At 45.7% G+C, this 69,455-nt stretch overlaps 4 protein-coding genes across 10 annotated transcripts; 2 read left to right on the forward strand and 2 right to left on the reverse strand.

The window, feature by feature from the left end:
* Positions 1–291: 291 nt before the first annotated feature.
* WNT8B (Wnt family member 8B) lies at positions 292–5,661 on the forward strand. The gene is made up of 6 exons (XM_042818231.1): positions 292–323; positions 1,280–1,313; positions 2,201–2,339; positions 2,845–2,970; positions 4,533–4,675; positions 5,104–5,661. The coding sequence occupies exons 1-6, from the start codon at positions 292–294 to the stop codon at positions 5,659–5,661; spliced, it is 1,032 nt and encodes a 343-aa protein (XP_042674165.1).
* A 4,660-nt stretch (positions 5,662–10,321) lies between these two features.
* On the reverse strand, positions 10,322–42,832 carry SEC31B (SEC31 homolog B, COPII coat complex component). Of its 7 annotated transcripts, none has more exons than XM_042817664.1 (27): positions 42,744–42,832; positions 38,775–38,863; positions 37,107–37,230; positions 36,675–36,870; positions 35,822–35,917; positions 34,813–34,953; positions 34,184–34,326; positions 33,831–33,930; positions 31,425–31,586; positions 30,352–30,504; positions 29,415–29,645; positions 28,343–28,417; positions 27,351–27,434; positions 26,298–26,406; positions 25,700–25,878; positions 24,973–25,099; positions 23,983–24,128; positions 22,301–22,474; positions 21,518–21,709; positions 20,566–20,776; positions 19,840–20,166; positions 18,754–18,792; positions 15,901–15,956; positions 14,545–14,691; positions 14,015–14,131; positions 12,831–12,902; positions 10,322–12,074 (listed from the first exon to the last, which is right to left on the reverse strand). In XM_042817664.1, exons 2-27 carry the CDS (start codon positions 38,851–38,853, stop codon positions 11,895–11,897), a joined length of 3,660 nt encoding a protein of 1,219 aa, XP_042673598.1. In that variant the 5' UTR covers positions 38,854–38,863; positions 42,744–42,832; the 3' UTR covers positions 10,322–11,894. The 7 variants fall into 7 exon arrangements, 5 of the variants coding, with proteins under 5 accessions (XP_042673598.1, XP_042673599.1, XP_042673597.1 ...); XM_042817665.1 differs by lacking the exon at positions 42,744–42,832 and adding an exon at positions 42,168–42,389; XM_042817663.1 differs by lacking the exon at positions 42,744–42,832 and adding an exon at positions 39,153–39,426.
* Positions 42,833–43,845: 1,013 nt separating this feature from the next.
* NDUFB8 (NADH:ubiquinone oxidoreductase subunit B8) lies at positions 43,846–46,808 on the reverse strand. The gene is made up of 5 exons (XM_042818629.1): positions 46,694–46,808; positions 46,428–46,554; positions 46,069–46,168; positions 44,857–45,012; positions 43,846–44,154 (listed from the first exon to the last, which is right to left on the reverse strand). Exons 1-5 carry the CDS (start codon positions 46,791–46,793, stop codon positions 44,062–44,064), a joined length of 576 nt encoding a protein of 191 aa, XP_042674563.1. The 5' UTR covers positions 46,794–46,808; the 3' UTR covers positions 43,846–44,061.
* A 208-nt stretch (positions 46,809–47,016) lies between these two features.
* Positions 47,017–55,422, forward strand: HIF1AN (hypoxia inducible factor 1 subunit alpha inhibitor). Its single transcript, XM_042818628.1, has 8 exons — positions 47,017–47,195; positions 48,260–48,510; positions 49,312–49,460; positions 50,457–50,602; positions 51,106–51,212; positions 51,609–51,672; positions 51,905–52,015; positions 53,049–55,422. The coding sequence occupies exons 1-8, from the start codon at positions 47,028–47,030 to the stop codon at positions 53,091–53,093; spliced, it is 1,041 nt and encodes a 346-aa protein (XP_042674562.1). The 5' UTR covers positions 47,017–47,027; the 3' UTR covers positions 53,094–55,422.
* Positions 55,423–69,455: the final 14,033 nt, after the last annotated feature.

A 69,455-nucleotide genomic window follows, 5' to 3' on the forward strand; every position in this document is an offset into this window, starting at 1 on the left:
AGAGAAGCTACCAGCTGCAGGCTCTCAGGCTGTAGGTACCACAGAACACAGCACAGACTGAACACCATTCAGCACAGATTTCAGAATACTCTTTGAAACCCATCTTTCAAAAACAGCCTGTTCTGATGTGCAATTGGCCTGGTACCTCCCAAGTAGAATGCACAGGACAGCCCTAGTTTCCAGGTGAGGACAACTGACTGTCAGGCCACTGCCCATCCCAGCTGGCAGCCACTGCCCAAACGAAGGCAGAAGCTGAGCTCAATCATCCACAGATGGCAGATCTCAGTAGGCATGGCAGGGCCTTCTGGTCATCAAGCTCCCAGGTGGGGAGCAATGAGAAGAGATTTGCTTTTTCCTCCCCTCCCATTGCCAAGTGTGAGGAATGAGTTAAAGATGTTGTCATGCCACAACAAGCAAAAATCTCATGATTCAAAAATAACTGAGAGTTCCTTTCATTTGCTTTCAAGTATATTTAGAAAGATGGCCCGCATTTTGAAGTTTTTCCTCTTCTGTACAAGAAATAGAAGTTGCTGATCTACAGAATAGGGGAAATCATGAAACTTGCTGAGCTGAAGGCTCTGGGTACTAAAACAGGCCTAACACGTTCTCAGTAGAAAAAATTTCTTTTAATAATAAGGATATTAAGTATTTTGCAAGAATGCAAACAGGCACCTTGGGAAACATTTCATCTAACTTTTTCATATTTCACTTGGAAAACATCAGAAAATTTCACTTTGGCACAGCAAGAAGAGAGTGTGGTCAGCCAAATCTGGCATTACAGGAAAACAAGGAACCACAAGGCAGGGGGATGTCACTGAAACATGCACCATGATCAAGCTGTGGTGTGATATTCTCCTCTCTAAGGGACATGGCCCATCTCTTGGGGCTAGGGGCAACACTACCCTGAGTTAGCTGAGCGGCAGATGGTTTTAGTGAAAAGCAAATCTGGGGGAGCAGAGAAGATGGGGGAATTGGTGTAACTAGCAGCTATGAGAAGAGCAAAAGGAAGGAGCAGTGAGTGAGGGAAATGGGAGGGAAGAAGGGGTGCTAGGAACAGCTGTGGAAAAAATGGAGAGCACAGCCATGGGTAACAGGGGGCCAAGGAGGCAGGGCAGGCAGACAGGACCCCAGTAGGTATGGGCAGGGGAAGGTGCTGAGGGAGCAGAGGTGCCTGCAGCCAGGAGTCAGGCAGGGTGATAGGAGAGCCCTGGGATGCCAGGCATTCCCCAGGCCCCTCCATCATCACCCCCCCCCTGCTGACACTGTCTCTGTCTTCCAGGTCAGTGAATAATTTCCTGATGACGGGCCCCAAGGTAAGAGAAATCTCTTTGATCTCTGTCCCTGATCCCACTAAACCCAAGGGGGGAAGAGGGGCTCCTCCTTCTCACTCCTCTCCAACCAGCTTTGGCCAGAACTGCCCTCAACACCACGCACGCAGCAACAAGGCAGGGCAGGGCCAGGGATGTCCTCCTGAGAGCTCTGCAGGCTGCAGCAGCCCTCAGCAAAGGGGCCTGGGACCCTTCTAAGCTGATTGGGTCAGATTGTGGAAATGTGTTTATTGACCCCAACTGCCAATCTCACCTGTCATCCATTGCTTCCTGCTGACTAGCTCAGCATTAGGACCTACGTTCATCCAGCTGGAGGAGCATTTGCTGCAGGCCCTGCAGAACACACTTCCCCAAGGAGCACAGCTAGAACTGCCAGATCTTCATTCAGTGGTTTTGATTCCTCTCCTCCTTGCACCCCTTTTTCAGAGCCTTTATTTCCTAAGTAAGACCAGCTACAAAATTCACCTCATATTTTTGTTTGTCTTGAAAAAGCACCTTCAAAAAACAAATCCTCTTACACTGAAGAGACAAGGAGGTCCCTAACTGCACAGGGCTGGCTACACATAGCTCCTCACATAGCTAGCATCCCACAGCTCCATTTTGCCTTCTCCCTCCGGGAGGCTCAGCCTCTGAGGCAGCACTGCAGAGAACACACTTCTTGCTGCTGTTGGCAACCAGTAGACCTCACAGAGCTAAGCTCAGGCAGCCCCCTCAGCTGTGCACATCTTGTCTCTACAGATGGTACTCGAGTCCTTTTGCAGCTGACTGCCAGCCTCATGGCAAGACTGGGGCCACACTTCTCAGCACAGCTGGACCCTCAGTACCAGGCTGATGCTGTCCCCATCTTGATTCACTGCTTTGCTTTCTCCTAGGCCTATCTCATCTACTCCAGCAGTGTGGCTGCTGGGGCACAGAGTGGCATTGAGGAGTGCAAGTTCCAGTTTGCCTGGGATCGCTGGAACTGCCCTGAGCGGGCATTGCAACTCTCCAGCCATGGCGGGCTGCGCAGCGGTAAGGAAAGCACTGGATACCACTACCGGGACCCACTTGCTGCAGGTTAGAGCCCAGCAGCTCTTCCTCTCTTCCCAAGTGCCTCCTTTCCACCTGGGCTGTTCCTCTTCTGGGGCAGGCTGGGCTGTGGTTTGGCAGAAGGCAAGGCTCGAGGAGGATGTGGGGAAGACATCTGACCCTTGCAGAGGGCTTCTTCCTCTCTGGGATGTATCAGTGAGATATGGGGATATTTGGGCATCTGTGCTGTATAACCACCGGTGAGCATGATAGCTGGGTGCAAAACTCTTCCTCACCCTTAGAAATGGCACTGGTTAGTCTGCATCAAATCTGGTTCAAGCCAAAACTAAGCTCATCTGACCTGTAGGACCTTTTTTCCATCCAACACAACCCTGCTCATTGCAAACATCATCTGACTCAGTCTCATGCATGGTAGGAGCCGTTCTTAACACCAGTCTTGCCACGAAATCTTTAACATGTTTGCCCTCCTTGTGTTTCTGCTTGACAGCTAACCGAGAAACTGCCTTTGTCCATGCCATCAGCTCTGCAGGTGTCATGTACACACTGACCCGGAACTGCAGCCTGGGGGATTTTGACAACTGTGGCTGTGATGACTCCCGCAATGGGCAGCTTGGTAAGGAGAGACAAGCGGTTGTCCCACTATCAAACCCTGGGCTGCTGAAGGAAGCTCTCCTCCATTATTCCATCAGCATTACTGTTGGGAAAAGCAGGATGGCATCTATAGACCCTTTGAGTATTCATCAGTGTGTTGGGTGAGAACTGCTGTGGCAGTGCCCAGCATTCATCTCACCCCACCCCCGCAGCCACTGGACAGCCTTGGTGGGGAATTCCAGGGCCTCACCACTTTGGCTCTCCCCTCAGATCTCATGCAATAGTGAAGTTTGGGTGTTTTGGAAGGAAAAATTCAAATTTCAAGTGATCAAAACCTTTTAAAAGCCTCTCCTTGCTCAGCCGTACTTGGCAGGCGGTAGGTGTCAATTTGTCACAAATTCCGCTGGAGCGCCCAGTATTGTGTAATTTGCTTATTGGCTAACAGTTTTTACAACAGCCACTGCTTTGTAGGTATCTGAGGCCTGGGACAGACCATCTCTCAGACCAAGACTTTAGGGCAATGACACACCAAATTTTATTTGAGCTAGTCATGCCACAGTTTCTTTCCTCAAAACATATTTGTTTTTCATGAAAATTTTCTAGTGTGAACTTAAAGCCTTGACGGGCAAAGTAAACTCGTGTATGTCCAAAACATCATGGTTCAATTCCAAATATCACTGCGCTGACTCTAAGCTGCTGTAGCTGCATTGGATACATGTTTCTATTCTCCCTTTGATGTCCACTGCAATCACCCACCTTCCCATCAGGTGCACTGCTGCCTTTCCCTGCAAGAAAGCACCAAGGCAATGGCATGGCCTTGCAGGGACAAAAGGTACAAGACCAATTAAACCCAATGCCCATGATGCACCACCAAGGCACACAAGGGTCAGAATATTTCAGATTTCAATTCTTCCCAGAGCATTCGGTATTTTTCTCTAGGAAAAAAAAGAAGAAACTGCATGATGTGTTTCCAGGCAGCTGTGCTAAATTATCAAGCCCACACTAGGCTAGAAAAAGTACTTTCCACAATTTCCTGTATAGTTTCCCAATCTGCGCTGACTCCCTTGTTCCTTTATGATAACTGGAATATCATAGCCTTCTGAGATGCCCAACATCAGCCTGGGATTTTGTGTACATCAAAAAGAGGGCTTCCTTCATATAGGTGTACCAGGGCTGGGCAATTTTTCTGGTGGAGGGGACTCTGTTCTTACTAACCAGGATGTGCACACAGGGCGTCCCTTCCAGCTCTAAGGATTCTTCTCTGATTCTATGCACACGAGTTGGTTAATCCATCTCAGGAATCTGTTATGAACAGGCAAGTTATCCCTGCAACTCAGACTGATCCAGTTAAAGTCATGGTTGGAGGGAAGGTGATTAAAGATCTAAAGTTTCATCTCTGTAGGAGTGCTATCAAATGAATTCTGAATCCTGCTAGGATTCAGGCACCACTAAGCAAAGGGCTGGCTTCATCCCCCAGCCTTCATTCCTTCCATCACTGCTGGCAATCACCCTTTCCTTCCCTGGGGGGCACAGCACAAAGAGGAGCTGGTTCCCTGGCAGCACACCTCTTACCTCCTTTCCTAGGTGGGCAAGGCTGGCTGTGGGGAGGCTGCAGCGATAATGTGGGCTTTGGGGAAGCCATCTCCAAGCAGTTTGTGGATGCCCTGGAAACTGGACAAGATGCCAGAGCTGCTATGAACCTGCACAACAATGAGGCAGGAAGAAAGGTAAGCCCCCTTCCTCCTTCCAGGCCTGGAGGCACGTATCTGATGTGTTCTGGCCATTCACTATGGAGTCTCACTATATGTCCTGGCTGAGAGCATGTGCAGAATAGAAGCAATTATTTTGCTGAGGAGAGGGGGAGCAAGGTAGCAATACCGATAGCATTTGTCCTAATGTAGCAAACCTTCCATGCTTACCCTGCTAACTCCTTCCTGCTGCCCTCCTTCTCCCTCTTCAAGAAGTAGAATACCTTGGAGAAACCAATGTAGACCTTCAACCAACCCTCCCCGGGCAGGTCTATTGTACAAGAAGGGGCCACAGCAGACCCCTCCACAATTATGAGCCAGACTTATCCATAAGCTGCACCACAGAAATGACACTAGTGACCCCTCTGGGCTTCTTCCTACATCCCCTCTCTTTCCTCATCTCCCAGGCTGTCAAAGGAACCATGAAGCGGACTTGCAAATGCCACGGTGTGTCAGGAAGTTGTACCACACAGACCTGCTGGCTGCAGCTGCCCGAGTTCCGCGAGGTTGGCACTTACCTCAAGGAGAGGTACCACAAGGCCTTGAAGGTGGACTTGCTGCAGGGGGTGGGGAACAGCGCTGCCAGCCGGGGAGCCATTGCTGAGACCTTCAGCTCGATCTCCAAGAAGGAGCTGGTCCATTTAGAAGACTCTCCTGACTACTGCCTGGAGAACAAGACGCTGGGGCTGCTGGGCACGGAGGGCCGGGAGTGTCTGAAGAGAGGCAAGGCACTCAGCAAGTGGGAAAAGCGAAGCTGCCGGCGGCTGTGTGGGGACTGTGGGCTGGCAGTGGAGGAGAGACGGGCTGAGATGGTGTCCAGCTGCAACTGCAAGTTCCACTGGTGCTGTGCTGTGCGCTGTGAGCAGTGCCGCAAACGGGTCACCAAGTACTTCTGTGTCCGCAAAGAGAAGCGGGAGCGGAGCGGGGGTGGCGGGGCCAGCCGCAAGCTCAAAAGGAAGCTCTAACTGCCCCTTGCTCCCCCATGGTCCTGTCTGCCCCTCCTCTCTTCTTCTTCCCTTCCTACTTCCCTTGGCACCATTTCCTTCTGGGTTAGTTTTATCTCATTTCCAAGCAAGGCCCCTTCATCCAACATCACCTCACTGTGTGGCTCAGACAAGGCAGAAGAGCTTCTGCAATCCCTCAGCCATGCAGTACATTTCCTGGTAATGCAGTGGCTGAGGACTTCTGGGAAGGCACTTAAGTGTTAACATAACCAGGTGAGATTTGGTCCCTTCAGCACAGGGTCACTCTATCTATCCAGTGACTATAGTTTTACAGCTGAAAAACCAGCTGCCCTCTGTAGCTTCTGCTCTTTTCAGCTTGCCTGCTCCCCAGACTAGTACAGTTTACACTGCTTCAGTCCTTTCAGCAAGTAAGATCAACACTTGGGAAAGCAACTTAGATGGCATCACCAGAGCACTCAGGGTGGTAGTCCCTAAAAAGACTTCTCATGCCATAAAAAAATTGAATCCCTCTAAGAAAAATAGTACTGCCTTTTATTAAACCCTGCACTATGAGGAAAATGTACGCAACTGCTTCCTGCAGCAAGCCAGCTACCTGGGCATCACCTCCTGCCTTTTACAGCTTAATTCAGCTCTCCTGTGCAGCAAGATTCCAGCGCATTAAATATTCATCCTAGGAAGGGATCACGCCACTCGCTTTTTTATATGCTTATTTTGAATCTTCTAAGCCACCAGTCCTGTCCCCTCTTCTCACCCCAGCCACCCTGACTGATGCCATACCAACACTCTCCCACTTGTACAGTCCACCTTCCCTCCCCAATTTCTCCCAGAGAGGAACTGGCAGCTGAGCCCATTCCCCTCCTGGTGTACTTGCTGAGCACTCACCTGTCAACTAACTAACTATATACTTCCTCCTAGTCTGAGAAAAAGTCAGTTACTATTTAATGGTGTTGTAAATAGGAAAGTGAAGCACTTTGAAGTTTAATTTATTGCACAGTTACTGTGATGTATACATAACAGTTTTTCCTCTACATCTTATTGTATATATTCTATAGGCTAAGCAAGCAGCAGGAAGACTTAGTTGATGCATCTCTTTTCCCTTGTCGTGGCTGAGGGCAGGGAGGGGGGAGGCTGTCAGCTGCAGACCCAGGGGAAGCTCACTGCACCCTCAGTGATGTCCTTGGGGCTGTAAATTTATATTCTACTTTGTTGTTTGAAGTATCTTTAGACATATGAGAAGCCAGCAGAGTTAAGTTACTGGCCATTAGACCTGTCTTGTAGCTAATATTTGTAAAGGAATAGCCAATGCAATAAATCAGTAGCCAAGTGCTTGCAAAACTCTGTTGTGTCCAATTAGCTAGCTGGGTGTTTTGTTTGTCCAATTGCACGTGTGGATGCATGCAGCTACAGCTCTGGAGACTATAACTGAGCCCCTTGCTCATCTGTTCAGCACAAAAAGAGCTGATCAGTCCCCCTACCTCAGCCCCTACCACCATAAGAGAGGGCTTGCTCTCTCCTGCAACACACCTGAGCCTAGAGGAAAAGGAGGTGGGAGGGAGGCAGAGGGGCCCAGTTACCCATTTCAGACCCATGGAAGACACTCAGCAGTCTGTATGAATCTCAGTTATCAACTACCCTCTTCATCTCTGGGCTACGTTGTTGGGGATGGGCATTCAGACCCAGGGCAACCTGAGGTCTCGCCAGAGAAAGAGACTCCACAGCACGCAGGAATCTGGCAAAAAGAAATCATCTCAGCCAATTCTCAGGGTTCCTGTCAACATGCGGCTCACCACCTTGTCCTCTGCTTCCCCGTGCTGGGGGCTGCATCCTGGGGCAGGAGGGTGAAGAGGCACAGAGGGCCTGCCTGACAGAGCTGGCCCAAGGACAGGTGCAAGGCACAGAGCAGAGCTTCCACTCCTTGCTCTCTGTGCCCCCACTGCCACTGCGTGCCACACCCCACACAAGCACCCCGTGCAGGTCGGGGACGAGGCTGGGATGCACCCACGGGATGCAGTGATGCGGGAACGGCCCCCATCTCCACATTCCCTGAGCGAGGAGCACACAGGGAGCGCTGCGAGCATGGCCCCACCAGCACGCATCGCTTCCTGCGGGACAAAATGGCGGCGGCGCAGCTGCAAAATGTGCTGACCTCAGCAGCGGGTCGGGGCCCGGAGAGGTCCCCCTCCCCAGCCCTGAGCAGTAAAGGCACTGCGGCCATTGTGCGGTGGGATTGGATGCTTCCATGTATTCATTTCGGTTTAATGAAGGCGCATTCCTCAGAGGAGAAATATTTACACTCAGCTTCCCAGGTGGTCACCTTCGCCCAGATGACACACAAACAGGCACCCCCCGCTCCCTTTTCCAATCCAAACCTCTTTAGAGGTCTCCAGGAGGAGGGGGGCTGCCGGGGAGAAGAACAGAAAAGGGAACAAAATGCTAATAAATCAGCCAGCCGGCCCTTTTCCCCTCCCCTCTGCGGAGTCAATGGAAAGTGTCATTTCACATGCTAATCCCCCTCCGCTCTCTTCACAACACCTTTTCCGAAAAGTGTTTGGGAAAAGTCCTTGTGGCCCGCTTACAGCTCCCTGCCGCTTCGGATTCCTTCTTGTCTAAGGCCGCGGCCCCCGTGTGGGTCTCTCCCTCCAGCAGGGCTCCATACAAAAAAAAATCCCAACAAAGACTTTGGAGTTCATCAGCCTCCCACTGAAATTCACAGCTGCTGAACAAACTAATCCCCTCTCTTGGCCTTTCTTCCTTTCAATGGGTTCTTGGCTTCAAAGACACTTTGGGAAAGGACTTTGTAGGGACTCACACTGCTCCCTCAATAGAAGTTAGTGCAAGCATTATCTTCAGAGCAAGTGGCTTTACAAACAAATACTGCCTAACAATCTCTGCCCCTGCAGCTCCCCCAAACACACACAAACCTAGCCCGCAGACATGATGTTATCTGCAACAGGATTAGAGCCCCGTTCTCCAAGCCCAGGGAACCCTTCCTCCTGGCTCCCCGTTCTTTGTCAACCCAAAGGCCTTCTCATCACTCAACAGAAAACGTTTTTTCCACGCTGAGCCGCACAGGGATGCCGCGGCAGCATGTGCACGCATGGGGGGGAAGCATGGCTGCACGCTGGTACCTGCTGCAACTGAAGCAGCGGAACCTGTGAGGCAGCAGAAAGCCCCGGGGCCACAGAGATGGAGGCCTGCCACCAGCCTCCCTGGGAACTCTGAGCAGGTCACCTCGCTGCCTGGTTTCCCTAACAAATTTCAGGGATGGAGCTCACCTGAAGCAGAACTGAGCAACAGTGGGACAGAGGGGACAAGAAAGGACTCGCAGCAAAAGAAGGATGAAGAGCTGGTCTCTGCATGAACCCATGAGTGGCAGGAGCAGTGCATGAAGGAGGAAACTGAAGTCCAAGACATCCAAGAAACACATGGAAAAAAATCCTTACTTCTCAGTGTTGCAAGTAGCCTGACTTAAAGAAGCAAAAGGGCTGGGCTGCACAGGTGCTACAATGAAGTCCAGAATGGCAGTCTGCCAACTACCAGGTCTGCTAAATTACCACAGAACACCTAAGAACATTCCTTGTATACTCGCTAGGCAAATGGATGTCACTGGCTACCTGCTTGCTTGTTCAGCAACAGAAGGGTCGCAACATTAGTGCAGTCCTTAATCATCAGCCTGCACCTCTCTGAGAGGGGAAAGCTGGGAGGCAACACTGGCTGCCAACTGCTCCCACTTCGCTGCTGCACCTCTGCAAGTCTCCCTGACACTGAAGCAGAAATAACAAAGGCTGTTTTTCCCTGAATGCATGTACTGTCACTCTAATACCCTAAAAGCCTCATAAGCTCTGCTCCCTTCCCTGCAATGGGTCTTCAAATTTTTCCCATCCAATCTTTCTCAACCTTTACTACTAGCAAGCCCTCTAACCACAAGCTGTGTAATACAGCCCTGCACGTTTCAGTTTTCTGCCTTCTGATGGCTGATCTGTACAAGCATACTAGCTAGCCACCTAGCAGCATATAGAAAGATTACAGCATTCTCTCCACTTTATCTCAGTTCTGATGTTCCATTTCAGCCTTCTTACATCCTTAAAAGATTACCTGAAATCAGCCAACAGATTTAGAAGTTATTAACTAGAAGCAAGGATTGACAGTTCAGCTGCATACATTTGATTTCTGCAAAGGAGGTCAGATCAGCATGCTAATTTAAGCATAACTGCTTTGGTGGCGTAACAGTGACTTCCAACAGGAGAGGATCTGATCAGGGGCTCCTTACTTACTGATGCCTTTCCAACTCCTAAAGTGAAATATAAAATCCCCAAAACCACTGTGATTCCCCAGGAGAACTCCAGACATCTCTCAGACCCTCTTGTGCCTGACACAGATGGATAGTCACTGCTGAGGACGGTCACTGTAGAACAGATCTCTGGCCCTGCAGCCCCAGGAGCAGGTAAGGCCTGAAGTCTCACCACATCAGGATGTTTGCTGCCCATACCAGCAGAGCCCATGATCTGGTTTGCCCCATACCACTGAAAATCTGCTCCCCCAACCCAAGCTGAGAACTCTGCGGGTGACCCTGATAACTGAGAGGAACAACCCTTTAGCCAGACGTGACAGGCAACTGCCTTCAGATCAACGCTATAAAAAAAAAAAAAAACTAGCAGCATCACAAAACGCAGCTTTTATTTCACTGTTCTGTAATCTCTCAGTGCATCAAACTGCAGTAATAGAAACAGAACAAAGCAGCAACAAGGAGGCACTTCGACCTGGAAAGGAGAGAATGAGATGTACCCTCTCCCTCCCTTCTCTGATCCCTCTCCCTCCTAAGTCTCATGGTAGAACAGGCTGAATTGTGTAAGTCACTGAACCACAGACCCACGATGGCATTATCACTCAAGCAGCAAGCAGAGGAAGTAGGGGCTGGCTGCAGCCAAACACTGAGAAGAAGCCTCACTCCCAGCTAGGGTCCAAGGACTGCACTGCCTACTTAATGTGAAAGAGAGGAGGGTGAGGAAGGAGGAACAGAAGATGCACATGGAAGTGCCCCAAAGTTCCATCTGCTTTCCCAGACTTCTTCCACAGGACAGGCACTCTTCATTCACTTATTTTATCCCAGAGGAAATGCCACAGTAATGGAAAGTGTCAGTACAGCCATGTCCTTGGGACCTGTCAGTGCCTCCTACTGCAGCACATTTCTACTATTTTGTCAGGAGGCTTCTCCTTCTGCTCAAGTCTGGGCTGGTCTTTAAGGGGCCTGTACAATCTCTGTCGCTTCTGAAGTCCTAAGACTGCTTGGAAATCCCTAGTTAGAAAACCTTTAGACATCATCAGTTGGCAATAAGCCCACAGTGCTAACACAGAGGAAGTGAAAAAGGCCAGCCAGCGCAGCTTTTAGCCCAAACAAAGCTGCTGGCTCTGAGGAGGAATATACAGAGCATCCCAATCTGCTTGCATTCCTGTATGGGAGAGTCCCAGGAACCAGAAAGGGGGAGGAGGGAGGTTAAAAAAAAAAAAAAAAAAAAAAAAGGCTCAAGCCTTCAGCTTATGGGAAGGGAAAAAGGATACTGAGGAAACTGTCTTCTGTTTACTTTTTATGAAAAGAAGACTGGGTGAAGAAGAAAGAGAGAACCAAAGCTAGCCCAGAGTAGGCTGGCAGATAACTTTAGCTGTATCATGTATCAGAGCAGAGGGGCAAAAGATGAGTTGAAGATTAGAACGAAGATAAAGGAAGAACCAGAGGAGAGATCCTGACTGCAGCCCAATGGAGCAGAGGCACCCCAGCTTAGGTCCCAAAAGAGGCAGCTGCCACTGAGCAGCAGGGAGTAGAGCCTGAGGTGTCTGCTGTTTGTCTCCTATACAAAAGCAGTATCAACCTGGAAGGAGTTTCCCCTTTGTGGTTTGGGAACAGGGAAAAGGAGTCTAACACAGAGCAGTCTTTGAGGATCTCTTTGATACCTGGACACCTGAAACTGAGAGCCCTAGGCTGGGAAGTGGACTCGAGGGGTGTGGGGGGGGAATAGAGAAAGAGAGAGGGAGGGAGAGACAGCCAGAGAGCAGTCTCCAGGATATCGACTCCTGGCTGTCTGGAGAGTAGATAGGGCCAGGCATGCTGGTCAAGCACGGTTCCAGGCGCAGACTTCTTTCTCCAGAGTCGGAAGGAAAGTCCGCAACCTGCAGCACATCGACAGGTGAGAGAGTCCACCAGCTCAGCATGTGCAGTGTACCAGCTCTTCCACATGTTACACATTCAGCTTGCCAGCAATGGTCATGAGGACTTTCAGGACAGGCATGAAACCAGACACTTCACTGAAACTGCTGCTGCTCACCACTTGGGTGTGAACCATGAGACCCTGTTGGTAGTTCCTAGCTTCAATGCAGCGGGCAATTTCATGGAGACCCATGAGGATAGCTGGAGAGAGCTGTGGGGAGAAGCAGAAATGAGTCAGCATCCTTAATGCTGTGACACAAAACCCCTCTCCATACCGCTCTCCCCTGCTCTCTACCTGATCTTCACCAAATGCAGCACCTACAAAGCCAGGCACTGACAGGAGGGACAATCTACTTCATCCCTCAGTTTCCTAGCCCATAGCAAACATTAATCCAATACCTAGGTTAAGTTGCAGTTAACACAGGTCCTACGTAATGACGCTTCAACATTAAATGAATATGTGATATATTTGAGGAGATCAGTGGTCCATCTAGCACAGAATCTCATCACTCAGGCATAAAATGGACACTTTCAGAAAATATATATATTATAGAAGTTCTTGCCTTGATTGATAACCCTCCAGCAATTGGCATCAGCAGTATCCTCTTAGCTAGAGGATACATTAGGTTCATAAGTACGTCTAGAACATCCCTTTACTAATGTTCCTCCCCATCTAGAACCTATACATATACGATACACACACATCTCCCAAGTGTACTTCCTAGGAGGAAAACCACCCTACAAATAGTCCCTCACAGCTCTTCCTTACTCTATTTCCGGGCCAAGGTTAAGGAAAAAGAATAGCTAAATTTGGCTGGAATCAAAGAGCATTATAAGGTTTTGCAATCCCTTTACTTTCTTAAGAGACTATGTAGTAGAAACACTGGAACAGACACCAGGGGCCACAGCACAGTTCAGAAATGGGATCAAGAAACCAGCTTGATAACAAATGCAGGCATACACTTACCGCCTGCTCACGGAGTTTGTCATACAAGGTCTCCAGCCGTTGCAATGCATCCTCTAGCTTCCTTCGAGTTTTCTAAAGTAAAACAGACATTGCTAGCTCAGAGAGGGCTTCAAACACACTATTCCCAGTATCAGGTTGCTCTCGCTCAGGTCTCCCCTCAGCACCCTGCAATTTCAGCAGCATCACAACCTCTGCCAGACAGTTTACAGCCAGAGACTGTGATACAAACTGGCCATATCCTTGCAATGTACATATACATGCATGTTTTCTCTCCAAAACAGAAGGCTGGATTTGTCCCATTTTCTGCCTTGCAGCCAAGACATTTGTCCCTTCTAATAGTGCCTTCAGACTACACAACAGAGCAACTAGTTCTAAAGCTGGGGAGCTGTTCATTAACTGACCCACTGAACATTCAGATAACCTCACCATGCTTCACCTAAGCAGAAGCTTAGAAGCAGAAACCCCAGTCCTCTTGAGGAAGGGAGGAAACATTCTTCGTACTCTAGACAGCCACCAAGAAAAGGGTCTGAGTACTGAAGATCTGGTTGTTCCACCTTGGATAATCCACTCAAAGGTACGTTACACTGTGGATAGAAATGCCTAGCTCTGGGCAATGCTGGGACAGGGCTGGCAGGCTTAGGAACTCAGGTGTTTTGCATTGCTCTACCAATCCAGCCACTCAAATTCAATATCAGCTTAGAGCTTCAAACTATTAAGTCCAAACCATAGGTTTTTCCATCCCTAGAGGGAACACTTTCCAGGAGATGAGCTGGAGAAGTTACAGCGACTCAAACACAATGCTTGTATGGCTTTCTCTTTCAGTCTATCTTGGCCTTTCCCTCTGAGCTCTGAGAGCTTGTACTGTCAGCCATTCTGCAGTAACTACCTATGCATCAAAACGATGGAAAAGGAAGCTAAATTAGCCAGGTCATTTCTTCTGCTTTCCTCAAAGAGCTAGGAGTACAGAGCCATTGCTCCAGAGAGGCAAGAAGAGGTAGTGTTCTCCAGCAGTTATCCACATCTCAAACCCCGTGAGATGGACAAGCCCATGGCCTAAAGGAGGGAGGCAAATGGAAAATAACCTAGTTATGTAGCGAAGCCTCTTCCTCTCTTAGGCTGACAGAAATATCAGCCAAACATCTGCAAGGACAAAGAAGCCAAAGACCAGAGAAGAAAGGACTTACTGGATCAGTGGCAACAGCAGAACAGCGTTGCACCAACCCTTCAAGTGTGGTCTTCAGACCCTGGTGTTCAGGGGGCACCTCCTTCTTCTCAACTCTCTCTGCAGGTAGCTGGTGATACTAAGAGAGAGAGAGAAACAGACGAATAAACACAACAGGAGCACAAAAGGCAGGAATAGGGAAACTCCCCTCCTGCAACTATGAACAGGAAGAATTTCACCCTCTGGCAAATTCAGAGAATATCTGGAAGCACAGACTACAGTACAGTTACTGGTCTCTGTGGATTCCCATCTTTCAGGAGGCTGACAGCCTGTCTTGGCCTGCCTCCCTTCTAGTCACAGACAGGTGTCATTTTCGACTCTGGTAGCAATTTTAGCAATTCCTCTAGCACTCAGGCAGAAATGTTTTATAAGGGCTGAGAAGCAGGCACATAAGCCCTGCAGCTGCCAAGAAATAAGCATCTCAAAAGCCAAGACATTTTTGTACTTGACAAGGAGCTGGTGGCTGGGAAACATCGCACTTCCCCTTGATACCTGCAGGCTGCCTTCCTTGGGTGCCCCTGGGGGTGACTGGCCAGATTCTTGCAACCTAGAGAGCTGAGGATGGATCCCTTGAGGCTCAGTGGGCAGGCTCATTACTGGAGCTGTGATGGGAGCTAGAGGAGCAAATTTCTCAGGCAGCTGTCAGAAAAATAAGAGAGATTAAAGACAAAAGAAAAAAAAAAATCTGTGCTGAAAACAAACAAAAATACAAGTCCAAGGAAAGAGGGCTGGTTACTCTCTCCACAATCAAATTCAACTTCCTTTCTAACTTTCACAGAGCTTAGTTCTCAAGATGTATAACACATCTTTGTTCTTTCAAGCCCCCTCAAGAGCATGGGGCCCTTTTTGCATCCCAGATGAACAGTCAAAGCAACGGCAAGAAAACCACTCTGGAATTGTTCAGTCAAAGAGATCCGTTGCCCCTGAAAGCACTGGTCCTCAGAAAGCCGCCTTGGCTCTGCAATGGCACGAGTCCTGAATGTAGAGATTAGCAGCAGTAAAGTGTCCAGCAGAGCAAGAGCTGGGGAAAATCCCATGACATGGGGGGAGAATCCTCTTGCAAACACTTCATCATGCCCCTGCTAAGCCAGAGAGTCAGGATAGATTCACTTTGACAGGACTGGATCAAAAGGAGATGGCTTTAACAAGAGGCTAATCCTGTTGTAGTGAGCACAGCCTGAAGCAGGTTCCCAGCTATGCTGCCAGAAAAAGGGTGAGAAGTCTCTTCCAAGCTAAAGAAGAGGAGTGGGGGGTGGGAATGGTGCCAAAGAAGCTTCTTGTCACACCTGCAAGCAGGCAGCAGTAACAGAAACGGGTATTGAGAGCATTTGTTACAAAACTGCTCAGCTTACAGGCCCTCCAATGCAATCACTACAACGCAGGGAGCAGCAGGGCCAACATGGTACCGTATTGGCCAGCGTCAAGCTTCTGAGGAAGATCACTGTAGATCTCACTGTGCTGAGGGGAAATGCTGCCCCCAGCTGTCAGGTGTGAATTGACCATGATCTTCCAATCCGAATAAAAAAAAGCATGTACACGGGGATAAGGTTAAATCAGTATTTCTAGCAATAGGTGACTACAGTCAGTCTGGGAAGTAATGAGTGACTGTGTTACAACACAGATGATAACCATGTCATAAAACAGTCACCTTGGATAACAGTATATCAAGTTTGGATGGGAAAGAGTTGAGATGATTCAGACTGCAGTTCCAGTGTTGCGCATCATGTAGAACTGGACGGGTCAACATGAGAGTGGCTCGGTGTGACAATAGCATTTAAAGGAACATATCCCTTGCATGGAGTTCCCAAGCTAAAAGACAACCAGCACATATTCCAGCCCAAAGCTTACCTTTTTCTTCTGAAGGCCTCCTCTTGCAGCAGAGGGATCAGTCCAAGATTCCTGAGCTGTCAAGAGAGCGAACAAGACACAGATGTCAGGCTTTGAGAAGACGGCTACGGCAGCAATTCATGTCTTGAAATTCCCTTTAGCTCCAATTCCCCCACCACTGTACCTTCAGACCATTTCAGCTGAGGAATTTAAGGTCCACTTGGCAGACCAGAAAACTGTTCTTGCTTTTCTTTCTTAATTACATTCTCAGCAGCTGAGTACATACACATGCTTCATGAGGTGATGTCTGATCAGACTGTCCTGGCACACCCTCACTCCCACACTGAAAGCCTTTTCTGCAACTACCTGAGGCCTTCCACAATCTGCATAGGTTGCAGAAGTCAGTCTCAGAGTCAGTGTGGAACTCCACACACATGTATGTTCAGGGACTTCCTGGGGTTCCCTATACAGAAAAATCTACTGTTGTGATATTGCAGGAAAAGCTGTGCTATAGGTGAGAAGTTTTCTTGATAATGCCTGCACAAGTGCCTCACTGTGCAATTTCAACGTGGTACAGGTTGCCATAATAGGAGGAGGAAGAGTTCAGAGGTGGGTTGAATTTTTCCCCTTTCAAAAGGATGTTCAGGACTAAAGCTTAGGAAAATTTGTTGGCATCCCACCTAGGAAGGAGCAGACTTGGCCAATTACTACTTTGAGGTTTCTCAGAGACATTTTTGTGGCATTTAGCCTCAAACCTCACTCCAGGTAATTAAAAATCTATCAGATCACATGACATCAAAAGATCTGCAAGCACACTTCATTCTGCTAAGGTCAAATTCCAGCTACCTTGTCTGCTGCTGTCTTGTAAGAGTATCTGGATCTCTACAGAAAACCCCAGTGCTTCTTTTGTCACGTTGATCTTAATAACCTCAGGTCCATGAGATGGGAAGAATCTGTGAGAAAGCAGCATAATTCTAAGGGGCAATATCAAAATTCCTGGAGCTCAGCACCACACTTAATGAGCCACTGATCCTCAACTGGGCTTTAAAAATCACAGAGGAAAGATGCTAAAGGTGCTTCATTACTTTAATTACTTTTATTATTAAAATTCTGGCAGCCTCTTTTTGCCTTCCCTTTTCCCATGATTTCAAGACTCACTCTCTGATGAGTTTGGATCAGCAGTTTAATTAAATTGGCACTTATTTGTAGCTTGGGGATTCTGTGCCCTAGAATTCTGCGTTCCCCCACCAAGCTTGTGGCCTAGCAGTCCCTGGCACTGTTCCAGTCCAGTGGCACTTTGAATCCTCAGAGGAAACAGCTATTTAAATTATAGTCTTTAAGCCAGGCACTTAATCAGCAGACAAGACGACAGGACTTCACTGCATTTTGCTGGGATAAAACCCAACTACCTTGTCTATGCTACTTGTGAAAGACAATTTCTCATCAATTCTGAACGGAATGCTCCATGGCAGCAGTCTCCAGCAACGCTTATGCTAGAAAACCCACAACTGTCACAGGATGGAGTCAGGGATTATCCTAGCCATAAATGAGATCAGCCAACATATTATTATCCTTTGCCCTATCCTTGACGCTCTCTGAGAGCATGGGATTTCTACGAGTGAAGAACTTCCTTCAGCATACTAGAGAGAATTTCTCCATGAGCCTGCATGCAGAAGTTTACAAAGCAGGAAGTTTGGTTAGATTGCAAGATCTTAGAGTTCTTTTTCAGGTTGAAGAAAAGAAAAACAAAAACCTTTCAAAACCAGGACAGCAGCAGGCAAGAAAGCACACTCAAGGAAACTTATCTGCACTGCTCATCCAGGCATGCCGTACGGCCCCATTAGTACTTACTGGGGCTAAAAGCTGCTAGAAGGGAACTTCTTAGCAGTGAATTACCACAGGGCATCTTCAGCCTGAAGAAGTGTTTGATGCCCTTGCCTTGGAACCATCTTTCCTTTAACAGGGAATCATCGAGCCCTTTGTTTCCCTGTTGGAAGGACAACTCTCTTTCTGGACTCTGTTCTACACAGCAAGGACAGTGAGGATTGCTGGCTGGTATAAGTATGTACTCAGTATTCAGATTTCCTACACAATTCTTTTGTGATAATCTTTTTTGCCTGACAGATGGTCTCTAGTACAATCAGCCCCTTGCAGAGCCACCCCAATAAGATATTGATTCTTACTCTTGGTATAGATTGGGAGATATCTATTTTCTGTCATCAGTGAATTCCAAAGAGTTTAATCCGTACAAAGCACCAGTCTAAAAAGCTCAGCAGTTCAACTTTCCCCCAGAAGATGGAGATTCAAATCCCAGCTTTATCCTATAACCAAAGCCAAGAGGACTTTTCAATTTCCTTTGGAAGAGAGTTCCCAGACTGCTTGGGAAGCTCTACTTCATCACTGTTTCTGTTGGACTTCCTTTCTTTCAGTCTTACCAGGGAAAGCACAAGCAAAGCCATGCATGAATCTGAGAGTGTAACAGCGAGAAAATGAGGTGAGTTACAACCACTGGACTGTTCATTGCCTGGAGAACCAAGTGGGTGCCATTCCCCACTGGCCCACTGGCAGAAGGGACACAGATCGAGAATGCTCTAACTCTTCCAAAACTGGAGGCAAATAGAGAAGTCCCTGTTTTCTGTACTCAGATTCATGAGTAACAGTAGTTTTTTTTCATTTTACTTGCAACACCCACAGTTGTCACTTACCAGTCCCCTGGACAAGTATATGCTCTACCCTGGTTGTACAGCTCCCCAAACATGCAACAAATAGCAGTGAGCATACATGCACACACTAAACATGCACACTCCCCCCATGTTTCACAGGAAGCAACAACACTGCCTCCCCAACGGGTCTAGAAACTTCTCTGTGTACTACCTGCATGATCCATGTGGGGATCTAGCCAAGGGAAGAAACCTGAAAATCAAGGCAGGGTGGGACAGTCATCATCACCAACAGCTTTTACTCAGCAAGTAATGTCCCTAGACTACCATCCATTAGTTTTTCAGAAGAAATTTGAACAGCTTTAGATTCTTTAGATTTCTTAGTCCCCGTAGGCTTTACAGAGTGGGATTTGCTATCGTTGGTTAAACCAGCAAATGATTTGCGGAGGCAAACCTCAAAGCCACAGTTCCTTCATTTCACAGAATATGTATAGTTTGGAAAAGCATCTGCTCAAAGATCAAAGGATTGTCAGCTTTGTTGTTAGGGGTCTCAACAGACTGGCTAAACCTACCCCTTTATATAGCAAGCACCAGCTGAGATGATGTGAAAAACAAAGAGCAAATGCCCATTCACTGGGAACTAGGACCAACACTGTGCTGCTTCTTCATCATGCTTGTAAGGACTCCACACAACTCGCAGGCTAGGCTGTACATAATCCACACACCCAGAGCGGAAAGGTTTCAGATTTAGTGCATAGAGGAAACCAGAAGAGAATTCCAGGGCAAGGAATTATGGCAACAGGAAACAGTGAGGAGAATTGTAGCACGGCACACAACAATTTTGTCTTGAAGCTAGGCAAGGGGTATCCCATGTACAAAGAAGAACCACCTTGCTGTCCCAGCATTTCAACTGCACTTCTCATTTAAGTTACAGAAGTGGGGATAAGATCAGCAAGCCTTCCACCATGCATTCCCTGGGAACTACCACCCTTTCAGTCAGACCAGATGCCTCTGGAGTGAACCATTGCTTAAAGTTGCACTGGGAACCTGGAAAGACAGCATTTTGTAACCACAGCCCGAGGGACAGAGTGGCTGAACAGCCTGAATAAAACCATAATCACTGCTGTATTTCATCACCATAGCAGGACTCAGCACAATATGCCTATTATGTTGGCCTCAGATAATATCACATCCAGCCCTTAAGGTGGCAGACCAGAACCCAGAAAGCCTACGTCCACTATTTACAGCAAATTGCATCCACAAGCATCCTGTACACACAGGTCACACAGGCAGCACTTACCTATGGGAGGAGGAGGAAGGCTGGCTGCTGGCAGAGGTTTAGTAGATGGAGCTCCAGGACCTCCCTGTGGGTAACCCACGTTCATGGGGCTGCTGAATGGTGCTGATGAAAAACCTAGAGGAGACTGGCTTGCCACTGGTAGAGGACAGGCTGCAAGAAGCTGAGATGATGGGATCGAGGCCGGAGCAAGCAGAGCAGGTCCAGATGGCAGAACACCAGGAGATGTCATGGGCATGGACTGTCCTGACAGAGGCGGCTGGCTGGGGAAGGGAGCAGGACCAACTGGCCTGGCTCCTACTGGGCTGAATGGCTGAGACTGTGACAGAGCTACAAACAAGAAAGAGAGTGCATCTGCATCACTTGTTCTATGTCTAAACTACTACTGATACTCCCCTTCATGCCAGTAAGCCTTTTCTTCAAGTCATGCCCTACGCAATCCACAGCAGGAGTATTCCCCATAGCCCAAGTAACATCAGTCAAATAGTGCCACAAAGTTAGCAGGGGCTTCTCCATTTCTATACGTGCTTAACAGTAGGAGGGCAGCAACAGTTTCTAGAACTAGATAAAGCAGAAGTGCTGAGAATCTTCTCTGACTGCTAATTTGCTTTTTGCAAGTAAAACAGACTTGTGAGAAAGAGGCAAAGCAGTCACTTATGCCTATGGATTTAGTCTAAGAAAACCTAAGGAATTTCTAGATAATGGAACCAGCTATCAGACAATGCTTACCTGGCCCTGAAGCTGCTGCTGAAACCATGCCCACATTATACTGTGGGTATGGTGATCCTCTGGAATAGACACCTGTTTGTGGACTAGTGCTGGTCTGGGGAGGGACAATATGGTGAGGTGCAGACATTGCTGGCACTGGCTGAGGTGGGAAGAAGGAAGGCACTGAAGGCTGAGAGGGTGCTGAAGGGGCAAATGATGACTGATAGTTGGGCTGCAATTAAAAAAACAAATAAACTTGAAATGGTCAGAGTCATACAGGACACAAACACACACAAAACTTTCTATCTCTAGAAAGCCTCACTTTCTATCTCTGTCACTTCTCAGGTAAGAGAAGATGCTGTTTTTTATCAGTGCTCTGGATGGATTGGATCAGAGGCCTCTCTGCTGTCAGGAGCACAGTAGACCTTTCTCCACCCTTAAGTGTGGTTGGCAGGAAAAGGCAAAGGGCAGAAGCCTGGGTGCTGTCTTCCCTGCTAGTACAAGACTTGATGACCCTTCCTTTCATACCACATAGCTCGTTCATGAAGCTGGGAACCACACACTTGATAATATTCTCAGGCTTTCACAAGGATTAGCCTTTAGGAACTAGTTCCTATGCTGTGACTTCCTAAAAGCACAATCAGAGAAAATAATGCAGAAATAATAATGAAATAATGGAAGCAAAACCTTCTGAATGCGAATTTCTTGTGCAAGAACTGAGATGAAGTGCACTAGTTTTACCGAGATCCAAGGGTGAGGTGGAGAAGAGCAATCCCTTTTTTTTACCGTGTGGGTAAGGGCTCTATGAAAAGAAGACATCCAGCCCATTTTTGCATTATCAAAAACCTTGTGTTTAATTCAGGAATGGACATTACTGGTGAGTTCCTCAATGCCTGCAGTCTGCATTATCTCATAATTCTCCAACCCAGTAGCCTTCCTCCTTCTCCCACAAGCACTTGAATTTCAGGCTTACCTTCTCTGGATGTCTGCGATCTGTTCTCTGTGCTGCTGCTCCTTCAGGGGCGGAGTCCCCCTGGGCTGCTGGAGATGTGTGCTTCGTGACACCTACATTGACACGAGCGTAGGGGAAAGGTGGTGGTGGCTGATCTCCCACATTCTCTCCTTGAGCGTGGAAGAGCCGGTCTCGGAGCTGTTCGATCAGGAGCTGAAACAAACCATGCATTATAACTGCCTCAAGAGCCTCAAATGAAGGCTATGGGGAGGCATTCAAAGCAGACTGATCCAGAGCACTGGGCTTCAATTTGCAGAACAGGCCACTTACACAATAGCCGTCAGAAAAGAAAGAACCTGTAGGTGACAGAATCTAGGACATATTTCCTTGCAGATGAAGTCTCACCAATCCTTCCTCCAATCTCTACAGTATACCTTCTTCAGGCCCCACTTTCATTTTGGCACTGGGCAGATTTACTTTATAAGTAGCCTCTCCATTCACTTCTTCTATCAGGTAGTTTCAAGACTAGACACACTTTCCCTGGAAAACTACCTTCCAGTGACATCCCCAAGAACTTTTTACAGTTCTGTAGTTTCCCTCCTATTTCCCAAAGCAAAAGGGCTACAAACAAAAAAACAAATACAGATGCTATGTCTTAGAAAAACAAAACATCTCTACTCCTGAATTACCATAATTAATGTTAAATCCTAAGTCCTGACACAAGTAAAACCCCAAGCTCACTTGTAAAAAGTATCATTTTCCCCACAAAGTACTCTTTCCTACAAAAACCTGTTTCTCACTCACCTCTTTAGAGCTGTTGGGTAGGTAATTCATTGCAGCTGCCAAGCATCCTTGTGATGCCAGAAGACTGGCATACTGGGTGATTTGTTCTGCCAAGACAGGGCCTGGCATTGGTTCTGCTGTTCCTCGGAGCATCTCAATGGACCTGCTCAGCACCATCACTTTCTCTATGAGATCCTGAATAGGCAGGGAGAGGGAGACAAATGGACTATTTAGAATCCGATTTCTTTTACTGGCCCATCTCACACTGAGAAGCACCAGATGGCTCCTCCCTTTCAACTGCCATTGGGTCCAATGTGGACAGAAGTTACTCCATTTGGCACCACGTAGTACCACTGATAACTATTTCCTAAAGTGCACTTTGTGCAGAAAAATCAGGAACCAGGAAGCATATCCTGACACAAGTTACTTTTACAGTAAAGGAAAAAGAAAATGAGAAACCACAAGAACATTACCATCAGCTATGATCTTTTTACTAAGTACTTACTCCTGTAAGTCTAGGAGTCCAAGGTATCAGCTTGGAAGAGAAAGGATAACAACAATACCAGGAGAAATTCACTAGGACAAACTACTACTACTGACAGACCAGAAATTTTTTGGTTATTCAAAGCTCCTTCAACTCCTACAAATCAAAGCAAAGTTTGTATCTCTTTAACGATGTATGCATCATTATGACTGGGAGGAGGCCAGTTTCAATCAGAAATGCTAAAGAAGCTTTATTGTTGCTGTTATTTACTAGCAGGCTTCAAGACCAGGGAATTCTACAGCACAGGGTGTTATCAGCACATGTCAGAGTCAAAGACTTGACTAGTTCATTCTAGTGACTGACAGACACAACACAGGTTAGCAGCTTAGCAAGGACTGGTTTAAGTGCAAAGGCGACAATACTGACTTAGAAACAGACTTAGAAACCCTGATTCATCTTCAAGGTTTTGCCCATACAAGGTTATTCTACCTGCAGTGCAAAGAACACAAACTGGACTTCATTTTGCCAGACTGTTCTGGATGAAGTAAGAGCTAGATAACCTTAGCATTACAGCTATACAGTTGATCAGTCCAGTAGCAAACATACTCCCAAGTAACTACCAGTCAGATAATAGATTTAGTCTAGAGAAGCTGAGACACCACCAGTGTACAAAGACAGGCGTGCAAGCTGTAACTCCCATCCATAGCTGTGTTTATGCATAGCATAATCAGTATTCTGCACAAACATACAGACTCATAACTTTTAACAGTGTAAGTCATCTCCAGACATAAGCCCACAGTCCAGGCTAGAAGAAGATACCTTGGTGACTGCAAACAGCTCTTCACTGTCTTTTGGAAGCCAGCAGCTAGTCTATTTTCTAAGGGTGGGTAACTAAAGGACAAGGGGAAATGGTTTTAAACTGGAAGAGGATAGATTTAGACTTGATAATAGGAAGAAATTCTTTACTGTGAAGGTGGTGAGACACTGGAACAGGTTGTCCTATAAGGCTGTGGATGCCCTCTCCCCAGGAGCATTCAAGGCCAGGCTGGACAGGGCTTTGAGCAACCTGGTCTAGAGGGAGGTTGGAACTAGATCGTAAAGGTCTCTTCCAACCCAAACCATTCCATGATTCATTCTATGATTTGATGTGATGATGCAAACAGATTAACGTTACCAAACTGGCCTAGTGAAAGTCAAGTCAACATAATAACACTGGTACCTGCAAGGCAAGGGGTGATGAAGTCTCATGGTTTTTTACCCAGCATTCCACCAACCTCTCCACATTGCCTGATGAGATATAACAGAGGCAGGCATCATTGGACAGGGTTGCATCTCCCTCCAACTCTAGGCGGGAACCCAGCATATCTAAAAGGAAGAAACACAGCCAATGTTTAACACTTCTATTTTGAAGAGTTCATTAACCCTCACAGTCCTCCCTTAGCAATTTCACGCTGTCCTGGCATAAAAAGGTAATGAGAGCTTTGAATCTGCATCCAATTCTAGGATAACACAGAAAAATGGGCATTAAGAAAATACAAAGTCAATTTGATTGAAAAGAGAAGTCATTTCTTACACATCTATCATTTTTTGTACGTGTCTGGTCATATAAAAGAAGGAAAAACCCTTAAAAATAATGAATATGACAAGAAACTTCAACATTGTTTTTTCCAAAAAGGTGTGGGTATCTCCAGGCAACAGCAGCGTCTGGTGGTAGAGACAGTAAACAGCCCGGTAATTATCCATGTTTAGCAAAAGCTAGGAGATAGAAGGTAAGCTGGAATGACCTTATCACCACTGTCACGGTAACCTTCCAGCCCTACAATTTGTTCTTTATTAGATGCCATGTTCTCTTGCATTTCAAGATGTCATCTCACATGTATGAAATGATGGAACCTCTCCAACGGTGCTGAGTCATTTCTGTTTGCCAGGTGCTATTCACCAGCTAAGCAGCATTTCTTACCTGCTTTAGCAGGGAGGTTGGACTTAATGATCTCTTGAGGTCTCTTCCAACCCCTGCGAGTCTGTGATTGAGATTCAGTCACTAGATAGCCCCCTAACTCCGCCTTCTTGGAACAACCAGATGCTGAGCATGTTTGGCTTTTTAACAAGATGGAGGAAACTACTGAAGTCAAACAGTCAATAATCCATCTCTGAATTTAAAAGGGAGGGGAATCCCTTTCAGGTGGAATATACACAACACACTGCATACCACAGAGCTGAGTGTAGTCCTCACGCTTTGAGTATGTTAACAAGATGGCCAATGCCTCCTTCCAGCTCTGTAGATCACATGTGCGAACAATGTCTTGCCAATTCTGCTGCACAATGGAGGAAACTAGCTGTAAAGGGAAAAAGAAGGCCTATCAATCACTGAAGACTAAGAGTGACTGCTCAAGCAAGTGCATCCACAGGAACAGCTCCCTTTCAGCGATACTTCCCAGTAACCACCTCACTGCACATGAGGGTTCACCAATCCCAGCATTCTAATGTTAACAGTAATTGGTACCTTATATTTCTAAGGAAAAAGCCCAAAGGATTTGAGAAATAAAAGTAGCTGCACTAGGCAAGACTGAAAATCTGTCTAACACATATCCTGCTTCAGAGCACTGATGACTGTGAATATAGTGCTGGGCTTTCCCATTCCCTCTTACACTCTGCTATATGGCAATTAATAAGCTAGGATTCTCCTTGTTGAGCTAGAAAGAGGCTGTATGTTCAACAGGTTACAAGCATAGGGAGCTAAGGCATAAACTGTCAAATGAAAAGGAACAGAGAACAGACATTCTAGGTGTCATCATAAAACTATCAGGAGATAAAATGCAATGTCTATCCAAGAGAACATTTGACTTCCTGCCTAAGCATTTCAACATATACTCAAACATCTGCCACGATATCACACATCATATCCTGCTCAGTGGGCACACAAAACTGTCACTAACCAGGGAGAGTTTTGTCTTCTGCTTGGCAAAGTAGCGCTTCTGGGTCTCCTTTAGGAGGTTCTCCCCACCAGCTATAGCTAAGATGATGGCATCAGCAAATCGCTCTGCCCGCATGCACAGATCCACAGCACCCTCAAAATTTCCCAACAAAAGAGCTTGGCTGATCAGTCCATCAGTATCTATAGAGGTGAGAAAGCAGAGTCAACCAACAGGGGCATCATCCAGATGCATGATCACGACTGTTCTAAAGAGCAGACAGTAAGAAACAGTACCATATGGAAGCCCAAACAAAGGAAGATTTGGAAACAAATCAGGTTTTGCATTTAAAAACCAAAACAATCAAATAAAAACCTCCACTGACTCGACAGTAAGTCTTCCATCATCTACATGATTCTCCTACACTTTAAATAGGTCTCTTGTCTGTGAAGAGAATTTACTTACAAAATACATATAAATATTGCATGACAGCTGAGTAGGCCTTGTATTTTAAAGATAATCACTTGCTGGAGTGGACCAGATTCTTCCTGGTCTCTGTAGAATTTCATGTTACCTCTGTCCCTTTTTCTAAAATGGCAAAAACACATTTCAGGTAACATACCTTCTGTGACAGGAATCTCCAACATACTCATATTCTGTGGGACGAGGTTGTCAAAAAAGGCTGAAGAGGAGGAAACAGCAGCTACATCATCACTGGAATTTATCAAAAGCTGTGCAAAGAGTGCAAGAGGTTAATTTATTCATTGAGCACACAGATCCTGCCCAGAACAGTTTGAAGGTTTGCAGAGTGAGATGGGACTGCTATGCATTTGGATGAGAATGCTCATATAAGTCTGAATTTCAGCTTGGAAGCCCTTCGTGCCTCCTGCCACTGCTCTACTAATGTGTGTAGTTTTACTGAGGCACCAAGAAGAGTAGTGCTGCTATTAACAATGCTTAGGAGAATGACAGTGTAAGACATGCATTGACAACAGTACTGCTGTCTAGTTTTCCTGCGTTCAATGGTCAGCCCGTAAGCAAGCTGAACAATTTTGCATGGAATAGAGATAAGCCCAGCAAGAGATGCATATAATTAACAGGCAGGATCACATTCATGTTTGGTGCTCGGTAGGAATGCAGGACAACTGCTATCCCTAGAGTATCTTAGCAAGTGTTCAAAATTACTACATTGAGGATAGCAGCTTTAGATTCCTGAGAAGGACACAATTTACAGAGGATGCTGAACCAGGCATTGGGAGGCATCTGAAGACAGCCTTCTCAAAATCATGTGAAAATACAGTTCAAAGGATAGAAGAAGTGAAAAGGAAAGAAATGCAAAAGAAATACCACAGCAGAATCTTCACAGAGGAAATCCAGAACTGCAGCATGAAGTTAAGCCAGGGTAAGGCTAAGTTCATCATGAAGAAATCAACACTGGCAAACAAGCCCTCTAGCAGTGTTAATAGCCAGGAGTCCATCTTCATCATTCACCGATTTGTTTTAAAGCCGGAAGGGACAGTTAGGATCACTTAGTCTGACCTTGTGAGAGTCTGACAGGCCTGTGAACTGCCCTATGCGATTCCTGCATTTGAGCCCAACAACTTATGGCTGATATTAAACCTTTCTGTTCATTCTACCCTTTTTCTCCCAGACTGGTAATATGTACAGAACATACCTGATCTGACTGAGCAGCATTTGTATCATCTGTCTCAAGAAGGGGCTGTTTATCTGGGATTCCATTACTCAAACATGAAGTGATCTAGAAAAGAAACAGATATTCACAAGGTAAAGGTTAACCATGATAGCAGCACAGTCAAAATTCCTTGGCTTTTCACCAGTGTGAAAAGTTCTATCTCCCTACTCCTGGCTGGCCACACGGCAGACATTATTTAGCCTTTTCAGACACTTGTCCACGCTGTTGCAGTTCCAACTAGTGTAATATCTTCATCTGCCACTTTCCTGGCTGAGGAACTCCCTGAGATGCAGAGCTCGATGCTAGAAGCTCTCACAGCTGTGCTGCTGTTATACACCTCTTTGAGCATCAACTGGCAGTAAGATAATAGGGCTCAAGACCATTTTTGTCTGATCCAGTAAAGCTACTGCTATACTCTTACTAGTGTCTACATATTCATTTCAATAGAAACTCTGGAAACTTAGGTCCGGTTGACCAGCACAATCAGAAAAAAAGATATGAATGGTCATTTTGGATTTTCTTTCCATCATCCCTCTTTCAAAGCACTCTTTGTGATAAGCAGTTCATCTTTGAGCTCTGAGGATAAGGACTCTCTGTAGAGGTTTAGTTATACTTATTACACATGTCAGCTTGGTCAGCTTTACCATTTAAGATCTAAATAGAGAATTGCTGAGTGCAATGCAGGACAAGGAGGCCTTTGTACAGCTTCAGGTCAGAAGGAATGAATCTGGGCTGATCCAGCATTCCTAATGCAGTCCTAAAAGAAACCACAGAATAACTCTTGCCTACGTTCCCTACCCACTGCAGCAGGTTTCAGTCTGAGGGATACCTCAAGCGCCCTTCAACTGAAATATCGTTCAGTTTGGTCCTTTGTGTACCATGAGGACAAGTATTCATTTCCAGTAGGAATCCTATAATGTTCGAGCAGAAGCTTTAGCCCTGTAAAGGTCTCTCTCTAACAAAAGTCTCCTTACCTTTTTTTGCAGGTCTTCTTTGCTGTAGCCCAGCAGCTTGAGGAGTTTAGTTCTAGATTCCTGCTCCAGGTTCACCTGAGTCCCCAAGGACATTGAAAAAGACAAGAAAATGTATAAAATCCTACCATCCACATACTGCCAATAGCTAGCTACTTCTAGCAGCAACAAAGTCTAGAGCTCAGTTTACAGATAAATAACTATGAAAGTACACCCAGTACACAGTGGGAAAACCTATAGAATTTAAATTGTGGTAACAATAAAGGCTTGTGGTAACATTCAAGCTTGTTATGAAGTTACAACTAAGTGGCAACCAAGCATGAGGTCTATGCAGGTGCACATTTAGTGCACTTGGCCGTTAATTCCCTGGATGGCCCAGAATTTGCTGATACTATCTCTGCACAGAGACAATAGACCAACCTGAGCTTGGATGAAAATGAAAGTGTGGTTGCATGAACTCCTAGTTGGCTTCAACAGGAGAAGTAACAAACTAGTTGTTAGAGAAGCTTTCTGAGTAGGGATTTCAGACAGACTCAGAAATTCCCTCAGGCTCTACATAGCCCAGCTCACGTGGTACCTGTGTGGTTTAATGACCGATTAATACCTTGCAAGGAGATCTGGCTATTTCATTAACTCTTTGAGGCTAGTCCTACTACTAAACTGAACAATCTGTACATAGACAAGATACCTATAAACAGTTAGAAACTGTTCCTGCAGATGCAGAAATGGTCATGCAGAACATTCTTTTGAACAGAATTAAGATGCTTGGTTTGTAGTTTAAGATAGCAGTAATGAATCTTGCCTGCCCTGGAGTGGTTCCACAGGACCACAGGCAAGCTGGATTATAAAAACTCAGTAGAGTGACAGTTTGAGATATCTCATCCAGTGCTACATGGTTGCAGTGATCCTTGCAATGGAGACTCTTGTCACAACTTAAGACAGCAACTGGTCACCTTGTTCATTCAAGAGATCAAGTTTACTATGCAAATGCTGTACTATTGAAAAGGTCCTGCTGTTTCCCCATACACAAACACATAACAGAATTGACCCCTGTGCTTCACCAGTGGCATCCTACCTTTAGGAATTTCCACAGGTTCTCCTCATACTTCAACTTGGCTGTCTGGATCTTGCCCTTGCAGTAATCAAGGAGGTTTCCTGACTGCAGAGCCATCTGCAGTTCTCTGGACCGAAGCAAAAACTCAGTTTCAGTAGTGACTTGACTGATGAAAACTTGGTGGGGGTAAGTCTGCTGCATTTGCTGCCCAGGAGCTTTGGTAAGACCAAAGGTAATCAGTTTTCCTCCAAACTGAGAAAGACAGAAAGAGACAAAATAAGCATTTTTACAACATTTAACAACTTCACTTAACTCTTCATTTAGCAAGGCTGACTCAAGCTCCAAGCTGTGACCAGTAAGAACCCAAAGTTCCATGTACATGTACAGCAGGAACACAGAGGGAGTCCTTCAGATGAAGGATCAGTAATTCCTGCTGGTAAGCACGTCACTCATGTATGCGTTGCCAGGCACTGCTAACTGAAAATGTCAGAGAGGCACAAAGGAAGAAGTACCATTTAGTACTGTTTGTTCTTTTCTGAGAGGCAGGCTGCAATGATGAAAACCATCATGCAAATAGTAGGCACTAGACAGAGAACAAGTCAAGACAGGCTGAGGGAATAAAGAGTTTTGATTTAGGAGGAAAAGGGGGAAAAAATTAAATACTGAACAGAGAGGAGAAAGACAGAATAGAAACGCATATCACAGCCTACAAAGACAGGATTTGTGAGTCTTTCTTAGCTCTTAACTTCTACTTAGTCTCCTTTTCTCTGCCCCAGGACACTTTCTTGTTAGAAATACATCCAAATGTTGAGCAAAAGAGCTTACCCAGATGGGAAAACACACTGCTCCTTAAACAAACATTAAGACAACCAGCAGCAGGAAGATCAAAAGGTTTTGCTTAAGAAAGGGGTTACATCACTAGAAGACACTAGGAGCATTTTCAGCGAAAGATACTTACTGCAAATGAAACACCCACAGGCCTGCGAATCCACTTGGGTGGCTTTTTTAATGGTGGAATCAAGGTGGTTTGAGCTACTTGCTCTGGCACCTGCAAAGGAGGAAGGGTCTGTCCCGTGCCAAATGGATCCAGGTTGTTGAAGGAGGAAGAGATCTAGAATCAGACAGAGGAAAGGATAAGATATAATTCAATTTCTCTCTGTAATGGACTAAGCACCAAAAGAAAAAAAAAAAAATAGTGCTAATAATTAATTACTTTCTTCATCAGCAAGGAGAGAGACAATGACAGAACATCTTTCTGAAATACAACCAAGCCCTTTGTAAGACAAAAGGTATTACTGAATAGTCCTCAAAATTATTTCTCAAAGCTTCACCTTCAGAGATTTTCTAAGTTTTCCTAAGTTTTCCTTAGCAAGACAAAACTCCCCAACAAATACTGCTTAGTGTAGCACCCAGCTCATAAAAAATAGAGGTTGCAAAATTGTTTTATGCAAGACAGTGACAAAACATGGTCAAAAGTTGTCAGTCTGTTTCCTGTATTGTTCATTGCTGTTTCTTTCAAAGGAGTTAGTTTTAAAGACTTTCTCAAGCTTTTATACTACTTTGACAAAGCTAGTGAAATAATTTCTCCATACTTTACTGCCTAGATGAGAGTATGTCAAAACTGACCTCTGATCTGGATTTCTGACATTTAGGAAGTTGATGAGAATATATACAATGCTGTTTACAAGCATTCTTTATTTTTAAAATTATTGGAATAGATTTGGTGTTTGCTAAGGATAAGCTTGACTAGATCATAGGACATAGCTCCAAAATGCAGCTGACTAGAATGTCTGAAAGAAAGCAACACAAACCTTGGCAAGGTAAGGTTGCCAGAGGTTCACAGGCAAGATCTACATGTTTTATTTTTCAAGTCACTCAGCCACTTGAAAGGAAGCTTATTCCAAAGAAAGACCATTTCCTAAAGAACAGCTAAAATTTAACAGATTGGTTACCCTAAACCTTAAAAGATACAAACAAATCATACCACCACACTACAGAGGTACCAGTAGTATTAACTTCTGGGTCCTTTACCTTGTCAGCCTGTGTCTTCTGCTGGGCTTCTAAGTTCCCACCCATAACAGAGTAAATGTTAATCCATCCATCAAAAGTGGCAGCAGAGAAGACTGAAGGGTTCCTAGGACACCACTGGACATCAAAGCACCACTGACTACGAATGGGCAACTCATAAACCACCTATCACAGAAACAGAGAAGACTGAAGCATATAACATAGTTTGCTTTTCCCAAATTGCTAGCCCACTCTCAATTTACATATCACTATTGAATAAAAGTGTGACACAAGTATTTTATTTTCGCTTCTTGAAGAATGCATTTGCAATATCAGAACTGTAGCACACTTAGCCCAAACAGAATGCTGTTAACAATGGGATTCTAATTGTAGAACACAACTGACTTGCTACTTTTGGATTTTGTTCTGCTAAGTATCAGAGCACAATAACATTGTTGCAACTGCTGTTAACCATTGAACATCAGAAAACCATGCAAGAAAACCAGAAGTCAATAAGCAAGAAGGTGTAATGAGCAAGAACACGTGGGCAGAAATTATAGAAAGAAAAACTTATGGAAGAAAAAAGTAGAACGAGAAACGAGGATTGCAATAGCTGCAGACAAACCACAAAGGATATTACAGCCAACAAATCTCTGGTCCAGCAATTAAAAATACAAAATTCAATTAATGGCCCATTCATAGATTTCTTGCCTACCTGGGGCAACTCACTAACACAACCTTGACCACAACCTTTGACCTCACTGGAGCCTTTCAATACCTAAAGGGAGCCTACAGAGGGGAGGGGAATCAACTCTTTGAAAGGGTTGATATGTGTAGGACGAGGGGAAATGGTTTTAAGTTGAGGGAGGGGAGATTTAGGCCAGACATCAGGAGGAAATTCTTTACCCAGAGAGTAGTGAGGTTCTGGAACAGGCTGCCTAGAGAGGTTGTGGATGCCCCGTCCTTGGAGGTGTTCAAGGCCAGGTTGGATGGGGCCCTGGGCAGCCTGGTTTAGCATTAAACATGGAGGTTGGTGGCCCTGCATGGGGCAGGAGGGTTGGAGATTCATGATCCTTGAGGTCCCTTCCAACCCTGTGATTCTGTGTAAACCTCCAAGTCCGTAAAATGAAGGTATCTGCTTTGTGCCTCACAGGTAGAAAACTTTCCAGCATAAAGAATCCCAGTTTTGTTCTGTGTGATGATTATTTGTGTTGTCTGTTTGCAGGTATAAAACCTTGCATTTACTTATATTAAAATGCAGACTGCTCTAAAAGAATAAATCCCCTCCCCCCCCCCAAAAAAAAAGCAAAGAAACCAATGCTACCCCTAAAATTAGCAGATCAGCCAATCTATGTAAATGCCCTGTCCTTATTACTGAAAACTCCTAGTTCTGGTATCATTTGAAAATTTTCTAGTCGTTGGCACAAAGTCAAACAAGCACCCTAAAAATAAGCTGCATTAATGCCTTAGCTTGAATTTAGACTCTGTAAATCTACATGGACGCATAAAGACAAGCCAGCTGCACTAAAAATGCTTTTTTAAGTTCTTCCTCAAAAACAAAGGGAAAAGACTTCAGTAAGAATTATACATTTCAGAGTCTGATTCTCTTCCAGTCATCAACTACCTGTATGGAAAGAGCTCCAAAACCCATGAAACTGCAACAGCACACGTAGTGTCTTTTACAAAAGGAGCAACCTTTTTTCATGCCTCCATGGCAAGTGGTCAGACATCAAGTTGTCCCACGAGGTGAATCCACTCTGAAGCTCGCAGGCGTACTTTGTTCAGTATTGTAAAAGCACTTTCCCTGCGCTATCGCCAAGATCCACCCAGCAAATTTTGTTCAAAGTTCAAATTTCAGTTTTATCCAGAAACTCAGCACTGAGTGAGGAGGCATGTTGAGAATTTTTTACACAGATTTACTTTAAATGCTTAAATTTAGCGTGAAGCATAATTTTTTCAAAAATGTTAATTCTGAGATACAGGTAAAAAACTACATGTGAAACCACTGTGCTCTGAATAAAGTTCGCAAGCATATTTAATTATATTGTTCCCTTCTGAAGGACCACAAAAAACGATCCTTGCTCCCATTTAAGTTCCCCCCATCTTCTAGTACTCTTGGAGAAAGAAACAAATGGACATAGTGAACACTGTGTGTGAACGCAGAGTAGACTTGATTTGCTTAAATAAAGTTTTAGTCAAAGTTTGTGTCCATGACCTCTGGACACAGATACATCAGAGAAAATCTCTGCTTGTTGTTTTTAGTCAGGATACGGACAGCATCGTCATTTTATCCAAAAAAGAACAGTGCAGAAGACATAGTGGAGGAAACAACATTGGCATTCCACACAAATACAAAAAAGGGGTCAAACACATAGTATAGCACACAGGCTTGTATGAAGAAGACAAGGTGTACTTATAGTAGTTAAGTACCTCCCCTGTACTGGGGTTCCAGCACAAGATCCGGTTGTCTTTGGCGCTACTCAACAGCAATTCAGGGTCAGCCTGGCACCAGGAGACAGACAGAATCCCCCTAAAACAGACCGGAAAGAAATCAGTGGTACTTCATAATCAGCCTTCTCTCTCACTCTGTCAATAACAAGTGCTGGTGCATGTTGGTTTAAGTTCAGAAACACAAGTTTTCATACCTGCTTCAACCAGACTCATCTGTGAAACAAAACAACCTAAAATAAATAGCCTCACTGCTCCAAAGCCGGTCTTGCAGATGCTGGCCTCTGAAAGATGGAAAGATCCTTGAAAAGGCAACGTGACAAGCAGGCCCTCACCTAGTATGTCCTTCCAGCTGGCTCAAAGGTGAGGTAGCAAAACGTAAGTCCCATATTTGGATCACTGGCAAGCGGTCATCCTCAGAGGAAAGAACTAGCTGGGTTGCAACTTCTGGGTGCCAGGCCATTCCTGAGCAATGCATCTCGGGACAAAAACAGCATAGGATGAAAATTCAGCAGCGCAAGCTGGCAATGGCACAAATGGCCAAGAGCCACTTCTTTCTGCAAGTAACTTGCCTAGAATGCTTGACATAGAGCAAGTCTAGCAATACCTTACTATGAGAAGCAAGAATTTCTACTTTCTCTATACAGCCAAAAAACTAACCAATAGAAGTTGGATGACTAGGTCAAAGTTGACTGAGGAAGACAGCTAGGATAAAAATGAAGGAGGCTTCTCATAAATGAGACACAAACATAAATGTAAAACAAGGGCACTGTGTACTTCAGGAATAGGTAGGAGACTTGTTTTTGCAGTTTGTTAGGAAGAGAGAGAGAAGTGTGCTTTGATGCTGTAGCTCCAAGAAAAAGTCACAACAGCTCCCACGCTACAAGTACTTGAACCCAAGAGCTGTGCCACTGCTTCGCTGTGGTGCCATGTCATAAGCAAGTCAGAATCAGTCTTCACTCACTCTGTTACTGTGGTCACTGACTTTGATGATAGGTTCATTCTTCCTGAGGTCCCAAACCACTGCCTTGCCACTGGGGTGAGCGGAGGACAGAATATGCTGCACCTGCCGATTCCAAGACACCACACTGATATCTTCATGAGGCTGCAAAGATAGAAATGGCCACAGGTCTATTATCTCTGTGCTGAGGAAGCACTAATCACAGGATCTGACACTAGACTAACTAGAACCTGCAAAACATGTAAGATCAGGCTGCAGACTAGAGAGAACTATAGCTGAGAGAATATTAATGTTTTTACTCTGACTCCCATGAGAAACATAAATGGAAAAATGACCTTGTGCAACATTTCAGAAGTGCAGTGAGATGGAAAATGGTACAGCATTCAAGGCTAATCGATGTTACTGTATCTCCTGCAATGCAGGAGATAGATAGGAAAGGAGACAAATGCGAGGCTTATTGGAGAAAAAGCTAACCTGCTTTTAGACAAGTTTACTATGGTTGTCCTGAATAACATGATCATAATCAGCTTATTCCCTTTCAAACTCAGGAAAAATTATCTAGAAATAACAGCTGAGAAGCATTAAATGGCTCACTGGCCACGCTGGGTATATTTTGCCTTCATGGAATATGAAAAGCTTCACATGAAGCCTGAAGTAAATTGATTCCTCAGAGAAAGCACAATAAAGCATCATTAATCCAAAACACATGCCCCAACTGCACCTTAAGACAAACTGGTCAGGTACCCAATGCAAATTCACAAAGAGCTTACTCATCCATGCAAAGTGCATTGTTCCACAATTTATTAGCCTACCTCACCTTCCTTACAGCATTCTTTCCACCCCCTCAAAATGAAGCCTATCAGTTATGATTCATCTTTCCCCTGACAAAGGTCAAGCTTATTCTCCCTTCACAGACTAACTACACCAAGATGATTCCATACAGTCACACGTTTTGCCTTCCCTACTGAGATATACGACTGCGGTGCTATTGCCTGGAGGAAAACTCATTTACCTGTGATTTAGTTCCTGGAGTCATAGGCACACTGAAGTTATTCAAGTCCCAGATGAAAATTTCAGAATCATTGGCTCCAGAAGCCAGAAGATTGCTCTGCAGAAAAAAAAAGAAAAGGTCATCTGAGTTTCCTGCTTATGGGGAAAGAGGACAGATTTCCTAAGAATAAGCATAAGCAAAAAAACTCAAGACTTCCACAGCCAAATAAGAGTTCTATTTAACAGATGCCTCTAAGATTATAAACTGAGCATGTTTCTGGCCTCTATGTCTTCAGCTGTGCCACGATAGAAGCTTATTTAAAATTTGTCTAGCAGGCAACTAGATTTGCAGTTGAATACCTTTAATCATGAAACTTTCACACAGGTCTGGAAGCCACTGCCTCTGGCTAGCTAAGCCTTTGCTCCAGGCATCAGAAAGTGCAGGCTTCCCAAAACAGTTTGTGTTCACAGACCAATTTGCCTTTGTGCTGCCACAAGAACTCGTGTTCTGTCCAGTTTTTGCTTATTTTGCAGCCTCTTCAAGCATAATCAAAACCCCACTGCATTAAACACTAATTGGAAAAAAAAAAAAAAAAAAAAAAAAAAAAAAAGTCCTGCCTTCAGAAGGGCAATGGTCCAGCTTGTAACGGCATTACAAGATATGTTTTGTTTTGAGGTAAAATGAATCAAGGTCACAGTGTAATCCAGTAACAAAGCTGTGAGCGGTGCCCTAATCAAAGTTCCAAATCAATCTTGTGGCACAACTAGCACATCTCTTTCAGGTTAACTATTGTTCCTACAGTTAATAAATCTGTACATACAAGGGAAAAAAAACCAAACCCACGTTCGTTTGTAAGTATCTTTATGTGACATACCTGGAAAGGATTGAAGTCAAGAGCTCGAACAGGCCCTGAATGCTTCTCTGTCTGCCCAATCACAGGATCACTCTTTGAAGCCAAGATCCGGTGTGCACTGTACATTGTCAGTACACCATTTTCCCCTCCACCAATGATCACTCCAGAGGATTCTGGGGACCCATTTCCAAAGTTACCCCAGATCAGCTTATGAAACCTAAAGAAGAAAATAAAGTCAGCATAGGCTACAGTATTTGGTGGAAGTCAAGACATTTTGCATTACCAAACCTCCAATGCGATTTGTGTGAAGTCAAAAATATTTAGTCCTTGATGACAGAGAGAAACTGATTCAAAAGATCACTTTCTACCCTGAAAACAAATCCCCTCTCTCCTTTTTTGTACCAGAAAAACCCCTCTTCAGTTCCACTGGGCAATAGCATGAGACACTGATACCTGTTTGAGGCAGGAAGCGTTCCTTTCTGCTTCATGTCCAGAGAGGGATCCCTGAAGTCAACCTCAAATATTTCCAAGGTGGCATTTGTACTGAAGGATGCATCCAGTTGCTGGGCAGATGTTCCTAGCAGAAGTACAAGGGTAGTATTTAGAACTGACACTTTTTCAAGATCACTATATATAAACAAGGCACTGGTAAACTTAGTAGTCAACACATCATCAGTGCTGTGCCTATTCAGGGAGAGGACATATGCAAGTACCTCAGAAACAGGAACTAGTACAACTGAGACTTTAAAAGAAATTAAAAACTCTTCAAGAAATTCTGGGCATGAGGATCACTGCTATGCAAGTATTTTCCTCTCTTTTAGATAGATATACTTCATGTACCTTATCTAAACTACCACAGTTCCTGATATTAAGTTGTAATTGAAATTACAAATACAGTTGCTTTTTCAGATCCAGGTAAAATTATGCTCTTAAATATTTCTGTATACTACTCAACTTTGACCAGAAGTCATGATCATAAGTTCTATACTTAGCCTACAACAAAAGCTCTCCAGTCTTAAGCCAACAAAGCACTCCTTGCAACCCACACAGAAACAGTAGTCACTCAGTGATGGCTTCCTTCTCCCCAGTTTAGGGAATAAAAGTTAAAAATAGATTTAACATCACCTAATGAGACACTGCCATGCAAATAATTACCCAGCTACAACAGGGATGCTTTGTAACTGCCTATGGCAAGAGAAGAGCCCAAGGGATCATAAAAAAGCAGTACAAACAATAAACTGCAGCTTCTGATCTAAAACAGATTGAAGCCAAGGCCTTTGGTCCAATCAAAACTCTGGTCTTAGTAGAGAAACTCAAAATAGAAAATCTACCCCAAAAACAGTAATGCTGCTTTTAAGGCAAAAGCCAAACTTTAGTTGGCTTTTGTAGTCTTCTGAGAGCCATTGCTGAAAAAAAAAAAAAAAAAAAAAAAAAAAGCAGGACAATATGTCAACCCTGCACAACCCAGACAGACAGCAGACAGGCCTGATTACTTCCCACACTGGGTAGACAACGCAAGCTGTAAGATCCACATGGACGCTAAATTCACCTACTTCCAACTCTGTGAACGTGGTGATTTTGTGCTTCAGGAAATAATATGGTTATAAAAATTGTAAATGATGGTTCTGCAGAAGCATTGAAAACTGAATGTAAACCAAACCAAGTGGTATTAGGAAGAAAAGAATTTTATTCTTTGGCTGTCAAGCTACTTGATAATGACTGAAAACCAACAAACTGAAAGTGAGCTTAAGTGAACACGATTAGGGTGCATTAGTTCCACAGATATACTACGTAACTTTAATTTTTTTATAGCAAGCAGGCACTGGAGTTCATACAGACTTAATTAGAAGCTAGATCAAAAAAGCAATGTATTCACCCTCTGAAAAATGACTGCTCTTTAAGGTGTTAATGCCAGGCATAAAAAATAACCTCCATAGGGATGTCACTTAAAAAAAGTGATAATGTTTTCAGCATATTAAGAGATAATTTCAAGAGATAATTAAAGTAGGAAATCCTGAAAGTCTGTTTTTTTTGTTTGTTTTTTTCTTTTTACAATACAGCTCTACTTAAAGTCTCTCTGTGATTCATACTCTGAGTTTATTGAATCGTGAAGAACTTTACCTGTTGCTAGATAAATGGGGTGGTTGTTTGCAGGACTCCAAGCTTCTACAGCAGTTCTCTCAATTTCCTTTAGCTTCATTTTCTAGGCTCTAGAAGAAATTTCACACAGTTAAATAGCTAGACAAAGCCAACATGAAAATAACCACAACAGTAACAAAGCATACTCCTTACAGTGGTATCGAGAAAAAAAGCTCTCTCTCTACTGAGAGTAATTATTTGCTGCTTCCTGAGTTAGTACAGTTTTACTGGTACAAATTAATTAAAACACAATTCCTGCTGTCTGAACCCAGAGTTTCCTTAGTGCATGTCTCTTTTTCATATACTCCAGTTACAGGAGAATTTCAGTGAAAGGGAGGGGATCCGAATTAAACAACGCACTCAAGTCTTCAGCCCAGGCTGGTTTAAATCAGCAGCAGAAATTCATTTAAATGTATTTGTAAAGCACCAGTTGCTCTCTCTGAACACGCCGGTGTCAGGACACATAGGAAAAAATGGAGCAGATAGAATCTAAGGACAGGGTAAATTCCAAACAGCAAAGCGATGTGGCAACAGAAAACGAAGTGCAACGCTACCACATGCCAATTTAATTAATGTACTTTGCTCTCACACCTCAGAGAAGCCAAAGGAAAAATCATTTGACCTTCTGCTTCAGTTTGTAAATGGTAGCAGAAAGGAGAGAGGAAGTGACCCAGAATTATCCATTGGGTTTCAAGCCCAGCTCTGACCATAATTCTTTTTACTGAGACTGAGTAGCCAGACACACACCCATACAAGGGCAACACAACCTCCCAACATCACTGCAGAGACAGTTAGGCAATAATGTAGCAAAATAATTGAAAGACAAACATCAACAGTGCACAGTCAGGAGACTTCAACATTGAGTACAAATATAACTGCTGTTCCAGGTAGGATCTCCTTCCTACTGGGTAGAAAGCAGCCAGCACCAATCAATTCCAGGCCTTTCAGGCACATAACCATTAGCCAGGCTGTTAGTTTAGTCACATCCCGAGCCCACGTGGTCTCTCCGTCCAGATGCAGGATAACAAATGTCAATCATACAGAGTTTGACCATAGACCAGAACACGGACGCTTCTTCCTGGTCTCCTTCATAAAGGTAGCTTGCTGTGCCCAGCCCACTGCCAGGCCAAAGCATATTAAGAAAAGTTTTGAAAGTCTTCCATCATCTTGACGGCCTCCAACTGACAGTTACCCCATGCAGAGACATTTGGTCAGCAGCATTTCTAGGACTCAGACCTCATGTCTAGTAACTCCAGCCTCAGCTTATTCTCTGTCGCCAGTCAGAAGGGTAAGGACATATTCCCACTTCCTCATGTCATGCCAGGACATGCTGTTTGAATGCTTTTTAGCATTCATTTTTTAGGGAGCACAGTCACAGAGAAACACTGTCCTGGCCTGCTCCCCTTTTCAGCAGTGAGGAATGAAAACATCTCCAGAAGGAGCCTCAGGAATCTGCTAGCAAGGGCCTAACGCAAAAACATCCTTACTCCATCAGAACAGGGGTGTCAGGCAGCCAGCGTGTTTCCTATCAGTCCCCTCCCTGCCTCACCGTCCTCTGCTTGAGCTCCATCAGCTGCAGGAGCCAGATGCACACGCAAGCCTCACTGCTTTACTTTGAAATGACAACCTCCTGCTGACCCATTAACGTTATTACATTATGGCCAAGAGACTCCCTCTTCCTGGTAAGTAAAACAATGAAGAGTGTAACCACCAAACTCCTGGCTAGGTGAATGTTACAGGCTTCCTCCCTCTGCTTACCCTCTGTGCTGGATAGGCTGCAGGGATGGCTGCCACAATCTGTATTTAACAGGCAAACTCAAAGACAAACTCACAAAACCATAAAAACCTTACGGACTGATTGCCCAGCTCTTCTTGTCAATAAAGCACTAAACATTTTGCATAAGAAAGTCAGCATTATTGTTCTCTTTTCACAAAATTCTGTTAGAACAAAACTGGAAGGTAAAACGTCTTGCCCATGCTAACTCACTCAGATACAGGAAAGCAAACAAGTGGCTTGCCTAATAAATTGGCTGAACATCAACAGGACAACTGCAGGAGTATTAGACAACAGGAACTGGACAGCTTCTATGTCCCCAGCCATCAAGGCAATGCAGCAGTAGGCCCAACAGATTTGAGGGCCCACAGAAGACACACGGGAAGCCAGAAGATCACAGTATCACGCCCTAAAGCAAATTCTACTATTTCAGCTCCATTGCAGCAGTACCAATGCAGCAACACTTCCTTAAATCCCTGGGCTCTAAGTCCATAAGGTAAGAAGCCCTGACTTGAGTCTTCCACGATCCTTAAAGAAAGAAAAGGCTCTTTAGCAACCTCTTGTGGTTGTCTGAGAAAAACTCACAAGTAGCGGACTCTTCCACAGCACAATTTTTAAGGAGAGATTGCCACCTGCTGTCATCTCCCAAAATAGCACCTAAGACTTCTGAGAAAGCTCATGCTTTTCTTACGACCTTTAATTAATTAGCCATGACAATTCCACCTCCCACTCCTCCAGAGGAACATCCGATTACAGACACAATGCATCAGCGGATCTCAGCCCAAGTGGCAGCAGCAGAACAGAAGCAGTGCTCCCCCAAAGCCTCTCCCAGCCTTGCTTTCCTGCACAGTGTCCTTAAATGGTAACAACGCCTGCAAAGCCAAACCCGGCCCTGCCGGGCACCGCTCACTGCTGGGAAATGGAGGGCACGGGTAGTAGCACATGCTCTAATACCGTGATGGATTACACGCGGTGCTGACAGGGGCAGAATTCCTTATCTACAATAGCTTGAAACACTTGTAAAAGACCAAGCTGACCTTCTATCTTCTGTTTGAATCTCAGAGCTGCCACAATAACCAACCCCGATGCCACTCCTGCGAGGCCTCTCTCCTTCCCCACCCAGGACTGTCAGTTTGGCCCTACTCACTTCTCCAGTCCCCCACACCACTGGGCATCAAACCATTCCCCCTTCATAAAATCATTAAGGTTGGAAAAGACCTCTACAATCATTGTGTCCAACCATCCCATCACCACCACCGTGCCCACTAACCATACCCCTCAGTGCCACGCCTCCACGGTTCTTAAACACTTCCATGGATAGTGACACCACACCCCCTCGCCCCCGGGCATCCCGCTCCTTTCAAGAGCTCCCGGTGATGCTGCCCTCCTGCACAGCCCACGAAGGAAGCTGCCAGCCCGACCCACTGTAACCAATCACACAGCAGAACACAACACTCAGCCAAGGTCACCTGGCAGCAAAGCAAAGCAGCAAAGCAAAGCAGCCCCCCGGAACCGACAGAGGTCATAGGGCCACGGCACAGGAGCTGAGATGCAAACTGCGTGACGCCCCACACCCCAGGATCAATCCCAAGCCCTCGCACCGCTCCTTCCTTTCCGCAGCTCTCCGGCATCGCAGCCTACAGCTCTTCCAGGTGCTTATTATAGACCCAGATTACAGGCGGCACAGGCACTTAATCGCGGCTAATCGCCGGCGCTGCCGAGGCGGGGTCGCAGTAGGGCAGGGCTCGGCATTCCTCTCCGACACCATCGTGACACGGAAAGAAACTTCTGAGTTTCGTGCACTCCAGCCACACGCCTAAAGAAACTTGTCACGCTGAGAGCACACTCCAACTGTCGCCAGGCACGCTCTGCGCACGGCGCGCGCACACGTACCGGGGCGGCGGAGGACACCGGGCGCAGAGCCGCTCCGAGGGCACGGGGCCGGCCCGGCGCACCCAGCGGTCACGCGCGCCGTGCCGCCGGGAGAGAGGGACGGCGACGGAGCCGCGGTAACGCCGACCCGAGCGGCGGAGGCGGCTAGCTCGGAGGCCGCGACGTCGGCCCGCGGGCGGTTCCCGGGGCAGAGCGGTGCGGAGCAGAAGCGGCCGCTCGGTGCCGGCCAGGGTGGGGGCGAGGAGGGACGGGGAGGAGAAGGAAGGAGAGGCCGCGGCCCTTACCGGCTGCCGGCCGTCCCGCCGCTCAGTCCCGCAGCTGAGCCCTACGACGGTGGCCGCCGGGAGCCCAAAAGGCGCCGCCTCCGAGGAACGCGCCCCGCCCGCTGCACTGCGCACGCGCCAGCGGCGCCTCCCCGCGGCTCGGCCGCAGATGGAGTGCGGGCGGAGTTGCGGCGCGGTGCCTACCGCTCAGCGTCCCCAGGAGCGCCTTCCTGTGCACAACACGTTGTTTCGTGGTCCCCGCACTTCAAAAAATTACCCGAAAAACTCAAACCCCGCTGAGGTAAAGCACCGTTGTTTCCAGCTTAAAAGCAGGAGCCAGGCAGCGCGTGGATTGCTCAGCACTGCCCAAGAGGTCAGCCTTATTTACAAACACTTCTGTGTCCTAGGACTCGGTCACCTCATTTCCTTGCATACACATCCCTACAGAAATGACACAGAGACCAAACTGCCCTTTAGAATGCCGTTATGAGGTCTTTTCTTACACTGGTAATTGCAAATCGTTTCCTGTAAATGTCCGCTTCCCGTAATGCACACAACTGAATGACAGCAGGGTGCTGACAGCAGAGCAGGGAAATGGAACTTCTATCACACACCTATGTGGAAGGCATTGCCCCCTTTAGCAAAGAGGGAAAAGCTTATGGCAAAGGGTGGAGCTAGAAAATAAAGGAGCTTAATTAAACTATGCATAACTTTCCCAATCAAACAGGGAATAACACCACAGGAGGCCCTTACCTGAGCTCCGGCTGTGTAGCACACAGCTTGAGCACCTGTGCTCTCAGACCTGAAGTCCAGACCAGAGCTGGGTTTGTTTGCTAGCTTTTTTTTGGCAGGCTTCACTAAAGTCATCTACAGCAGGAAAAGATCAAAGCCAAATCCCACTGAGGAAGGACAGTTATTCGCATGGAATGAGACTCCCAAAATCTGGCACCTACACTTACCAGACCAGACATTTCACATCAAGTTATATGTTATATGTTCAATTCCAAGCTGTATCTCCAGTAAGCCACTTAGTAACAAGCAATATCTTCAACATAAACAGGTTTAGCAAATACACCTTCTACAAAAATATTTATAAGCCAGAAGTTTGCCCCAAATGCCTGTCTAGAAAAATGGCAAATAACATTTAATTCCATTGGCCACTGCTTCACCTTTTTAAAACAACAGAAGACAACTAGCACAATAGGTATAATTGATATATTTCACTGCAGTTAGTGGTTCAATGTTGAAGAACAAGCATTAACTTATGCTGCAGTGAAAACTAAAGAAGATGCCAGCCCCAGCAGAGCTAGTGCAGGATAAAAAGCACTTCCAGCAGCTTTCAGATTTTGTAGTGCGTCACAACTGGTGGCTCTTTATTGGGGTCCCCTCCTTTCTCCAGATACAGATCATTGAAGGGATACTGCTTCGGTCCCTACAAAGACAAAAAACAGCAGCAAATACACCACATTCAAACAAGCAACTTAGGAGGTAAGGAGAAAACATCTCATTCAACTTCCTCCTCAGTCTCCTCTAAGACCCCTAACCTTTCCCCCTTAAAAAAGAAGGCATGTCAGCCACTCCTTAAATTTCAGTGTAACTGCTTCAGTAGAAATATCAGATCAGGAAATTCAGGCATTAGAGGTTGGGTTGTTTTTTTGCAAAAACCCAAGCCTTTCAACAGGGAAATATTTAATCAACCAACAGTTCATCTCACAGTGTGAGGATAACGCATTGCAAGAACTGTTTGCTTGTTTGTGTTCAGACTCATTTATCAGTAGTATTCAAAATGATGCAGATCATTGGAGAGAATGAAAAACATGGGGCTAGAGAAGAGGAAAAAGGCATTTCTCATGCACATGGGCACACAGGCAGTAGAAAGCCTAGACCAAAGGATGGATCCCGTAAGAAAATTAAAAATTAGTTCCCTGGAAATGAGAACTGCTCATTGTGAAACAACCTCTGAACTCAACTGAGCCAGCCAACAGAGTAACTTAGGTTGAATGAAGTGTCTCTTGTTGCCAGCAGGGTTTCACATCCACACTCACCCAACTGCAGCAGAAAATACTCTTTTGGCCATCAGCAGTGACAAGCAGCACAGCTATTTTCCCTCCCTCTGCCCAAGAGTATCACTCACCACAGGCCTGTAAGATGGATAGATCTCTCCAAGAGCAAACATGACCAGCATGGTACCCAAAAAAATCAGGAAGTGGTTGCGCATAGTATGCCATGGAACTGGAGTAGGTGATGTATCAACACGATTCCGAATATACATGTCAAAGTCCCAGTGCATCTAAAGAATAACAAGAACAAAGAAGGATACAGATTTACCAGCAGTACTCAAGCTGCTTTTACCTAGAACTATTTACAACATTCTCAATCACAAAACTGCTAGAAGTTACCTTTAATCTCCACCACACAAGTGGAGATAAAGCCACAGAGGCAATAATTGCTTACGGTAAAACAAGGCTCCGAGTTCCATCCTATGTTCATACCTGGCAATCATGCTTAATTATAAGACAGGAGCAATGTTTATTTATATGCATAATCACTCCACTTTAGATTTATTCCCCAGCACAGTTGAGAAGTCTTGGTAGAAACTGGGACCCTTTTTTTTTTTTATGAAAGATCGGTCACACATCTGAACAGAATTAGCAGCTGTATTCCAAACAAAGAAGCAACCACCTGCTATTTGGAAGCTGGTTCCTCAAAGTAGGTAAAGCACCTGCTGCTACTCCTTAAGAGTAAGGGCAGTAGGAAGCCACCTCAAGTAGTAAACAAGAGCCAGTTCTTACAACTAAAAATCTTACCCATCTTAAGGGCAGCATTACCTATACGTGCCTTCACGTGCTGACCAGCACAAAAATACAGAATCACCACAAGGTTTTCTATGTGGTGCTTCCTACAGACACTGCAACGCAGACTTTAAACTCTACTCTGTGATACACATGCTAGTAAGCTCTTGCATGTTTATACTATGATGTATTACATCACAAACTTATATAAACTCTACTTCTAGTAAAAAGAGCTCAAGTCAACTACCAACTCAATAATAACAGCTAGATTCCAGTCCTTCACAGAAAGGCCACATACTAACAGAAGTGCTTACTCCTGACCAGGAGCTTGAGGAGCTTAACATAATGAAAGTTGACACAGATGCTTTATTTGAGCAGGTTTCTCCTGATGGTCACAGCCTTTACTTCTGACTGTTCCTGCACTGTGTGTAACACCCCCGTGCTTGTGGATGTGTTTGAACAAGGAATAACAAAGCAAGCACAGTAAGGATGCCCACGTAATGCCATTCAGTAACAGCAGCACTGATGCTGAACGCTGTTGCAGGTGTTCTCACCGGCTCTCCCCAGTTGTGCCTCACATCTGGCTGGTCCCACTGGTACCAGGGGTCTCGCTCATGTATGGACTTATTAGGGAGCATGGGATAATCACCATACCTGTGAAAAACAGACAAAACCCCACAGCTTCGAGAAATCTGTATTAATTTTGGCACATTTGGCACATAATATATATCCATATACATATCTACATATGAATCCTCGTGCACATATATCTTTTTGAACACACACCTATGCCAACACACCCACCGCTGCAATACCCACGCGATGCCTTCCAAGCCCACAGACACGCAGCAGTGAGGAGTGCAGCAGGCTGCAGCCAGACCCCGGCCGCAGGGGGCAGGGGCTCCCAACTCACCCGAAGCCGTCGTCAGGGTAGGGCTGGTAGTCCTCCACTCGCATGTTGTACTTCTTGGCGGCTGCCGCCCGCTCCTCCGCCGTTCTTGGGTATGGCCCGGGCAGTTGATCCTTGGTCAGACCCGAAGCTAGACGGAGCGGGGCAGTGGGCGCAGGCCCGGCCGGGAAGGGCACGGCGCCCTCACAGCCCGCAGGCCTCAAGGACGCCGCCCATTCCGCCGCAGCCGCCCATCCCGCCGCGGCCCCCCGCTCCCGGCCGCCCCTTACCCGCCCGTGCCCCTGAGGGCGCCGCAGCGGCGGCCCGCGCCGCCCGCAGCCAACTTGCTGCTTGCTGCCAGAGGACACCGCCGCGCCCGGCCGCCGCCATCGTCCCGCCGCGCAGCGCTTCCGACGGTGGCTGGCAAGGACAGAAAGGAAGAGAAGAAAAAGCGAGAGCCAGGGCCGGCCCTCCGCCAGAACCACCACAACGCAGGGGGGCGCCATTAGCCTCTATTCCCACCTCCCGTCTCCGTGGTGCCCTTCCCTTCGCTTCCGGCGTTGCCGTGGGCGGGCATCTTCCGCTTCCGGTTTTCTAGTTCCGGGTTCCCCGGCCGAGGCGGTGATGGCGGCGGCCTCTTCCTCCTCTTCCTCTTCGGCGGCGGGGTGCCGGGACGGCCCAGCGGGGCCTGGCTGGAGCGATTCCCAGTTCCGCCATTACTCTTTCGAGACGCGGCCCATCCCGCGCCTCAGCCACAGCGACCCCCGCGCCGAAGAGCTCATCGAGAACGAGGTGAGGCTGGGAGCGGGCGGCGCTGCTCCTCCTGCCGTGCGGAACGGAGCCCGCGGGGCAGCTTATGGGCTACGGGGCGCTTCTGGCGCCTGTACTATCCGTTCCGCCTCCCGACTCGTCCCTCGGGACTGCCGCTTTCTTCGCTCTGTGTGCCCCGCTTGCCCTCTTCCCGTGCGGACTTGTAGCCCGCCGGGTTCCCGGTTCCGTTATTTGTTATTATTCCTTCTGGTGCTGCAGCCTTGGCTTTTGTACGTATAGGAGCTTTTGCTTTATTTACTTAAGTTTTTTGAGCGGAAATCACGGAAATACTGTGTAAAACCGTGTGCGTGCAGTTATTGTTGAAGCGAGTGTGGCCACAGATGTGAAGTTTGCATTGCAGTGGCTGCTCTTCTATTGGTTCTGGAGGACAAGCTCAGAGCTTGGTAAGATTGCCAGGTTTGGGGCCAGCAGTCCAGCAGGAAGGGGTGTTGTGTTTGCACAGTGTGAGAATATAGCAGGTGTCGTTCTTGTTTAGGACTCTTAGTGTTTGTAGACGAGGAGACAAATAACATTTTTTGCCTTACTTCTCTAGTGGTTTTTTGGGTAGAAGGGAAGTTATAATCTCAGGTTTTGGATGGTTGTATTTTGCAGTTTTTCTCCATGAAAAAAGCAATAAACACTTTCTCTGGATTTAGAATTACTTTTTTTTGCCAGTATTTACCCCTTAGTTGTCAGAGTGGAAATGATGAGGCAGAATTTGTTTCCTTGCTACGTGACAGAACCAAGCAAATCTGAAACAGTCCCCAGCTTCTGTTTGCCTAACCTCCCATGTTAGAGATTAGCTAAATAGATAGCAAAATCTGTCCTGTTGCTACTAGGAGCTGGCTGTGGGAGCAGTCACCACTTATTTAAGACTTCCTGTTGTGTTTTGTGTGTTTTTCTCTCCAGGCCAAGGCATGTCATTGCTCTAAGTGTCTTTTCCAATTATAAATTTTAAAAGAGAGTTTGTAGAGCTGCAGTAACAAACGTGATAGTTTTCAAGTTTAAATGATCCTTGAATCACTGAACTTCCTGTTTCTCTCCAGGAGCCAGTGGTGCTGACGGATACAAATCTGGTTTATCCTGCCCTGAAGTGGGACCTGGACTACCTCCAGGAAAACATTGGCAATGGGGACTTCTCAGTGTACAGTGCCAGTACACACAAATTTTTGTACTATGATGAAAAGAAGATGGCCAATTTTAAGAATTTCAAACCTAAGTCAAGTAGGGAAGAGATGAAGTTTGCTGAGTTTGTGGACAGACTTCAAGAAATACAACAAAAAGGGAGTGCTGAGAGGTAAGTGATAGGTAGAAATTCCACCATTTCTTCAGGTCTCCACAGGGCACATTTCAGTGAGAGCTGGTGATAAAAACCTTTCAAACTTCATTTTTATAGGCATTTCCTGCATAGCTGCCATTTGACAGCAGCTGTGTTAGCTTACTAAAGAAATATGTGCCCTCAGTTCATGAAACTAGAGGAGGCCTTATGCATCACTTGACTTTGACAAACTGTGGTATTGGTAGAGGAGCTTTGAGGATAAAAAGGTGGAGGCTATTGAACTCAACCTTTTCATAGAATACTGAGGTAAATTGTCTTAACTTTTTCTTACAGAGATGAGGAAAAGTTGACTGTGTGCTGTGTGTTTGTAGGTGATGTCTGCCTAACACAAACAGCTTGATACTGAAACATGCTGGATTTTCTGAGCCTTTGCACGTTTCTAGCTCGTTGCAGATGACTTACAGTGCAAACATCTAAATGAGGATTATTTGTGAGTGTTTTTGTGAGCCAGTCTGTTTAGGGCTTCTTCCTCCTGCACCTGTGAGGTGGTATTTTTGATCTAAAATTCCAATTTTCCCCCTTTGGTTGTTCATATGGAGTTGTATTCTGCTTTGCTGTGTACCAGGGAACCATTTGGCAAACTGTGGGAACTTTTTGAAGCCATTCATTTTCACAGCCATGTGTAGTGCTGTTAAAACAAAATCTCTAGGAGTTATATTTCTTTGTCTTTGAAGTCTTTCTTAAGAGATGTGGAGATGCATTTCTGTGTTCATCATAAAGCTTAATATTTGCTTCCTGCCTGTCTTTGGGGAAATACAGACTTTACCTGCAACAAACTCTGAATGACACGGTTGGAAGGAAGATTGTGGTGGATTTCCTTGGCTTCAACTGGAACTGGATTAACAAACAGCAGGGGAAACGTGGCTGGGGTCAACTGACTTCTAACTTGCTGCTCATTGGCATGGAAGGTAAGTAGCTTCCTATGAGTCAGGCAGAAGATTTGGTTAGCAATTCTGTGAGTTCCTGAAAGTCTTTCAGATGGATTTTCAGCTATCTCCTAAGCATTCTTCCCCAGCAAGCAATTGAAAGCTTTCAGTTGGAATGGGACTGTTGTCACAGCTTAGGTTATAAAAAGGAAGAAACCAAAATGAATAGTTTGCTTATTGGGAATGCCTGGAGGTAATCTGCTTGTGGAAAGGCTCTAATTGATACTACAGGGTGATTATTGTGATCGTATTTTGAGACCTGGTTGTTGTTTGAATACTTCAGATGCCATAGATTTAAAATGTCTGCAGTCTAAGAGTTTGTAAGATGAGTAAAGTTAGCCTTCTGGACTTCTATTAGAAGTGGCAATGTCTCCCCTAAAGGAAAAAACAGATGTGTATAAAATGACTTACTGTATTTTAATATAATCAAATTTTAAGATTTGATTATATTTAAGATCTGGTAATAATAGTCAAGCTTCATAACCGTTAATCAGTGCCTGAGACAGTAGGAGGGGGTTGTATTATGAAGCCCAAATGACAAGGAGGTTTGTTTACTTGTTTTCTTGCAGAATTACTAGGACTTTTCTTGGAATCGGGCTGTTAAACTCCTTTTCTCTAGATTAATAATAAGTTGTAGAATTGACTATAAAAAATTCTCAGCTAAACAGACTATCTTATGAAAAAGCTTCCCATCAACATTTGCCATCTGCTGTTCATGGAGACAAGCTGGAAATCCTAATCCTGCAGAGCATAAATTGCTGAATATGGATTCAGCATGGCAATTGTGTGTGGGGTAACAACTGTTCAGTAATGACCGACTGATAAAATGATCAGATTGTAATGTTCCTGGAATTATTTTCCTTTCTTAGTTTTCTTGATTTGTGGAAGAGTATTTACAGTCTCCAGCAAGGAATAGAACTTGCTTCAGTCTCTCATAACTACACAGAAGTGTCTTGATTATCTTTTCTCTCTGTATAGGGAATGTGACACCAGCTCATTATGACGAGCAGCAAAACTTCTTCGCTCAGATTAAGGGTTACAAGAGGTGTATCCTTTTTCCTCCTGATCAGTTTGAATGCCTCTACCCTTATCCTGTGCACCACCCATGTGACAGACAGAGCCAGGTGAGAGTTGCAGATCTGTTTTCTGCTCCATGGGAAAACAAGGGTATTTGTGAAGATGCTGTGTGGAAAGAATCTGTATTACAGTTAAAGCTGCATAGAGCTTCTGAGCTTTGCAGCACCTGTGCTCAGATCTGTTAACTATTGGATACACTGAGTATAGGTGGGAGGACAGGAGGTGTTTCTGTCTGTGTGTGGTCCTGACTTGCAAGCACTAGGATTATCAACTTCTCTCACTGATAGCACATCTGGTCTTCAGCAGCTGCTTCCTCTATTCTGATTCATAGATCACTTGACCAAAGATAGATTTGCTTGGAGAGAAACTTCAGGACTCTTACTGAGTTGGTAGTACTTTCTGGATGTGCAGGAGCATACTATGGAGTTAAGATGGAAATGGGATTGTAAAAGCCAGGAAAGAAAGATAGGGAGGAATTTCATTCTGTGGCCAAATAAGGACTGTCACAGCAGGAAGTTTTTCTAAGTATCTTAATGTTTTGTTATGTTAGGTGGATTTTGACAATCCTGACTATGAGAAGTTCCCAAATTTCCGGAGCGTGGTTGGCTACGAGACGGTGGTGGGTCCAGGGGATGTGCTGTACATACCTATGTACTGGTAAGAAAGATGGAGGGGCTGCGCAGTGACCAACAAGTCGGGGTTAAAAAGTTTTCTTTAAACTCTTGGGCTGGCTCTTAGGAGAATTTTGCTTTGCCTCTTCCAGCAAATATGTCATTTTCTGTTATATCTTGGGCCAGCCTGCTTCCTTGCTTTAAGATGAGAGTGATGATTCTTCCTGATGTTACCTTGCTGTGTGTGCTCTCTACTAATGTGCAAGAAAATGATCTGTATTTAATAGAGGAGTTCTCCAGAAGTTCTGAGTTCTTCATGCTGGAGGTATAGGGCCAATTTTGTCCAGTGCAGTCTGAATTCATTCAGCCAAACAATCTGCCTATAAGCTGTAGAAATATCTTCTCAGTAGTTCTTTTTTTTCCTTTTGATCTTTCTATGCAGGTGGCACCACATCGAGTCTCTCCTGAATGGTGGGATTACCATCACTGTGAACTTCTGGTACAAGGTGAGCACAAGCACCTTCCTGCACCTTGGATATCTCTGTTGCAGACGACTGTTTCGAATAGAGCTCTATTGGCACGTGCTGTCATTGTGAGATCTTCTTTGCAACAAACTGTGTGCTTTAATGTTGAAAACTACTTTGTGTTTCATGTGGTGTGAAGAGCTGAGTGGCTGGGAGAAGATTGAATTAATTGCCAATTCAGTAAGCATGCAGTGAGCTACTTTTGGTATTTCAGGGTGCCCCGACCCCAAAGAGAATCGAATATCCATTAAAGGCTCATCAGAAAGTGGCGATAATGAGAAACATTGAGAAGATGTTGGGAGAAGCCTTAGGAAGTCCACAAGAGGTACAAATGAGAACCAAATAGTTGCTGCTGTTGAAATGGCTGTAGGCTAATGCAAAACTTAAGGTACAAGCTATTTGGCTCTGCAGGTGTTGTCACAGCACAGGCAGGAGAACACAGCTTTACTCTTTTGCTATAGTTGGTTCTTTGTGCTGTCTTCAGAATTCTTCTTGGCTTGAAAAGTGCAAACTCCTTAAATTATAATTCTATAGAGGAAAACTACAGGCAATAGAATAACTGTTCAGCTTTAAGGAGAAAGATGTACTTTGGCTTTGGGCAGTATCAAGAAAATGTTGCTCCCAAGCTATCTTAAGTCTCCTTGCAGCAACAATATCCAGTATATATAAATAAAAATGATTTTGTTTTTACCTGCTGAGTCCAAATCTCTTAAATTGGAAATAACTCTTCCGTAGTTGTGTGCTTTCCCCTTAATCCCAGTCATCTCTACTTTTTTCCCCCCCAATTTTAATTAACTGATATTTCAAAAACAGTGGACTGAAGTACTGATATATGCTTTTGAAGATGTCATGTTGATCTGAGAGTGAAAATACTGGATATGAATATAAATGCTTTCATAGTCTGTATCCCTTACCACTGTGCAGGAACTCTTCTTTGGTTCAATAATGTGAGGTCAGTCCTGTCCCCTGCAATTGTCTTGCTACTGTAGCATGCGTAAGGTCTTCCCAACAGGCAGTGCTGAGAGATAGGAGTGGTCTTGCTTGAAAACTGTACTAGCCTAATGACCAGAGTGGATTTAGCTGTGAAGAATATCTCTTCTCTAACATGCAAAAAGCAACCCCTGATGAAGGTTGGCTGTTTTTCATAGCGTGTTCTGAGAAATCATATGCAGGGAAGTGGGAAAAAATGTCAAACCAATACTATGCATGTAGTGTTTTGGTGGCATCTGAAGTTGAATATTGATATCCTCTGCGCTTGGGCACTTGACTCTTAAACTGTCTAGATGTGAAAGGAGCATGCTGTGCAGTTGCCTCTTCTCTGTAACTATCTTGTCTAACTGTGTTTTTGCTTTCAACAGGTGGGTCCCTTGTTGAATATGATGATTAAAGGACGGTATGACTAAATGCCTGGCTGCCCAGGTGACTGATGTTGCAGCTGCTTTGTTCACAAGCAATGGAAGATACTGAGAGCTAGTATTGCACGCAGCACTTAACAGACTGATGGGTTTCCTGGCCCATCCCTATCCCTGCCCCACTACAATAAAGGGGGCTACTGGAACTGCAATACCATTAGTACCCCGATCATCCTCCACTGTCATCTGATTGAACCTCCCAAGAAAGAGTCTGCACTTACTGGAAGCTGGATTCATGCTCACTAACTTTTTTTCTTCCTCTGCTCTGTTTGCCACAAAAAGAAGCATGGCTTCTGGCACTCAGATGTTGCTTCAGGATTTTCAGGCATTTGAAGAAGAGTTTGAAGGGGAACTGGGATCGATTGTTTCCTCAGCCTCATGGGGTTTGGGCCTTTTGGCTGGGTTTACATGTTGGTGCCTGCAGTGGATATGTAATGGAAAGTGACAGGTTTCACAGTTCTTTGTTATCAGAGGACCTGTCCGTGCTCAACTCTGGCACCTTTTTGTATAGCAGAGGTGAAAAAGTGAAATGATCTTGTATGATGAGTAACTGGACAAATGATTCAGTTTCTTTAACTCAAGACATCTGTGCTTGAGACTTTGTACAGGGTAGAGAGGTGAAAGTGAATTAATCAAGTATGTGAGCACCAATTCCTGTGCTCTCCAAGTGTCTGTTGTAGGAGTCTAGATAAACCTTCAATCCGACAGCAGTTTTAGGGAGTGAAGACTTCTCTCCCACTCTTAAGCTGCAGTGTTTTAAAAGGGGATGAGGAATTGTGAAGTGAGATAGATAAATGTCAGGCCAGTCTTTGAGTCTTGACTGATCAAGCCATGTCTGAAAAAAAAATTCTGTGGTAGTGCTGAGAGAGACTATAGAGATACAGTCAGACAGGTACAAAGTCTCCTTTATCCCCATCAGGGATGCCAGCTCCTCAGACATTTTGCCCTTTTTACCAAACCTGCAAAATCTCGAGTGTGTGTGGCTGCACGCATGTTTGTGTGATGTTGTATGGTTCCTGTCCATCAGTTTAATCCATGCCAGTGTGATGTTCCCTTCTTTGTGCAGTCACTTGAAAGAGGTCAGGGCTTTCTGTTTAATTGTAATTAAGTTTATCTTAATCCTTCTTGCATTCTGGAACTTGGCATGGCTGGAAGTGACAAGACTGGGGCAGAGGAATAAGAGGAGCTTCTGGTTGAGTTTTGCTTTCTTCCATCTCTGCTGCAAAAAAAAAAAAAAAAACAACAAAAAAACAAAACAAAACAAAAAAAAGCCAAACACCTTAGGCTCATATGGAGGCTGGCTTTTTATTGCCCAGTGTGCACTGCAGTGCTGTTCCTGATTTGGAGATAGTGCCAAGGACTTGTATATCTAATGCAGTTGTAATGGGTCCTAAGAGTATAGATGGGAGAAGCTATTTTTTTCATTAAAGAAAATAGTGAGGGATTTTTTTGTTGTTGTTGAGACTTCCCATTACTTTCCCCTTTCTTCAGGTCTTATTGTGACACAGGATTCCGATAAGTGTTGAGAAGATGCTGCTCGATAAGTGCTCTGGCATTGGCCTCATCTTTTGCAGAGATAGCTCATGCACCACGAGCTGTGAGGTTTTCTTGCACAAAGGTGATAGACTTATTGAACTGGAGGTTCTAGGGGCTAGTTTTATGGCTGCTTGCAGGTCAGAGCAAATGAAGTGTAACTGGCAGCTACAGAGCCCTTGTTTAGGAAATGTACATGTCACAGAATAGTCTGACTGCCGTGTTACTTGTTGCAGATTCTGCCAAATGAAGGTTGCTCACCTGGATGCTTCTCAATGCTTAGTGTTTGGGCAGGTGGGGAAAAAGGCTAGTCTGCTGACTGGCCCAAAAGAAGGCCTTCCCAGGAATCTGGGAAGTCTCTGCCTTTGCTTGAAAGATGCTCAAATGAAATCCCATCTCTGTGCTATTTATTTATCACACAGTAGTCTCCAGTACTACTTGTTAGACACCATCAATTCCTGGAGCTCAGGGTGGGAGTTCATGTCCCGTGTGGAGAGAGAATGGTACATACGTAACTTTAGGATCTTTTTTGTTTGCCAAAGGTTTAACTTTTAAAGTGTCTGAACAGTTTTTGCTGCACTTGACTTTGTGAAAGCTCATTTACAATGCACTGATGGACTGACTCTCCCCTTCCGTTTTCACCTTGTGCTTTCAATGCCCCTTGCCATGGTATTGGGAAGCTGTGTGTGTTCTCTGCTAGGGGTGCGTGTGTGCAGGGGGTGGGGTGTGACAAACACACGGTACCTTCTGAAGTGTAGTTCTTAAATACAACCAATGTTGAACAACAGAACTGTGTGGCTTCTATTTTATGAGTAAAGCTGCATAAAGGGATCTACATAGGGAGTTACTTTTTGGTCTAATAATGTCACATTTTTTCTCAGCTGGTAAAGTCTCCTGGTCTCAGAAACTTCACAACAGCATTACCAACTGCATTTTCACGATTTACCCCAAGCTTGTCCCCATAAGCCTGACAGGAAAGCTGGGTATAAGATGGAATCTTTAAAAATTGTTGTAAGAGAACTGTTAAGACACAGCCTAAACTGATTGAGCACCTGGTGTGTGTGTGGGGGGGGGGGGGGGGGGGGGGGGGAAGGGAAAAAAGGGGGGGAGTGGCCAGCCTGGGAAGCACAGGTGCAAGCAATTCACCTGTGCCTCCCACCTGGCTGAAACGAGTGGGTGCTGGGCCCTCTCTGGGCTCATTTAAGGGCTAGCCTCTGGAAGGAGAACATCTCCTGGATGAAGGCTACTTCCTGAGAGGGGGTGTTCTGTAACCGGAGGCCTTGTCACCAGTTGGGTGAGTTGTCTTTTTCCTACAATATGATTGTTACCAACGACGTTTTGCTTAGTATCACAAAGAATTTATCGGAAGCAATTTTGTAGCTTCCAAGGACCAACAACTTATCAACTGCGTGTACTGCTAGGGAAGCAACGAATTTCCTTTCCTGATGACTTGAGTGGTATTGCTGTGCCCTGGTCGCTGATGGGACCAAAGGAGCAAACTGTACTATCAGTGTAATGAGTTCTTTATCAATTGCTTCTCCTATGTGCATCTTGTTCTCTCTTTGGTTCTTTATGTGATTCATACTTTGGTCAAGGTAATCTTAGTGAATGAAAGGCTTCCTGTTTGCAGAGGCACGGAGCTGTGGGTGGTAGAGTACTCTCAATGAGCTGAAGATGTGGACTACTTTCTGGTGGTAATAACACCGCAGTGATCTCAGCATCATCAGTGAAAAAGCCTTGGCTAAATCAGAACAAATTTCTAATGTGTAGTAGAATAGTGGAGAGTTGAACAGAGGATAGGGATGTTGGAGGGTGGTAAGAGAGGGACGGCTGCCTGACCCTGGGCTTCTGTAACATTCATTCTTTCTTCGCGCCCTCGAGGGACAGTTTAAATGTGGAGGGAGTAGAAAAGACTAGCGGGTGTGTTTTCTATGAGCATTCTCCCTTCCTTGCTGTGCCTGCTGGGATCATCGCCTCTTTGAATACGCAGTTGCTTCTCTTCCACTGGGCATAGTTGCCTGCATTTGTTTGTTGCTATAGTCTTTCTGTTGTGTGCATATCTCTTGAGTAATATGCACAGCTGGTACTATAAAGCTCAGAAATGTTTCAGGCAAAGAAGTGGAAGAAATTGAGGTATCAGAACTGTGTCATTTGAAAAACAGGTCAGATTCTTAGTCTTGTTTGTTTTTATTACCTTGTGATATTTTATTTTGCTCCCCAGTTCTCCTGTTTCTTGAAAAAACATTCTTTTTTTTCTGAAGAAGAGTGACACATTTCTTCATCCTTGTAGGCCATATCTGCAGGACTTTTCCTGTAAGAATATAAAAGCATGGTGTTCTAGACTGGTGTACGTTTTTAACCCCTCAGTGGTTTCTAGCACTCGGGGTGCCTGGAGGAGGAGAAGGCCATGAAGCCAGCTGGTCAGGATCAGAGTTAAAACTGAGAAGCTATGACATCAGGTGCAGACATGGCTTTGATGCCGGGACAGCCCAACACGGGTGGAGACGAGGGGTGAGATCTTCAGCTTCAAAGCAGCTCTTTATGATGGGGGGGAGGGGAAGGGAGAAAGGGCAGGCCCTGGCTAGGGCAGCTGCTGCTTTTCTTTGCTGCAGTTGTTACCAATAGACAAGCTACTCCCAGCTATGGAGTTTCTGAATGGGGTGGTGCACTCCAGCACTGGCAGTTTCTTGGCAGGTCTCAGTTGGTGTTCATGCATGTCCCTCTCCTGAAAGTATAGCAGCAGCTGCAGTAGGGAGTACTGCCTTTGTATGTGGCTTTTTCTTCAGAAGGGCTTTTCTCTAAGACTTCTTTCTGCCGCGTGTGCCTGAAAGGCTTTCTTGCACTTTGCTAGTTTTTTATGATTTTTGTCTTCTCATCCCAGTTGAGAGATGGTATCTCTCCTGTCAGTGTCCCAGGATGGGAAGTTGCCATCCTCACTCTGTGATTTTCTATATTGGAGCTGCCTAGGAGTTCTTGTTCAAGGAAAGTAAAAGAGAGGCTATTACTGTGACAAACACATGCAAAGTAAGTTCTAATTACTGCCTTGCAAAGTCAAATATTTGTTGCAAGCAGAGGACTAATTGTGGGGGGAGGGAGCGGAAGTAGAGTCTCTTGGAGTGTAAGTGGAACAGATGCCCGGACGCCTTGGGGAAACGCAGCTTTCCTCTACAAATCAGAGCTTTAAATTACAAGGCTTTTACCAAAGAGAACAGTTGTGGGAAGTCGTCTGCTCTCATTTGCGTAATGGCTTCTGTCACTGGTGATTAGACACAGGATGAAGGAAAAGAAATTTGACAATTAGGAATGAGCGATCATTAATCAGAATCTTTGTTAGAAGGAGGAAAGGGGGGAGAATATCCCTCAAACAATAGAGGCAGCCACAGGAGCCACATGAAGTCCATGAGATGCATAACTGAGTGCTACTGCTGCTCTGCAGAGCCCCCTCTGCCTAGGTATGGAGCGGCAGCAAGGGTTTCAGCTCAGCTGACGACAGGGTAGGGACAATCCTTCTTGTGCTGCCCAGTAAGTCTATGTTGTCTGCTTAGTAAGGGAGAGTTCTTGTTGTGGAGCCCTCTCCTGGTGATGTCAACACATTCTGCTCCCTTCTCCTTGGCACCTGACCCCAAATTGCCAGTAGAGCCACTGAATCAATGTTAAACTTTTGCTGAATCTCCTTTCCATCAGTATTGTATGCTACTTTGCAGTAAGGCAGAGCTAGGATGGGCGGTGGTATGTGGAAAGATTAGGACGAGCAACATGAGAAGTTCCAGCCCTTCTGCTAATGTCATTTCTTATAAGAGCAGGGGGAAACCTGCTGGGTTATGTGGCAGGTGGACAAAAGAAGGCAATCGTTATTTCTGTTTGTCATTTGCTGGCTGAGCTCATCATCTGAGCATGCACAATTCAGCACATGCATTTGTTTGTATTTGGTGGGGTTTGATCAAATTATCACTACTCATGGAAAAACAGGTAACATATAATACTACAACTGTCGTCTTTGAAAGCATCCTGTCCAACTGCTGCTGCAAGGAGTCACCAGTGGAGGTGTAATGAACAGAACAGCGTCTCTCTACTACTGGTTGGCAGATCCCATTCCTCATGTGAAGGTTTAGCTTTACCTAGACAAGGTGTGGCTGATGGGATAGGTGAGGTGCAGTGCACTTGCTGAGCAGATCTACAGTGATAGAGACGTATGTAAAACCCATCCTTTCACAGGAGTGGCATGTAGACCTCAAAACTTGTCCAATGTGTAACACTCTTTGTTTACTGAACATAAAGTTGTGCTTCTCAGCATCTACAGAGAGGTTATTAAACCAGTCAGAGCAACAGAGTTGGAAAGAATATTCCTTGTGCATTGTCTTATGGCATAATAGTGTTCTCCTAAATAGGCTGCTCATGCTTTGTTGGCTCTCAGCCTTCCATGCCACCTTTTCACTCTTTAACCACTGACTATTTTTGATCCAAGCATGAAATCATGCTTGAGAACAAGGCTGTGGGTTAACCTTTTTCTTTTTTCTAAAGAGCACCTAATGGAACAGGGATCATACAACAAGGGCAAGGGACTGTTTTAAGTTACAAGCCACAACTAATTCCATTGATCACAAAGGTTGTGTGTTGAAATTGATGCAGCAATAGTAGATTTGAGCATGGTGTCTATATTGCAGTAAAACCAATCCTGAAGCTCCTTGCTGCATGGAGTTCTCCACTGAACCTGTCCTCCTCAGGCAGAGTTACAGCTATATTCTTCTGACTATTTTTAGGAGACTAGGTTTTATGAGCAGGATGTCATCAGTTTATACCATTTTGTTCAATGCTCAGCTTCATCAGTAAGCCAGTCATACAGACCAACATTCAACAGGTTTGCTGGTTTGCTTTCAGATTTATAGTCTAGACTGTTCCATCAAGCCAATCACAGTAGCCTAGCTCTGTCTGGAATTTGCTATCCATTGGGAAATGTTTATATGGAGAAAAGGGGAAAATAGGTAAAGTATTTTAGAGCTCTCAAGATGAATAGATTTTTTTTTTTTTTTTTTTTTATGTGATTAGTCCGTCCATAGCTTCCTCCATAGCTCCTCAATCATTTCCCTGTCCCAACCAAAGCTCTGCCACCAGAGACAATCACCTTAAATGTATACAACTTGTAGGGGCATGTAACTGCAGCCTGGTGTAGGAGATTAAGTACTTTTACTGCGTGTGATTGCAAGGACAAATGTGTTTGCAGCAGCTTCATATAGGTGTACACATGCAGTGCTGGTTGCACGGGCAAACAATGGGGAGAAGGTTAAGCACAGGAAAGGTATTTAGGAGAGAGTGGCTAGCTAAAATCAAAGGATAAGAAGGCATCACGAGGTTATGGCAAGTATTGGGAGCTTTAGGCATGTTGGAGTAGGGTTCATGTGAGCTGAATTTAGTGTTGTTGCAGTGCAAGGCCATAGGTCACGTTTTCAGTTCTCTAACTTAATTGACATGTTGTAAATGTATTTCCAAGTCTTGTCATGCTAAACATTTTGGTGTGGTTTGCAGGAAGAGGCACTGCCACTGATTAGATAAACAGATCAGGCTTGGGAGGGAGACTAGCAGATTATTTGTGGAACGTACAAGGTTGCTGGGCACTGTCTCAAGACAGGAGTTTACTGGATTTATTGATTTCAGTGACAGCTTTCTTTGCAAGGTTGGGCCATTTGCTTGAGGCAGAGGTCTCTGTCAGGGTGGTTATTCTTTCTGTGACTGGAGATCAAAGAAGATCTTTGAAGGGGAGAGCTGAATCTATTTCACTTCATTCCCAACTGGCTTTAATTTCAAAGAAATGATAGCCTGGATTTTCCTAGTGGCTTGTGGTGTTCACCGGAAAATCTCAAAATGAAGGGGAAAGCAGCAGGTCTCAGGACAGGATTTACCTGGGCTTTTCATCCATGCTCATTACAAAAGCAGGTGAGAGAATCAATGGTCTCATTGCACTGGGAATCTGAGCGTGCCCAGGAGCAACTTTGCAGGCAGCGAGAGCTAGCGGTGCTGGTAGGTGTTCAGGTCAAATGCCAGCCCCTGCCAGCTGGGGAGTGTAAGGCCAGTAAGGCCTTCCTTGGCATATGAGGCAACGAGCTCCTGATCTGTCGGCTCATTTGTGAGCTTTGTGGAGCTGGGGAGTTGCAGAGTTGTGTCACTCAGTCTGTCAGGTCTTACCCTGCTCTGGAAGGACAGCCCTTAAGGCTTTGTGGCTATGTTCAGGGTGGTGCAAGTCTGCAGAGTGAGCAGAGGTGTGAGTGTGCAGTGGGAGCATTGGGCTTGGAAGGTCCAATTCATCTGCTACAGTTGACTCCAAACACAGCCTGCAACCCTTGCTTCTACCTCTTCCTCAGCACAGAAGCAGACATGTCTCCTGCTTTTGCTGTTCACTCATAGCTCCCCCCATCCCATCTGTCTCTCTCTCCTCCTTCTTCCCCTTTCTTCTCCCTCCCTCTTCCACCTCCCCCTCATTCCCTGTAAACGATTAATCATTTTGACAGGCTCGGCAATGGCCTTTATTTTCTTGAGGCAGCCAAGAAACGTCTGTGAGCACCTTCTCTGACACTCCTTGTGCTCTCTCACCAATCAAATTGGCCACTTCTTCTGGAGTGGCACTGCCAGAAATGTGAGGAGAATAGGGGGAGGAAACTCCAATAGATCTAGCTGTGTAAATGGGCAGTGGAGCAGCATCCAGTTAGGGTGCCATGAAGTAGTCCGTTAGCAGTGACAAATGTCATCTCACTATAGCTTGAATGTGTTATACTTTTCTCCCTCCCTCTTCTCAGGCTCCCCTTCACATCTTGGTTTCAGTGCAAAGGCGGGAAGAAACCAGGCTGCTAGAAAAATATCAGCCTTCAAACGAAAGGCTGGAGGGAAAAGCTGTTGGAAAGAAGAGCTGGGAAAGGAACTTTTTATAAGGGCAAGTAGCAACAGGACAAGGGGAAATGGTTTTAAACTAGAAAGGGATTGATTTAGGAAGAAATTCCTTACTGTGAGGGTGGTGAGACACTGGAACAGGCTGACCAATGAGGTTGTGAATGCCTCTGTGCTTTGGTTTACCTGGACTTGTGTTATAATGAGGATGCCTTCCATTTACCTCAGCTAGGGAAGCTCTTAGGCCAGCGTACATGCTATTGCAGATGCTCTCTCACCTACGTAGAAGAAAAGGTGCATCATATTCCCTGATCTGCTCTAATCAAGTTCTGCAGCGCCTTCCATCCCCTCATTGTGGAATCAATGCATGCCACAACTCTAGAGTTACTTTTTCTCCTCTTAGCGTGAAAGCAAACACTGTCTGCAGCAGGAAGGAGAGGCCCTCAAATGACCAATCTGGGGAGATCTAAAGACTTTGTGGGAAGTAATGAAATGGTTACAGAAATACAGGAGATAGTGAAGGAGAACAACTAGAAGTCAGATGGAATATGATTTAAAGACCTCGTGACTACTTGATGTGAATGCCAAGTCACTTATCGTAAGGCAGGAGACTACGTATGCCGACCAAGGTGGTCCCCTCTAGTCTTGTGTTCCCATCAGACAAGTAACAAGCCCTGAGCTTAGAAGACAGTGAGCAGTCTCATCCTGGATGAAAAACCATGGAGTAAGACTGCACCGGCTCCTCAATAAGAGCAAAGAGTGGGATGGATAGAAAGTGGTGTTTGTGTTCGGAAGGCAACATCTCTTTTTCAGTACCACATCAAGCTCAGTGCAGCCTCTGGAAGGAGCAATCAGGCTACTGGTAATTTCCCAGAGTCAGCTGAGTGCTCACACCCTCTTATGAAAGATTGCTACCCCCTGTTCACCATATGAGCTTGGGTTCTTGTTGTATGTAATACACACGAGAGTCAGCAGAACCCACCCCCAGAGCGGGTTCAGAGAGGGCACCAAAGGAAGACCACAGCTTCACACCTATGCCTCTGTTATTTGTTTTGCCTTGAGTGAAAAGGTTGCCCTTCAGATACAGACCTAAAAAGCTGTTACAGCCCAATCCCAAAGAGAGGCTCATATAATCCCATTTGAACCAAATGTCTTTGCTCCCTGTGGGCTGACTGCATCAGATCTCTGAAAGATAAGATTCGAGCAGAAGAGGAGTTAACAAGTGAAAGGGCAGCATGCACTCCCTTTAGTAGACATGCTGCCCTGCATCTCAGGAGTGGCTTCTGCCAAAGTCACTGTTGAGTTGCTCTAAACTAGCCCTCTCAGGGAAATATTGATTTTTGTGCTGGTGATGCTAAGCATATTGTTGAGTGAAAGGCTGTAAATGCTTGGCAGTGCGGCCGTGGCCAGGCTATTGACCTGACTTGCTTTCCATAGGCTTGTTCTCATGAAGAACACAGGCATTGTGACTGCAGGATAGTGGCTGCTGATGGCTTCAATGCCTCTTCTCTAGCAAGGAGTAGTTACATGTGCTCCCTTGTGTGCAGTCAGCAATGGGACTCATTCATTAGCAGGGCTTTATTTTCCAGCAGAAGGTAGCCAGGACAGTTAATGTCCAGTATGGGATGTAACATTTCTTTCTTGAATGTAATGTAAGAAGAGAACATGCTGAAAGTCTTGAATAGTTTATCTCAGTTGTAGTTTTCAGAGAATGTATGAGATCAGAAATAAAGTCTGACCAGTGTGGCTAATGCTCACTATCCTGGAGAGCCTGTTATAAATCATGAGCAGCACCAGCAGGGTCTAGGTCTTCACAAGTTCCTGCCTGTTGCATGCACTAAAGGCTCTGAGTCATGTGGCACTGCGGTGACAAAATACATGAGAAAGCCATCAGCTGTAAGCAGAATGAAGTTGGTTTCATCTTTTCCTTCTCTTCTCCGGAAGCTAAACTCTAGAAAGGGGAGGCTGAAAGTGTCCAGCAGTGGGTTCTCCTTGTTGCTTATACCTGTTAAATCCAACTTTGCTTGCCCTGGGAGACTGTGATATCTCCATCCAAAGAATTAAATGTAATTTGAATGGCCAAGGCACTGCCTGATCTAAGTGTACCTTCTTTAAGCAGGAAGTTGAAGCAGGTGATCATAAGATCCAATGGATTTTATACCAGAGTTCATCACCTGATGTGTGGTATTTCATCCCAACATGTAAAATGATGGTCAGGCTAGATGATCTCAGTGGCCTTTTCCAACATTAATGATTCTGTGATTCACTGAAATGGCCTCAGAGCCCGGTGAATTTAGCATATGTCCAGGCTTTAATCTCCAGGGTTATGAAGACATTTCTCACTGAACTTGAGTATGTCTGTCAGCAGGGCTTGTTACTGTAGCAGGGTTGGGTGGATGATATTTTATTGAGAGCTCTTGCTCATCACATGGCAGATGCTTATCACTTCCCCACACTGAGTATCCAGTGTTCAGTGGGAAAGCTGGAGCATGAGACAACTTCACATGTTCCTTTTAGGTGGTAGACATGCTTGTGCTTCTAGGAATGTTGGGACTGGAGTTTGAATGAACTCTAGTTAGGAATCCAAAATTTTGAGGTGCCCTGGTCAGTATGGAGATCTTTCTGTCTGGGCACTGTCTATCTGGGCTGCTCTGAACATTATGGATGTGTTGCCGCTGTCTTTGCGGAGTGGATGAAAGTGTTTGTGGTAAAATGTAATCAAGTGGAAAATTGCAGTGCATATAAACACATATGGCACTCAATGACTGGGCATTAGGCACAGTGACTGCAGGCAAAAAAAATTATCTGTAAACGTTTCGCAGCAAGTTTCGAAATCTTAAAGAACAATAAGATATTAGCAATTTAATGGGGTGATTCAGCGAAGCAGCGATCCTTGGGTTGGGAGAACGAGGATGCATGCAGCTGCAGTGACAGAGAGGCTGGAATTACTCAGCCACGCTCAGCAAGCCCTGTCTCTCAGCACAAGACAGCTGCCAAAGGTTTCCTTCCCATGGCAAAGTGGCTGTGCTTGGAGAGGGGAGCCAGGAGATGGCCCGTGAACCTCACCAGTGCCACCTTCCAGCTTCCTCTAAGAGCCTGCTGTTTACAGCAACATTTGGAAGAGGCTGTGTGCAGTCAATGAGGCAGAACTGATGGGCTAGGTGGATCAGGCCTGGCTCAGACTGGGAGCTGCAGAGTTGCTGCAGGTTAACGGCTGCCTTGGCCTCTCAGAAAGGGAGTGCTGGGCCCCGGTCACTTTTTGTGCCTCAAGGCTCCCATCTGCTTTTGCTGCCTGGGGTAGTGCATTCTCAGCCTCTGCAGAGCCTGCAGAAGTCAGATGTTTCCTGGAAGCAACCGTTTTTCACCCTGCCAAGATGTCACCTACTGGAACTGAACTTGAATCTTTCATGTCTAATACCATGAGATTTCTCTCCATGAGCTTGCTGTCAGTCTCCAAAACTCTTGCTTTGATATAACTATTGAAAGAGGACAAGGGCATGTCAGGGCAGTGTGTGAAAGTGATTCTTTCATCAGTAACAGAAGTATCAGAAAGGTTTTTTTCCTCTTCTTTCTATACAACAAATTCCCTTTATTTGAAGAAGGTTGCCTTTGGGTGGGAGGAAAGGAGGAATGCACCTTGCCAGTGTCACCTGGCTCTGATGGGGCCCCAAGGGACCGGGGAAAGTAGCTTCAGTAGGAGAAGGTATATAGCCCAGGTGCCCCTGCTGACTGCCCTGAATCCTGGATATGGTGGCCAGACCTGCTGAGCAGTTGATGAGGGAATTGCTTCTGAAGGAATGAGGGCACCAAAATGAAAAATCCCATTGGATTTGAGGTATCAGCAGTTCTGTCCAGCAAGGCCTGGCTGACTCCAGTTCTATCTCGGGAGAAACCTTCTCAGACTAACTAGTGACAGAAAGAACTATCTAAATGGAACAAAACAGATAAAATCAGTGCTTCTCATCTGTAACTGTTTCTCGGGAATATAAGGAGCATAGTGGGGAGCTAGGCTAGTGTGAAAGAGCAGTAAGTTCTTTCTGCCTCTCACCATGGGACCTTTCGTTTCCATGCTAACTTGTCCTCAGCCATGTGAACATGCCTTATCTTGGATGTGATATCCGATTGTGGAACCTGAGAGCCAAGTGCCTGGATCATTAGCAGTGTGACTTCAGTGAGATCCCGAGCAGGCTGGGATGGATGTCAGTGGCTTTTATGGCAGACTGCCAAAGGCTGGGCTTGGGTAAGGCAAAATGCTTTGTCAAGGTGTGTGTTCAGCTTTGCATAAAATCGGAATAGTGATGGGGCAAGCTTTTCATGAATTGCTATTCAATTATGTTTTTCTTCATTCCATGTTTTTATCCATTTAAGAAATTTCTGCTTTTAATCTCATCTCCCTAAACATGATATATTATGTTATATTTATTGTTTGGTGTGTCTGCTGGTTTAGGCAATCATAATGTTTGCAGCTACAGAATGCTTGCCTTTGCTGACACGTAAGTACTATAGTGAAGTGTTGTCCCACTGCCAAATTGAGCTAAGGCATGTCTACCTCTATGAGAATAGAAACATTTATATACAGAATTCCTCTCTATCTTAACCTTCAAATGAAGGCAACTCTCAGAGGATTCCCCTCCAAAAAAACCTTACAGAACATTCTGCTATGGTTAACTTCGAATGTGAAGGTCTTCTCAAGACTTGTGCCTTGTAAAGTGCTCTGCATTTGCTCGAACTACCTCCCTGCCTACTCCATTCTCAGCTTTGCTTCCTATGGTCCATAGCTTTTTGCCAGTTTCATCTTCTCTTTTGTCATTTCTGTGCTATAGCAGCATTAAATCCAGGGAATTTGACCCTCGCTTCTTCGCACAAGAAAGATGTAAATGATGCTTTTTCCCTGCTTGGTCTCATCAGTCTGAACGCAGATCTGGAAGCAGAGTTCTCCTAGACCTCACATATTCAGAGCAACAGCCTGTACCTCTGTCAGCTCTCTGCTGAGAACATCAGTTCTTACCTCCTGCCATCTGAGCTGTGGCACTGGGGAGATGTTGTGTCCAATTCCCATTGGGAAGTGCAGAACAGTAAGGCTTTTTGTTTCTGGGTGCATTTGTATGATAATTTCTTCTTCTCCAATCTTTCAACTCCTCTTGTAAGCTTGCGTAATCTCAAACCCAAAAGCTGTAGATCTCCACGGTGATCTAAATTTGCTCTACATTCCCTGGATTTCAAATACATCAAAGGTGAGCAACATCCCCTGTGCTGCCCCGAAGCTGGGTCACTGGTAGGCAGATAGCCTCTAGTTGATGGGAGGAGAGCTGTGCTCTAGATTTGAGGGAATATTACTGGAAATTGACACAAATGAGTAAGTTATGGGTTTTCTTAGCTCATTTTGGTATGTTTCTCTGAAGCCTAACTAGAAGTCTGGAGTAGATGGAGTCTTAGGATACTTCTATGTGAGCTCTCAGTTATGGTATTTTCCTTGAGTATGAGTAGATGCACAGGAGGCTGAAATAGGGCCCTATGCTCCTGAGCTTACATATGACAGAGTCACTGGGGAGCTGCTGGGAAACTGGGCATAGCTGGAAAAACATCTGCTGCTCCAAGGGTGGGGTACTTCTGAGAAGGGTGAGCGAAGGGAGCACTTCATGGCTCCCTATGGGCATCTGATATCTGGTCCTGAAGAGCAGATGGGTCCTGTCTGCGTTGGCACTACTTATGTGCCAGGGGTTGTAGTGCAATTGCTCTGACCGTGGTGAAAGGCATCTGGACAATAACACAGAGATTTCCTTCTGGCTTGTGACCAGATCAGGAATGGAAACACGTTTCTCTTGCTTACAGGAGCAGTTGGTTTTGATCCTAAGGCAAACTGGAAATTGGCGAGGTTGATGGGCACGTGATAGTTGTTCCTGTGACAGGCTATGAAGCCACTTGAGTCACTGTCCCCACCCACATGGAGGCTGTGATACTGGAGGCAGGTCTGCCTGTCACACCTGAAAGAGCTGTGCAGCTCAGGCGCAGCTGGGGAGAGATTTTAAGTCAAGAAGCAGCTGTTTAGTTACTCTGTGTAAGCTTGTGGGTAACTAAGGGAATTCTCCTGGTTTCTTTTGTCTAAACCCTCTTTCCCAAAGGGCCTTCTGTCAGAGTTTGAAGACACTAGGACAGAAGAAAATCCACTGCTGCTCTAAGGAATTTGCTCCAGAGGTGAAAGTTCCATTTGATTCATGTAAAAACCCATCACCAGATCTCAGTTTTGACTGATCTGGTTTCGCTGCTTCTGCAGGTTCTTCTGCCTGACTCTCTCACTCCTTGAGCAGAGTTGCCAGTGCTGGCACTGCCTTGTGCATCTGCTTGGCTGGACATTAGATGTTACCATGCAGTGTTCCTGCATGGGGTGGAGAACAACCAGTCCCTGACAGGCAGTTCCCAGGCACCGGGACAAATGCATCCATGATGTGGGTGATGCTGGTCACATTCACAAGTACCCATGCACGTGAAGATAGCAAAAAAAGAAGGGGGGAAACTCTCATATCAGCCCCTGGCGTCAGGACACGGTCCTGTGTGAGGGTTATAATTAAAGGTGGTGGCTGTGCTGGAATGTGAAAGCCTCAGGATCTGGTGGCTCAGGGCATGATTTTGCTTTTAAAATGCTTAAAAGCAGCCTTGTCGATGGGCTGGAGTGAGCCCTGAATAAGCAAAGGGGCAGCTGCCCTATGGGTCCAAGAGAGGGGATCCAAAGAGAGGGGTGAGTTTTGAAGTATCTCTGCTGCAGTTTTGGGGACACTGGGGTTAACAACGCTGCAGATATCCTAGTCGAGGGATGCAGTGAAGCTGGTGCTGATAGCGGCTGGTCCTGTCTCGGAGTCGCCTGTGCTGCACGGCGTTGGCCACAGCGTGGAGCCCGCGGTCCGTGCGCAGCTCCGCGGAGCGCCCGTGGGACACAGCACGGGGCTGGGGCTGCTCGCGGGGATGCGCGCTCGTGGCCCCGTAGCACGGAGTCCCGATGCTCCAGAGACGCGGGGCGTGAGCTTCGATTCCATTTCGGCCTCCGCTTTGAAACCCTTGGTGCTCGACCAAGGCTAGATTTATTTCTTCTGGATCGCATGCACATGAGTTGTGAAGGTTCATGAGAACTGGGACCTAAACCTGCATGCTGGTGTTGTAGGATGTTGTCTGTTGGGCTAGGTGCCGTGGTATTACAAGCGTGTGATGTACATCGCATTTTCGTATTGTTATATATGTTGTCCTACATCCACGTAGTTTTGTTTAAGCCTTTGCCTACTGCGTTTGTGCATCAAGCACCTAACAGCAGCCTACGGATACATCAGGCTCAGCTGTGATGTCCATCTGTCTAGAGGAAAGGAGGAAGGACAGATGTCTCTCCCGAAGCAAGGTCCGGTGCAGGGAGCTTGCTCCTGAACCCTTTTCCACCACCGCATCCTGCTGCAGTGCAGTCGTCGGACCCGAGAGGGCAGCAACAGACTGCGGGAGGAGCGGGCTGTCCTCCGAGGTGACAAAAGGGACCCGAGCAGGGACTCTTCCCCGACAGGGGTGCTCTCCGAGGCTGCTGCCTGCGAGGCTCGGAAGGTGCTGCGGGAGAGGCTAGGCACGCTACCCACCTTGGGGAGTGCTTGTCTCTGACCCCTATTGGAATGAGGGCTCGCCTCAGGCTGGCACCCCTGAGACTTGTGGTGGCAAAGGGGATTCTGCCTAATGTGATGGGGATGGAGCTGGCCAACCAGCTCTTTCTGTCTTCCCTGCTGGTGGTGTACCCAGTATCACAACCAGACTGTGGGCCTGGGTCCAGCGGGTGCTCCCAGCACTGATGGGTGTGAGCAGTGGAGGGCAGAGAGGATGCTCATCCTTCCTTCTCGGAGTTGTGGAGGAAAGGTGCCATGGCACAGGGCATGCAGAGGAGGGATGGGGTAGGGTACAGTAGCTGCAGTGAGTAAC

The sequence above is a fragment of the Centrocercus urophasianus genome, unplaced genomic scaffold (assembly GCF_019232065.1).
Source record: "Centrocercus urophasianus isolate 14NV4802_14NV808 unplaced genomic scaffold, USGS_Curo_1.0 seq_17, whole genome shotgun sequence".
NCBI classification, from domain to species: Eukaryota; Metazoa; Chordata; class Aves; order Galliformes; family Phasianidae; genus Centrocercus; species Centrocercus urophasianus.

Bases quoted from the DNA above. Each gene is read 5' to 3' on its own strand.
- NDUFB8 (XM_042818629.1), bottom strand. From the start codon at position 46,793: ATGGCGGCGGCCGGGCGCGGCGGTGTCCTCTGGCAGCAAGCAGCAAGT. The intron at 46,555-46,693 runs GTAAGGGGCGGC...CGCTCCGTCTAG, and splicing joins GCCCTCAGGGGCACGGGCGG to CTTCGGGTCTGACCAAGGAT. The intron at 46,169-46,427 runs GTGAGTTGGGAG...TGTTTTTCACAG, and splicing joins TACCCTGACGACGGCTTCGG to GTATGGTGATTATCCCATGC.
- WNT8B (XM_042818231.1), top strand. From the start codon at position 292: ATGGCAGGGCCTTCTGGTCATCAAGCTCCCAG. The intron at 1,314-2,200 runs GTAAGAGAAATC...GCTTTCTCCTAG, and splicing joins TCCTGATGACGGGCCCCAAG to GCCTATCTCATCTACTCCAG. The intron at 4,676-5,103 runs GTAAGCCCCCTT...CTCATCTCCCAG, and splicing joins ACAATGAGGCAGGAAGAAAG to GCTGTCAAAGGAACCATGAA.
- HIF1AN (XM_042818628.1), top strand. From the start codon at position 47,028: ATGGCGGCGGCCTCTTCCTCCTCTTCCTCTTCGGCGGCGGGGTGCCGG. The intron at 49,461-50,456 runs GTAAGTAGCTTC...CTCTCTGTATAG, and splicing joins GCTGCTCATTGGCATGGAAG to GGAATGTGACACCAGCTCAT. The intron at 51,213-51,608 runs GTAAGAAAGATG...CTTTCTATGCAG, and splicing joins CTGTACATACCTATGTACTG to GTGGCACCACATCGAGTCTC.
- SEC31B (XM_042817664.1), bottom strand. From the start codon at position 38,853: ATGAAGCTAAAGGAAATTGAGAGAACTGCTGTAGAAGCTTGGAGTCCT. The intron at 37,231-38,774 runs GTAAAGTTCTTC...TACTTCTGCTAG, and splicing joins CCCCATTTATCTAGCAACAG to GAACATCTGCCCAGCAACTG. The intron at 12,075-12,830 runs GTAAGTGTATGC...TTCTCCCCACAG, and splicing joins ACAAACTCCGTGAGCAGGCG to CTCTCTCCAGCTATCCTCAT.